This window comes from Manihot esculenta, chromosome 6 (assembly GCF_001659605.2).
Source record: "Manihot esculenta cultivar AM560-2 chromosome 6, M.esculenta_v8, whole genome shotgun sequence".
NCBI lineage: Eukaryota > Viridiplantae > Streptophyta > Magnoliopsida > Malpighiales > Euphorbiaceae > Manihot > Manihot esculenta.
In genome coordinates this window covers 6,208,754-6,280,842 of record NC_035166.2, presented here as the reverse complement: position 1 = coordinate 6,280,842, position 72,089 = coordinate 6,208,754, and the positions used below count along the sequence as shown (strand labels likewise).

Sequence of the window (72,089 nt, the reverse complement as noted above, 5' to 3'; positions counted from 1 at the left end):
AGAAGACTTGGGTACTTCAGGTTGGCCTCAAGTCAGTTCAGTTCGTTAGGACTCGCCCTCTCAACTACAAGGCGAGACTCCATAGGAAGTTACCATTAACGACTACAATCTAAAAAATCTCCTTTACGCCTGTAATTACGGGATTTCCAACCAATTAGCCAGTAAGATCCTTTATTAACGAGCTGGCCATATCATTATTAGATTTTCTAAAAATACTATAATTAACCCCGCTTTCTTATACTATAAAAGTTAAGGATCACAAAAATAAAGGTACACAATTTTTACACAACTATTCTTGTATTTTAAATTATTCCTTATACTCGTCATATTCTCCATATTATTGACTTGAGCGTCAGAGTAATTACTGTAGGCACTAACCACCTTACTCTTTCTTTCTTACAAGATTAACTAATCACAACACAACTCCATTTCGATCACATAATCAACTTGGCTTTAGCAGCATCACACGTTGATTATAAATATTATTGAAAATAATTTTATTACAATATGATAATATATATTTTTATATTTTAATTAAATTTGATTATTTAATATTTAAATTTATCATAATTTAGAAAACTAATTCTTTCTTTAATATTGATAATATTATCGGTTAATTTAAAAACACATTAAAATTTATACAGAAAAAAAATATTTTATTTAAAAATTATATTATTATTTCAAAATAAAAATGGGTATTTAAATATCAATGTATCTTTATGATTCATTTTAAAAGTAATAATGACAACTTTTAATAGTTTTATAGTTCTATAATTAGTTGAAATAAGTAAATGGAAATCAAACTTTTTATGTTCAAATTAATATGATAAATATATTTATATATTTATAAATTATATAAAATCACTTGTATTGCACATGAAACAAAAAAATATACATTTAAATTAACTTTAGAAGTATTAAAAATTTAATTAAAACTAAAAAAATAACATTATTAAAAAAGCATATTGGCTCAAAAAATCACAATTCTATAATTTTTTATGTTTATTGTTAAAATTTTTAATTTTGAGTTAAAAAAATTTAGCAACTTTTTAAATTAATTTGAATCAGATTTAAATTAATTTATATCACATGCTATTTGTTATTATTTTTATCACATAAACAATTTAATTAATTACAATTAAACCACAATTGAGATCTTAAATTTTTAATTATATGAAAATTTTAAATTATATAACTGAAATATTTAATTTTTATTAATTTTTTAATTAAAATTTAATTTAAGTTAATCAAATTACTTATAGAATAAAAATGATGATACATGACATATCATATGAACTAATTTAAATTTGATTAAAATTAATTTAAAAAATTGCTATAATTATAATAAATTTTAAATTTTAAATTTTTAATTCAAAATTAAAAATTTTCACTATAAAAAACCCCAAAATTGTAGCTTTTTTGGACCAACATATTTATTAAAAAATAATAAGACAAACTTGTAATGTGTTCAAATATTAGTTATATGTTTTATTATAAAAGCTAGTTGATTAGTTTTATTTTTGTTTGATAAAGTTAAAAGAAGATAGGAGATTGGGGAGAGTTTAAACCTAAGATATTCTGAAGCTATTCTAATATATTTATTATTAGACTAAAATCTAGTATTTATTATCAGACTAAAATCTAGTTCTCCATGAACAGGAAGAATCTCCAATTACACAGTTTTCTTCTGCCATATGCCTCTATCTTTCACATTTATTGGGTTTTATGTATTTTTCCACCTGATTTTCTTCTCCCACTTAAAGCATGCTTCATTTGCTTTCGTGCCCATAAGCCTGTACCAAAACCACGTCGCTTTTCATGTCAGCTTTGCTTTATTTACTCTTTTGTTTCCATTGATTTTTTTTAAAAAAATTATAATAAGAATAAGCGATTCAGCGCAATTCTCTCTTAAATGAGATTAAAAGAGTGTTTATTTATAAAAAAAAAATATTTTTTATTTTTTTAAAAAAATTATATTATTTATTTTTTATAAAAAATAAGTAAAAATACGTTCACGTGTTAATAATAAAAATTTATTTTTAAATTTGAAATAACAAAGAGTACTCATAACTTTCATAATTAAAAAATAAATTATTTAACTTTCAAAACTTAAATAGTTTTACTTTTAGTTTTTTCTATGTATTAATGATTTATTTTCTAATAATATAATATTTTTAAAAAATAATTATTTAACTTTAATTATAAATTAAAATATTATAATATATTTTTTTCTTAGAAAAGAGTTATTGTTTTTCGTTTCGAAAATAACCAGAAAACTGTTGATAGTTTTAGTCAATAAAAGACCTATTCAGCAGGAGGAAAATCTTTGCTGTTGCTAGAAGTTAGGAGATCTTATTCTTAGTTTTATTCTTCTGCTGTATTATTTCTTTAGCTTATTCTTCGTTCTATCAGTTTATGTAAAGGCTATAAAATGCCTATCAATTGAGTTAATAATTATCATATTGAAAACCCAATTGCTCTGATTTATTATTTCTTGTGAACTTTGTCAATTGGTATCAGAGCCCTACTGGCCCTGAGAAACAGTTTTTGAGTGATCAAACACAGCAAGATGAGTGATGATAAGACACTAACAAAGATCCCTCACTTTGATGGTCACTATGATCACTGGAGTGAGCTCATGGAAAACCTTCTTTGAGCTAAAGGTCTATGGAGCTTAATCGAAAATGGTTTTGAGGAACCACCGATAGCAACCAGGTTGTCAGAAACACAGCAGGCACAACTTGATGATGCTAGGACCAAGGATTATCAAGTGAAACACTACCTATTTCAAGCTATTGACAGAACTGTATTCGAGCAGATCCTCGATCGTCGTACAGCAAAAATAGTGTGGGATTCTTTGAAGCAGAAGTTTGGAGGCAATACCAAAGTCAAGAAATCTCTTCTTAATGCCTTGCGAAGAGAGTTTGAAGTTCTTGAGATGAAGAGAGATGAGACCATTACAGAGTATTTTGCTAGAGTTATGACTGTAGCAAATCAAATGAGGAGTAATGGTGAGGTGATGACAGATACCAAAATCGTTGAAAAGATTTTGCGTACTCTCACGGATAAATTTACATATGTTTGTGTGTCTATTGAAGAGTCTAACGACACTGAAACTATGACAGTTGATGAGCTGCAGAGTACTCTAGTAGTTCATGAACAAAAGTTTAAGCGGATTCGGAAGGAGGATGACGAACAGGTGCTCAATATTGAAGGACGGTCATCAACTAGCAGAGGAAGAGGCCCCAGCAGAGGGAGGGGGCGTGGTCGAGGAAGAGCAGTATTCAACAAAGCCACTGTTGAATGTTACAAATGTCATGGTTTAGGACATTTTCAATATGAATGTCCTCAGTTAAAAGAAGCAAATTATGCCGACCTTGATGAGGAGGATGAGTTAATGCTCATGGCATATGTGGACCTCCATCAGACTAACAGAAGTAATGCTTGGTTTGTGGATTCTGCATGCTCGAATCATATGTGTGGCAATCAGGAGATCTTTTCGAGCTTAGACACAACTTTTCTTCATTCAGTCAAGCTCGGAAACAATTCTAGAATGCAGGTTACTGGCAAAGGAGAGGTGAAAGTGTGTCTGGAAGGGGTATGCTACACTATTCGTGATGTTTATTTTGTTCCAGAGCTGACAAATAATTTATTGAGTGTAGGGCAGCTACAAGAGAAAGGTGTGGCAATCTTATTTAACGAAGGAAAATGCAGTCTCTATCATCCTTTGAAAGGAAAAATGGCCGAATCAGTTATGAGTGCAAACCGAATGTTCATTTTGCTTGGTAGCACACCTGCTGTTTCCGACTCTGAGAAGTGTCTTCAAATTGGCAATCCGGATGATTCAATTCTATGGCATCACCGCTACGGACATCTAAGCTACAAAGGGCTACAGACATTGAATAACAAAAACATGGTAATTGGATTGCCTAAAATTACTGAGCCAAACTCCATATGTGAGGCATGTATGAAGGGTAAGCAGCAACGCATTCCATTTCCAAAGAAAAGTAAGTGGAGAGCTTCTGACAAGTTAGACCTGGTTCATGCTGATCTTTGTGGCCCCATCACACCAGCATCAAGCAGTCACAAGAGGTATATCTTATGCTTCATAGACGATTTTTCCCGAAAAGCATGGTGTTATTTTTTGGTTGACAAATCAGAAACTTTTTATCATTTTAAATGTTTTAAAGTTCTTGTGGAAAAGGAAACTGGTTTGCCAATCAAATGTTTGAGAACAGACAGGGGTGGAGAATTCAACTCCACTGAATTCAATGACTACTGTAAGCAACAAGGGGTGAAGAGACAATTAACCACGGCTTATACCCCACAACAAAATGGAGTAGCCGAGCGAAAGAATCGCACAGTCATGAATTTAGTAAGAGCCATGTTGACTGAAAAGAACATACCAAAGATTTACTGGCCAGAAGCAGTTCAGTGGACATTTCATCTCTTAAATAGATCCCCTACAGTGGCTGTCCAAGATATGACCCCAGAAGAAGCATGGAGCGGAAAGAAACCTACTGTGGATTATTTTCGAGTTTTTGGCTGCATAGGATATGCTCATGTACCAGACTCAAGGCGGACAAAATTGGAGGACAAGAGTATGAGCTGCGTATTTTTTGGATTTAGCAACAAATCCAAAGGATATCGAATGTTTGATCCTATAAATAACAGAATTATTCTTAGTCGAGATGTGATATTTGACGAGAATCAGTCATGGGATTGGAGCAAAAGCCAACATGACGGCCATCAAATTGAATTAGAATGGGGTGATAACATCAGTCTTACTGAAAGAGAAGAGGAGGAGACTATTGCTGAACCTGATCAACAAGCACCACTTGACACCAGTCCAGATGGTGAAGACGGCCTTGCAGCAGGGGAGGGAAGAGGACTTGCAGCAAGGGAAGGCAGAGTTAGGCGTCCCCCCACACACCTAACAGATTTTGTTTCAGGTGAAGGACTGTCTGAAGACACCAGTCCAGATGGTGAAGGAAGAGGACTTGCAGCAAGGGAGGGCAGAGTTAGGCGTCCCCCCACACACCTAACAGATTTTGTTTCAGGTGAAGGACTGTCTGAAGAAGATGAAGCAAATTTAATGGCCAATCTTGTAATTTCAGACCCAACAAGCTATGAGGAAGCAGTGACAGAGGAAAAATGGCGTCTGGCCATGGATGATGAAATAAGATCCATCGAAAAGAATCACACTTGGTGTTTGATGGAATTACCAGCAGGAGCAAAAACAGTTGGTGTGAAGTGGATCTTCAAAACAAAATTGAATGAGCAAGGTGAGATCGACAAATATAAAGCAAGGCTTGTCGTTAGAGGATACATACAGCAGTATGGAATTGATTACACTGAAGTATTCGCACCAGTGGCCAGAATGGATACAGTTCGAATGATTATAGCTCTGGCAGCACAAAAAGGCTGGAAATTACATCAATTAGATGTAAAATCAGCTTTTTTACATGGAGAATTGGAAGAAGACATTTATGTTGAACAGCCGAAGGGGTACGAAAAAAAGGGGTGTGAACAAATGGTTTACAAATTGAAGAAGGCGCTCTATGGGTTAAAACAGGCACCCAGAGCCTGGTTTAGCCGCATAGAAACTTATTTTTTAAAGGAAGGTTTCACAAACAGTTCCAATGAACAAACTCTGTTTGTGAAAAGAAGCAAAGGAAAAATCTTGATTGTGAGTATTTATGTGGATGACTTACTATACACAGGTGATGATGAAAAGCTACTCACAGAGTTCAAATACTCCATGGAAAAGGAGTTCGATATGACGGATTTGGGTCTAATGAAATTTTTCCTTGGCATCGAAATTATCCAGAGAACTGATGGGATATTTATTTGTCAAAGGAAATATGCTGGTGAAGTATTACAACGATTTGGAATGGAAGATTATAATCCAGTAAGAAATCCAATTGTTCCCGGACAACAAATCAGTAGAGATGAAGGAGGAGAAAAAACTGATGCAACACAATTCAAACAGATGGTGGGTAGTCTGATGTATCTCACAGCTACCAGACCTGATCTTATGTTTGTGGTGAGTCTTATAAGTCGATTTATGAGCAATCCCACGAAACTCCATTTTGCAGTAATAAAAAGGGTGATGAGATATCTCAAGGGTACTACAGATTATGGAGTTTTTTACAAAAGAGGTGGAGAAAACAATTTTTTTGGTTTTACAGATAGTGATTACGCAGGTGATATGGTTGATAGCAAAAGCACATCTGGTTATGTGTTCCTGTTAAGCGGAGGTGCTGTGGCATGGTCATCACGAAAGCAACCAATAGTAACTTTGTCAACCACAGAAGCTGAATTTGTAGCAGCTGCTGCGTGTGCCTGTCAGGCTATGTGGATGAGGAGAGTGCTGGAAGATATAAGTCAAGCTCAAGATAAAGCTACAGTTCTAATGTGCGACAATATTTCAACAATCAAGCTGTCAAGAAATCCTGTTCTACATGGAAGGTCAAAGCACATAAGAGTACGGTTTCACTTTCTTAGAGATTTAGTCAAAGAAGGGATTATTGATATGAAATTTTGTGGGACCCAAGACCAGCTAGCAGATATAATGACTAAGCCTCTAAAGTTAGGTGCGTTTCAAAAATTGAAAGAAGGTTTGGGCATGAGTACATATTCTACTTTGAACTAATTTTTGCTTACAGAAGAAATTTGTTCAAGGGAGGGATTGTTGATAGTTTTAGTCAATAAAAGACCTATTCAGCAGGAGGAAAATCTTTGCTGTTGCTAGAAGTTAGGAGATCTTATTCTTAGTTTTATTCTTCTGCTGTATTATTTCTTTAGCTTATTCTTCGTTCTATCAGTTTATGTAAAGGCTATAAAATGCCTATCAATTGAGTTAATAATTATCATATTGAAAACCCAATTGCTCTGATTTATTATTTCTTGTGAACTTTGTCAAAAACAATTTTTTTTATTATAAAAGAAAACCATGGAAAATAGCTTAAAACTGTTTTCCAAATCATTTAACGTAAACACAAAAATTTTATTTTTCAGTTTTCTTATAAAAGTTTTTCAGAAAACTGTTATGGTTTTTTAGAGGTGAATAAATAATTATTATTTTTCTATTGTATGAAAGCAGTATTGAGTACGAAATCTTGTCACGTCTGTAAATCTATTCTCTAATTTAAATTTTGTGATTTTCAATCGCAATAAAAACTATATAAATACCCTCGTCCAACACTCTAGACTAATATGTTTGAATAATTTCTTTTTATTTTCTTTGGTGAAAATTTTAATTTTTTGGAGTGAAGTTAACATTATTTTTGAATAAATAATTTATTTTTTTATTAATTAATGTAATTATTTATTTTTACATATTATTTCAATTTAATTTTATAATATAAAATTTTATTTTTTTAGATGGCAATAAGAAAATTAACTCTAAAGTTGTTACGATCATATGGTAAAAAAATATGTTAAAAAATATGGGTAAATATTTATGATAAAAGAGTGATAAAAAGAGGTCTGTTGATTGATTATATAATTGAAATTAATATATATCTATAAAAAATAATTAATATTGATTATATGATGAAAGCACTATCAATTAAATATTTAGATCAAGTTATAAAAATTTAGGATAAAAATGAAATAAAAATTTTGATCACACCATAAATTAGTCCCTGACTTAAGTTTTAGTAACAAATATATTCTTAAGTTTAAGTTTTATACAGCAAATTAATCCTTTTGTAAGAAAAAGTGAAAATTTACCATTAGTTTTTTATTTGACTAAAGATTTTTTTTTTTTTTTAATACAAGAATGCCCCATGACTGCATCACTTGAAGTTTATATCAAGCATTCTCGTACAATTTTAAAATTTTCTTGGGAACCTTTTTCTTATTTCTCTATAAACTATAAGAAATTTCAACTTTTACTTCCTTTGGCATTTTCAACATACTGTCTCGTCTTCTCATATTTTGTAGATAAAGGAACAAAGAATTTCAACAGGAAAAATGGGAAACTTAGAAAAGAAGAAGAAGAAAGAAAGAACCAGATAAGAAAGAGAAGAGAACAGCTTAATGTGGAAAAATATAACACCAAAGAGACTCAAAGAGGAAAAAAGGGAGAGAGAATTGGCATGGGTGAAAAATAACAAAGAAATAAAGAGTATAGGAGACTGAAAAGGATAGGAGTATCTATCCCTTTTTCTTGGACCTCTACATTATCATATAATCAAACCAAAAAGAAGACCAATTTATTGTATTCTTCCTATAGAGTTTTAAGGCTTTTGTATGTTTTTTTCTTTGCTTATTTGTGTCTTTTTTTCCTTTTCTTGCATCTCATAACACGATTGGTAATCAATTAAATTTCTATGTTTTATGAGTTTGAAGAAAATAATAATAAAAAAAAAAGATAGAAGATAAAGAAAATATTCACCCTAAGTATTGCGGAGAGGGACAAAACAATGGAATAGATACTTTGAGAAGCAAAGCTAGGAATAAAACACCCATAGTCTTGCATACATCCAACCTCTATCAGAATGCATATTGTACCTATTGTACCTAGAAAAGAGTTGGTCATAACGGTCAAAACGACATCCTCATCTAAAAAGAACTAAATTGATATGTACTTGTATTTAAGTAATATAATTTGAAAAAAAAATAATTTCATCCGGAAATCTGCTAAGAAAATGAGAAAGGAGAAGCCTTTTTTAAAGGGGTGAAACAGAAGCTAAGAGTTATTGATCTAATTGGGAGATCTGTGGTAGTTCTGCTGTATATGGTTTATTTTTGTGTCATGGGCGGATAATTTATGTAATACCCGGCTAGACTCCGGTATCGAAATTCCTACTTTCCGGCGGAATCTCCATAGGAATCCAGAATTTCTCGGACGTTGGAGCCTTCTAGAAGGGTAAAATAAAGGTTTTCTAAAATGTTTTTATATGTTTTTATGGTTTTAATAAGAAAGAAATTGAGTTTTGAAAGAAAAGACCAAGGAAGGAAAAAGCCAGGTTCGGTCGCCGAACATTGGCCTCTTGCAGAGGCACCTTTGGCCCCCGAAGGTGGTCTGGCCAGCCACCTATAAAAGGCCCCTTGTCAGAAAATGGGCGAGTTTTCTCTCTCTATTTTCGGGCATAGGTGAGATTTCGCCCTTCCATGGTCGATTTGTTGTTTTCCTTCAATCCTTTCAAGTTTTAATGAGTTTTTATTTGGTTTTGAAGATTTTTGAGCTCAAGATCAAGTTTTGAAGCTTGGAGACCCCCGGAGCTCGTTCCTCCACATCTCCAAGTTTGGGATCACATCTCCTCTCGATCTTCAAGAGGTAAGTGTAGATCCTTCTCTTCTTTCATGTTTTAAGTAAGTTCTAAAAAGGGGGTTAAGGGTTTTGATGCATGCTTTAGAGTAGATGTAAATGTTAGGGTTTATGTTAGTTTTATGCTCAAATGTATGCTATGTGATGTTTGTTGGGGTATAGGCTAGTTTTATGCCCCTATATGCTTGAAAATATGTTTATGCATGCTTTTGTGTGTGTTGGTGTGAGTTGGGAGGTTTTGGGGTGGCTGGATGTGCATGAGAGGCTTGGGTTCTGCCCCTTGGGAGAGCCTAAGTTCGGCCGCCGAAGCCAGTTTCTGCTGCCGAACATGCCTGGAGGCAGCTTTAGGCCGCCTAAACTCGCCATCGAAAGTTTGGACTTTCGGCTCTGGAGGGGAGTTTCGGCCGCCGAACCTGCCGCCGAAGGTTTTGACTTTCGGCTCTGGAAGGACTTTCGGCTGCCTAACCCTGCCCCCAAAAGTGCCTGACTTTCGGCTTTAGAGGGACCTTCGGCAGCCGAATCTGCCGCCGAAAGTCTTCTGCCCAGCCTTCTTTTGCCTGTTTTGCATGCATGTTTTATGATGTTTTAGAGGGTTTTTGGGGAGATGTTTAGAGTTATGCTAGAGTATGTTTGGTCCCTCATTTGAGTCCACCTGTGTAGGATCGGACCTGAGGAACCGAGGTGATCAGCAGTGAGATAGCTACTTCAGAGTTAGTCCAGAGTCAGCCAGAGGTGAGTGGAACTAAACTAATCCTTTATTTCAAGAAAGCAAATGTTTTAAGTATGTTCATGCATCATGATATGTAATAGGTTGTTGGCATTAGAATTCACGAATATGATGCATTGCATTATTCATTGTGGGTGTGGATGGACAACAGGACGACCCATTAGCCCTTTAGATATTATATTATATAACAGAAGTCCTGAGGAGCCCCACCGAGGGCCGGGCACAGAGCTTATGTATGTAATAGAAGTCCTGAGGAGCTCCACCGAGGGCCGGGCATAGAGTAGAGGGATTTTTGGGTCAGTCCATCTGTGATGTAAATTGTTTGTGCTGTGACGCATTCATGAGAGCATATGTTTATTATAATGTTTTTATAGTTATGCTCACTGGGCTTTTGTAGCTCACCCCTCTCCCCTAACCCCCCAGGTTTGCAGGAGCACAGGTAGCTATGGAAAAGTCAGCAGGATTATGGTATAGTCTATGTAATAGTCTAGTAGTGGACATGAAGTGTAAGAATGATGTAATGTAATGTAAAGAAATGTATTGAGGATTAGTATTGTGCTTAGCCCTAATGTTTATGGTTAATCCCTTTTTGTACATGATCTATATGAAATGTTTTAATGATAAGAAATGTTGAACCAAGCTTGATGTATGATATGTTGACCCACTAGAGCATTTGATGAGGGCTCTAGTATGAGGTTTTATGTTTACAGTATGGTGCATGCACAGGTCAAGCTTGGTATATGTGAAAGTTTAAAATTTTTATGAAAATGTATGATCATGTATGGGATTTTATCAGGTGTACAAGATGTATAGTAGGCTTGCTACGGGTCCCGGCGACCTTATGTCGATCTGGATCCTAGCGCCGGTAGCAGTCCGGTTTTCGGGTCGTTATTTATGTCTCCTCTAATCCCATACTACATGCAACATGAAATTATATCGTTCATCACATCAAATCAAGCTTATGACACATATAGATAAAGTTTGTAATAATATATTAATTAGCAAGCTTCTTCAGTAAAAAATCAGATTTGCCATCACCCTTATCCTTCCACAAGTACAAGTACCTTCCAACCACTCATTTGCACTTTTTGTTTCTATCATTTTTGCATATTGAATTTCAATCACAATCTAAGTTATTGAAAGATGACTATATCAATTAATTCATCCAACCAAAGAAAATGACTATCAATTTGAAAGTTGATGAAGACAAAAAGAAGCTCCCTTCAACTCAACCAGACTAGGAAAATCTACAAAGTCCAATATACTTTGTGTTCATTTGATTAAACTTTTGTCACTCTAAAACCAGGAAAATCTACCAAGTCCGATATACTTTGAGTTCATTTGATTACACTTCATCTAAATAATCAAGTGAAAATAAAATGTAACTACCATGAAATATTTTTAAATTTAAGGAAGAGGTGACCATAAGCCTTGTTATCAGCACCTCCAAAATAAACATTCAGTCGAGATAAGGACCGACATCAAACTTACCCAAATTAGTCAATTTAAGTCTTTACAGTCACCATTGGTCTTCAAATGTTCATACAACGTTGTGTCACAGAATATGAATTGAACACTTAGCGTCCATTTGTTTCACATAAAACATCTTCCAAGAAAATATTTTTCATATTTCCTAAGATTCAGAACATTCAAAAAAATTAGTTAATGGAAAATATTTTTCTGGTCAAAGAAAAAATTAAGTATTTTAAGGAAAATGACTTCTTTTTAAAAAGAGTCATTTTCTGTACTTTTGGCAATTTTATTAACACATCTATATATAAATTTATTAATATATTTTATTTTTAAATTAAAATTAAAAAATAGAAAATGAGTTAGTTTTTGAGAAAATGTTTGTTTCCGAAACCTTAATACATTTCACTCAAAGAAAAATTAAAATTTCATTTTTTTTTATCAGAATGGTTTAAGCACTCATTTTAAAAAGATTCCAAGAGATACTTTACACAAGATTCCAAGAAATCCTTTAAACATGACAATTATTTCAACATCTCACCAGGAAAAGAAAAGTTCAAAATATTTAATGAATTGGAAACCGAGTTTTTTTTTTCAATATTTGGAATTATTATTGAAAATTTAATTCAATTATGGAGTAACTTATCATTGTATTGAATTTTTTAAATTTTAATTTAGCTTTTAGAATTTTTAATGAAAGACATATTGCTCAAAATATCATTCTTCTATATTTAATTTCAGAAGACCTTAATATTTCCTCCAGTTATCAGTTTTATGGATTTTCTTCAAAAGCTACTGGAATCACAAAAAACAGCCACAACACAGACCAACCAACCATCCAAAGCATTAAATAGAAAGAGTGCAAATAAATTCACTTGATGAAAAATTCACAACAAGAATGCACAACAAGGAACAATGAAAACAGCAAACAGCAAGAAAACAGCACATTATAATCACACAAAAAATTCAACAACTCATTTCAATAATCTCACATTAACATATCAATAAAATTCAACAACCCATTTCAATAATTTACACAAAAAAGAGAGCATTTGAAATCACAATCTCAAAATTAATTCAAACCTGCAGTGACTGGACCAGCGGATGAGGCGAAAATCAGCAGAGGCATGATTGAGGACGAGGAGCAGCACCGAACAGCAGAAGGACTGGACCAGCGGATGCGTCGATGAGAATTAGATGATGCAGCAACGATGACTAAAGGGAGTAGCGGAGGAAAGAGAAGAACCAACCACTACCAGCGGACGTAGCAGCGGTGTGACTGAGGACGAGGAGCAGCACCGAACGGCAGACGGACTGGACCGACGGAAGCAACGACGACGACCAGAGGGAGTGGTGGCGAAAATAGAAGAAGCAGCCACCACCAGCGGACGCAGCAACGACGTTGACAGTGGGAAGAGATGTTTTGGAAAATTTTGTTCAAATGCCGGGAAAGGAGAAGTCAATTTGTGTGATTGAGAAAGGGAAAATACAGGATTTCATATATTAGGGATTTCAATTTTAGTAACGGACACATCCATTACTAATTTTAACTTCTATAACGGATAGTTTATCTGTTACTAAATAACTGAATAGAAAACAATTTAGTAACGGATTTGTTCATCCAATACTAATTTTAGGCCCATTGAACCAATTTTGTAACGGATATGTATCCGTTACAGAATTTAGTAACGCATTAATAACAGATTATTTAATATGTTACTATTGTTGTTCTTTACATGATATCCGTTATTAATCAGTTACTAATCAGTAACAGAAATTTTCCGTTACTATTCCGATAAATTTTTGTAGTGTTGTGCTATAAATTCCAAAACCTCCCTCTCCTATATCATTCATCAATATTGCTTTAGTTCAATAAAGAGCATCGTAAAATAAAAACTAGCAGCTTCTTTCGACATATGCTTGACCTCAATATCATAAATACTAGACTTTGAAATTCCTAATCATCCCTAGATTTGTAATACCCTATCTTTCTCACTGCACCATAACCCAACTCTTTGTATTTATTCATAATTCCAATATAATCTAATTCTTGGCAATTCATCAAAAGATTGAGGACACAAGTTCTATCAATATTATTATGAGTGGGTCATTGCTAAAATTACCCCATTATGTACTTCAATAGGAAAACTATATAATATTTATAAAAGAAAAAAAAAACTTCAATCATTTGAAAAGCCTCAAAATACCAAAAGAAAAAAATATTTAAACCCCAATATGGCCATTAATAATATTAATATTAAAATATCAAATTGTAAGTGCATAATGGGGACAGATGCCTTCCAGCAGACCTTAGTTCTAGATTTGATTGATTTTGACATCATTATAGGGATGGATTGACTCTCCACTCGTGGTGTTACCTTAGATTATAGAGACAAAGTAGTTAGATTCAAAGAACAAGATGGATCAGAGGTTGTCTTTTGAGGGGACAAGTCAGGTATGCCTAGAGATTTGATATCTATCTTGCAGGCTCACATGTTGCTTAGGAGGGGTTGTCAAGGGTTTCTTATTCATGTTAGAGAATTTAACGGTCAGGTTAGGGAACCAGTTTCAGTACCTTTAGTTAGAGAGTTTCTCGATATTTTCCCAGATGAGTTGTCAAGTTTACCACCTGATAGGAAAATAGAATTTGAAATTGAACTGTTGCCAGGAATCAGACCCATCTCTATTCCTCCTTTTAGGATGACACCTGCTGAGTTGAAAGAGTTAAAGGAACAGTTATAAGAGTTGGTAGATAAAGGTTTCATCCGATCTAGTACCTCAACTTGGGGTGCTCCAGTGTTGTTTGAGAAAAAGAAGGATGGATCTCTAAGATTTTGTATTGATTACAGACAATTGAACAAAGTCACTACCAAGAATAAGTGTCCTTTACCTAGGATTGATAATCTGTTTGACCAGCTAGCAGGAGCCAGTTGTTTCTCTAAGATAGATTTGAGATTCAAGTACCATCAGTTGAAAATCAGAGGAGAAGACATGTCTAAGACAGCTTTTAAGACCAGCTATGGGCATTATGAGTTCCTAGTAATGCCGTTCAGGCAAACCAATCCCTCTGCAGCATTCATAGATCTCATGAACAAAATTTTCAAACAATTTTTATACCACTTTGTACATTGATTAATCTTCATTTCTTATGTTATTATAATAAATCTATTTTTTTCAGATGGTATGGGAGCCATATTCCGATGAAGTCCTTGTATCATTACTATTGTATTGTATGCAAGGCCGTGACATTTGGAGAACAATGGTTCTCCTAATATGCTTCCACGTGGTAGAATAACATCAACCAGATTGGGTGTTACACCAATTCGACATGCAACAACCAATACCAAATCTACCACACCTGCCAGCTAATCTTCATAACACATCTCTACTGTCATCTAATAATAATTAAATTACAGTTCATGCGCATTGGATTGCCATATGGGAAGCTAAATGACAGAGGTTGGTTGAAGCAACACTATTAGATGGGCAATTTCATTATTATGCAGAATATCTTGAATGGTACAGGAAAGTATCTCGTCAATGGATATTGCATATTGCATCATGGGGTAGCTATTGGCACAGTGATAATATTTTATTATTTAATTTATTTTCATATGTTTTATATTTATTTAAAATATCATTATTTAATTATATAATGCAAATAGGAGGATGACATCAAGAATATTCATCTGATAAATCGACAGATTCCTAATCCGAATACAGATCTTATTGAAAGACAAATAATAACCATGTTGTATACCATAAAGGAAGAGAAATGAATCACTGGGATATCTCCACCATAGCCTGCTCCTCAGGTGCAATCTATGCCAGATGACCATGCTAACCCGCCAAGGAGACCTAGGCGTAGACATAGCTCACACCAAGAAGCCGATATGATACACATACTACTATCCCGGTGAATGTCACAATTTCAGCATCTGTTTCATTCCACACCCATCGATTATTTGGTGAGGTTAGATAGTAATCAGTAGGACCTAGTGTTCTATAAGACCGTGGAGCATAATATACTACCTGGACACCTGGTGGTTTTATGCCACTACCTCATATAACCCTAAAACAGTGGTTTTTTTAGCATGTTAGTATTCAAAATCATCCATTTCAGATGTAGACCCCGGTAGACGGTAATTTTGATGCTTTTGTCCGACATGCCAGTTTCGTTAATACATTCTTTATTAAACATTCTGTAGATATTCTTTTATCCAATCTAAGAGTACAACTATTTTCTGGACATTTTATATAGTACACATCGAGACAACATTACTCTAATATTGCATATAATCGTGATTTATTTGTATCATATGATGATATCTTTTTACTATTACAATATACTGCAATGCAATACTGAGATCGGTGGCCCTTGATCTTAACATTTCCATCACCTTAACTAATATTAATCCTGCTGTTGAAGGTTACGATACAACCGGTGACCACCGGCCATATAGAATTCAACGTTGACATGAAAGAAGTGGATATCCATATAGTACGGAAAGACATTTGCATTCTACTTAGTAATATTTTTTAATTTTATCATTTGTAAATATAGTTTTTTATTTTTATTCTTTTTCACTATTTATAAGTATTTATACTATTTTATATTTTTCACGATTTATAGATATTTATATTATTTTATTTTATAAATTAATTATAATATTTATTTTAATATTATTAAAATATTTTAATAAATAATATTAAAAATTTAATATTAATAATAATATTAAGAAAATTTTTATAACAGTCTAATTTTAATATAAAAAATTTTAAATAAATACCTAAATTACTGCACTTTAAAAATATTATATTTTAAAAATGCGGTTAAATCAATACCGCACTTTTAAAGACCGGTAAGACCGGTATATTCGTACTAAAAGTGCGTGGGACTGTGTGGATCCGCACTAAAAGTGCGTGGAGAGTATTTTTCACGCAGTTTCCAGTCCACATACTTTCAGATTCTTGTAAAATGCAGTAACAATTAATTTTTTTTAAATGAAAATTTTAAATAAAAAGAGTGCAATAAATTAAAAATTTCAGACACCGCTGCACTGTAAAAATGCAGTACTCTACTACGCTGTAAAAGTGCGGTACTTTACTGTATTTTTAAAATGGAGTAGAATATCTATTCGTTTCGTTCTAATCTGAATTTTTTTTTTTAAATTAAAATTTAAAATTTTTTTATTAAATTGTCTTGAAAAGATAAAAAGCCCTTAATTTTTATTTTTTTTATATATAGCCTTATTCATATTAAGTCTCTAATACTATTAATATGTTAAAAAAATATAACCATTTAAATGATATTTTAAATAGATTCATAAACCTGAGAAATTATGAAATGGAGGTGATATACATTTTAATTGATTAAACTCAAATATTAATAAAAATATTTAGTTTAATAATTATTAAACTCATTATCGCTTGCACTACCTTGATCACGTAATTAAAAACATTAAAAAAAATGGTTTCAAATTCAAAAATCATGGTGGGTCTGCTCATAATTAAGGGGAAAATCCGGAGTATCCAATAAAATTTAAGAAAATAATAATACTGATAATTAAAAGGAGACAGCTTGAGTTAGAGTCTGTAGATGGACGTAGCATCTAACTTCCATTCAAAACGCATTCACCAACTAGCCAAACTATCAACAACTTATCTTCCGTTCCTTATCAAACACCAAACTCTTTATTATAGTTTATAATTTTCAAATATAGAACAGTTTTGGAAACGTTTTATGAGAGCCACAAGGATGGCAGAAGCAACGATCCTCCACAAGTTACCGAGTCAACTTGCTCTCAACTTCTACAGCAACTCAAAGCTGAGAAGATATAAAGAACACTTGCAAGGAGTTTAGACACCACAAGAAGAGAAGAAGAAGAAGAAATTAGAAATGGGATTTGTTAACAACATAGGGAAATATCATCTGGGAAAAACAATTGGAGAAGGAACTTTTGCTAAGGTTAAACTTGCTGTAGATAGCAACAATGCGAGTTATGTGGCAGTCAAGATCATTGATAAGCAAATGGTTGTAGAAAGCAATCTCAAGTACCAGGTGAATTTAATTTTTTTTTTTTTGGAGTTTCTTTTCATCCCACTATTTAAAATCAAGAATTTAATTTAATTTTTTTTCTTACAAAATAAATAATAATTTATTTCTAATATATTCAGGTTGTAAGGGAAATAAAAACGATGAAAATCTTAAATCATCCGAATATTGTTCGAATACATGAGGTGATTGGCACAAAGAGAAAAATTTATATAGTTATGGAATATGTATCAGGAGGACAACTGTCTGACAAGTTGGTAAGGAACTTCATCTGTGATTCAAAAATGTCGTTTTGACTCTTAACGAAGTCGTATCATATTTGCTTTTCTAACCCATTTTAATCTTTTTTTTTTTTTTTTAATTCAGTCATATTCCCAGAAACTAAAGGAATCAGAGGCAAGAAAAATGTTCCAGCAATTGATTGATGCAGTGGACTACTGCCATAACAGAGGAGTTTTTCACAGAGATCTGAAGGTCAATAAAATATACTATGCCTGGAAATGTTTGCCTAACTTGTTAAACACTTTATTTCAAATAGGCCTCCCGTTTTCTAGGAATTTGAGGAAAATTATTTAAGTCAAAGAGAAAATTAAATTATTTTTAATATTTATTTTGAAAAATGAAAATTATTAAGTTATTTTCTGAGTAGCTAACCAATAAAAATGTGAGCAGCCAGAGAACTTGCTTTTGGACAGCAAGGGGAATATGAAAGTATCTGACTTTGGTTTAAGTGCGCTGCGTAAGGTATCTATAGCCTACCAATTTTCTCTTTCCTTTATTTTTTTTTTGTGTTTCAAAATTCATGTCATACATCAGTACGAAGTCTTACACGGACGTTGGCTAAGAGAATGACTGATTGATAATTTGACAGCACGGTGACGTTCTAACTACTGCGTGTGGCTCTCCATGCTACGTAGCACCCGAGGTGAGGAGTTAGTTTTTCTTTACTTTTCTTTTCTAATTAGTACTCAATAATTAAAGCTTTTACTATAAAAGAAAAGAAGAAAGGTGGTGGGCTAACGTTCAAATTGTTTGAAAAACAGAGGAGATGGATCCGGGTTTATTTTTAATAAAACAAAAAAAATTCATTAATTAAAATAGTAGACAGAGAAGATGAATCAATTTAACTCTAGAAATACTATAAAAAATTTAAATTACCTACTAATTAAATAGCTCAGGAGTATAACAGGGCGTTTTCAAAGAAAGACTTAGGCAGCACCTAGCCATAGTTTATGTTTCTTTGTATTGTATGCAAAAATTTTAACCTAATCTTTCACCAAAATTTTATCAAATTCAACAGAAACGTATAGCTAGTCTTTATCAGACAGAAACTGAAACCTCAAATTTTGTCCAGTATTAAAGCTGACGGTTGATGTTGTGTTGAAATAGCTTCTTGCAAATAAGGGTTATGATGGAGCAGCCGCCGATGTTTGGTCTTGTGGAGTAATACTTTTTGAACTACTCTCTGGGTACCTACCTTTTGACGATCGCAATCTTGTCGTCTTGTATAAGAAGGTATAAATGACACATTTTGAAAATTTGGTATACCATGTTTAGCAAAATTCACGCCTTATTTCTAACGTGGAAAAATTTAACCCATAATATTTAACAAAATTTATAATTTAATTTCTATTTTTTTAATAAAAAAATTTAAACCTTTAAGGTTTAAATTTTTATTATATTAATAAAATAGTAAATAAATTTATTTTAGTCAATCATTTAAAAAAATTAAATTATTACAAATATTAAAATTATAAAGATTAAACTATTATAAAAAATAAAATTTAAAAGATTAAATTATTATAGTGTAATAGTAAATTTCAAGGAAAATATTATTTTATAATTAAAATAAAAATTTTAAAAATAAATTATTTCTCATTAAGTTTTTTTATTTTTTTTAATGAATTAAGTTATAGATTAGAGGCAAGCAGTATTCAGTTTAAATCAAAAAAATTGAACAAATCGATTTTATTTAAAAGTTCAATTTGATTTTTTATTTATTTCGATTCAGTTTGGTTGCATTTTTAATTTTAAAATTTTTAGTTATTTCAGTTCGATTCGATTTTAATTAAAAAAAATCAAAAAAATTGAATCGATTAGTGATAATAATATATTATTTTCAATAATATAGAGATTAAATTATATTAAAGTTAAAATATTTCAATTAAATTTAAAGTACTAAAAATAAATGATAAAAAATAAAAAAATTATTAAAAATTTAAACTAATCAAATTAAACTGAATCGATTCGATTTAATTTTTTATTAAAATCAATTCGATTTGATTTTTATAAATATCAAAATTTTAATTTTCAATTTATTCAATTCGGTTTAATTTTAAATTAAACTCACCCGAGAGGCTATACTAAATCGCAGTGGCTATATTATAAATTACGTCTAAAAAATCTGACAACTATGTCTGTGTACAGATATGTGCAGCAGAATACACATTCCCATTGTGGTTTACTGAGAGTCAGAAGAAGCTGATATCAAGGATTCTTGATCCAAATCCTAAAAGGGTATGGCCCACATAACGGTTTTAGAAATTATATATATGACCATTTATATCAAAGAAGGAATTTTGATGTATAAAATTGTTGCAGAGAATAACAATAGCAGAGATGATTGAAGATGAATGGTTTCAGACAGACTATGTGCCTTCCTTTGGATATGAATGTGATGAGAAAATCTACTTGGATGATGTTAATGCTGCATTTGATGTAATTGAGGTAAGTGCTTGTACATATGAACAAATGATTTTATCCAAGGGAAATTCTTGATTAGACTTGGTAGCCTCAAAACATATGAATGTGCTAATTCTTGAGCAGGATGATGCAGCAGAGACAAAAATGCCCAAACCCTCAAGTTTCATAAATGCATTCAAATTGATAGCTATGTCACATGACCTTGATTTATCAGGACTCTTTCAAGAACAGGCTAGTATATAATTCACTATTCTATTTTGAGTTTACCTCTTCATTTTCAACATGTCAAAATTATTTTTTAATTATTATTATTATTTTCTCTTAGGAAGATAAGAAAGAGACAACAAGGCTTGGATCCAAGCATACAGTAAATGAAACCATAAAGAAAATAGAAGCTGCTGCATTGGATTTAAGCCTAACAGTTGAAAGGATGAACAATTTCAGGGTAACATCTAATTACATTCTTATTCTTCTTCACCAACTGAGTTTTTTTTTTTTTAATTTTTAATATTTTCAGCTGAATTAATTATTATATTAACAATCTCATCTCAGCTGAAAATGCATCCAAAACAAAAGATGACTAGATGTACCAGATCATGTTTTGACTTATCAGCAGAGGTAATTAATTCTCATATACCCTTCTAGTATATTGATAAAGAATTAGTTTCAAATCGAGAGAATGGCAATGATCTATAGTACGGTGATGAATTGTGTGTAAAAATAACTTATCAACAGAGCTACTATTTTAGTGGTAGATTCTGATATCATATTAAATTTGACCTAGATTTAATTCATCCCAAAAACTAACTTAAAAGAAGAGGAGTGTCTATGACCCATATAAGAGACACATTATCACTTTCCACGAACAGAGGTGGGATTTAACAATATACGTATATAATTGTGTGTAAAAATGCCAGGTAATTGAGGTTGCTCCCACCAATTGTGTTGTAGAAATATCAAAATCAGCAGGAGAGCTAAGATTATTCAGTGAGGTACAATTTGTAAAAGTTGATTATTATAGATTATTGAGTATGAATATGATTGAGCTTACATCATATTTTATTATTTGATTATCAGTTCTGCAAAAGCTTATCAACTACACTCACAGAGAAATCAAATACATCATTCCAAGTCTTAGACTCAGAAGCACCAAGCATTATTGACAATAACAATCAAGAAACAATAAGGTAATGCCTATTCAAAATATAGAGTCGATATAAAAATTAGTAACATGGGTTGGCAAATGAGAATGACCTAATCAATGAAACTTTTCAACTATGCAGATCAGAAAAGCAAATTGATAGAGAGAAAAATGAGCTTGGAGGCTATTCATCATCTTGATTCTTACCTTCCCTTTACTCTGGCATTCTTCATAGCAAGTCTCTGAAGGCCAAACTAAGTAAATTGTAAAGCTTTTTGCCTTCATGCAAAAAATCTGTTTTTTGCTTACTTCAAATGCTATAATGCTATGTGTTCTTTCTCAATTTTCTCTCTTTTTCATGCTTCATTGTACCATCTCAATCAAAGATATAGATTGATGTTCTGAGATTTAGAGAAGTAGGGTTTATAAGTGTGTGTAAGTTTAGTAGGAGATGTTACGTATTCCCCTTTATTCCTTTTTTCCTTCGTTCTCTAGTGGTTCATAATCATCACTCTACTACAGAGCCACCTGTTGCCACATGTTCTTGTTACGCAGATCCGTACGTATGGACATACTTACTGTCCACTCTCATCAGACGGTCATTTAATTTCCCTCCGGCGCACGTGCTAATGGAGTCGTGGTGTAGCCGGGCCTACTCTCCTAACTCTCATCACGTCACACAAATTAGGCTCTCCTCTAATGGGTCTAAGTCTTGGACTAGTCCGGCCTGCTTTGATCACTAGCTGGATGACGGACTAGTAGGTCGGTCTGTTTAATGGTTCTACTGGATTTTAAACCTATTTCTTTTTTAAGATCCAACTTCAACCTGAACACCAAAAGACCGACAGTTATTGTAGATTATATGTCAAAAGTTCTTCTTAATTCTGTTCAAAATAAAGTAACAATTATTTTGGTATGTAAATTATTCTTACTTTATAGAAAATATATGTTTCACTTTAATTTTTTCATAAAGTCAATTGATTTTTCGTAATCAATTATATTACAGAAAATATATGATATTAATGGAAATTAAAAATAATTTTAAAGAATATATAAATATATATTTTTTAAACAAATTAAAATCAAAATCTATAATATTTATTTTATAGATTTAAATGCAATGATTTATATTTATGTAAATTAATTATTTTATAAAGAGATATTAAATAAAAAAATCTAAATATTTAGGTAATTCACATTTATATTCAATATTTTAAATTTTGAATAATAAATTCAAACATTTTATTTACTACAATTATAATCAAGAGATTAAATTGAATTTGTATAAATTAATGATAACTTACAATATAAACCCTAAAATTCTATTTGAATAATAAAATAGTCCTTAAATATATGTTTTTATCATAGCAATATCATTTTTTATTAATCTCATTATTCACTCACAATTCTCACTTTTATATAATTTTTTAGATATTAATAAAAACTTAAAATGTGAAAAAAAAATTAAAATTTTATAATTTAAAATATATAATATTTTATTTTATTTAAAATATTATTAATAGGAAGTAAAATTTTTCAAATATAAAAAATATACACATAATTTATAATATTAAGTATAAACATTCAATAAAATATTTTAACATATATTATTTCTATATAATATTTTATATAATAGAAATTTATTTGTAACAAATATTTATTCAATATAATATATTTAATATTATATATAATATATAAAAATATATTTAATTTCAATATAAAATTTAAATTAAAAAATTATATATTTTATTAATAATATAAAACTTTAAAAATTATATTGTACCATTAATTTATACAAATTCAATTTAGTTCTTTTAACTATAACTATGGCAAATTGATAAAGTTTGATTTTATTTTTCTAAATTTAAAATGTTGAATATAAATATGAATTACCGTAAATGTTTAGATTTTAGACTAATTAACACCGATAATTTAAATATTTTAGTCAAATCATGTTTATATTCTAAATTTTTAATTTTGGATGATTAAACCAAACTTTTAAGAATTATTACAATTTTATCCATGAATCAAAATTAATTTTGATCAAAATCTAACATCGTTACCGTGTCATTTTACTTGATATTTTTATTATTTTTTTATTTATATTTTTGACTTATTAACTAAAATAAACCAAACATTTTTATGAAACTATATTTATTTTCTAACTCTTTTAGTTTATTGGATAAAATAATTTAAACTTTCAGAAAATTCACATTTATATCACAATATTTTAATATTGAACGGTTGCGAAAATAATTATTAAGACACAGAAGATCAGTGGTTGCATTCTTAGCTAAGGCACCGGCGATAAAGAAAAAAATAATTAAATTGGTCAGTGATCCTTTTTGCAGTTTTAATGATAATGAAGAAGATATAACCTAAATGAATATAAAAGAAAATAAAAATAATAGATAAGGGAGGTTAATTTAGAGAAGATCCAACACAATTAGAAAGAGATAATAATTATTTTTTTCTCCAAACCAATTTTTTTATCTATTACTTTTTTTTTTATTACCATTCTATTTATTTAAATTCTATTATTTTTTTATTACCATTCTATTTATTTAATTTCGGTCATCTCCATTGCAATTAGAGTTACAAAGAAAACTACTGTCCAATTTGATTTTTTTTCTATGTCTATGCCTGGTTAAGGATGCGGTCGCTGATTTTTTTTTTTTTTTTATATTTTGATAATTATATTTTCATATTTTAAGATTTGAATATTAGAATATAAATTTAAATTTATGAAAATGTTTAGTTTATTTTGTCTAATAAATAAAAAGATTGAGATATAAATATGAAATTATGAAAAGGTTTAAATTATTTTATCCAAAAGATCAAAAATATAATTAATTAAAAAATAATAAAAAAAGTCATGGAATGACATATGGCATTTAAATTTTGATCAAAATTGGTTTGAAATTATAAATAAAATTATGAAAAAATTTAAAAATTTGATTTAATTGTTTAAAATTAAACAAAATATGAGTTGCTTAAAACATTTGAATTATTTGAGTTAATAAGCATGGTGGAAATATTCACAGGAATTTCTCATTTTTTCAATTTCGACCTGATTTTATTTGTTTATATAATAAAATTGAACATGAATAATTTGTGGAATATTCTTCAATATTAATAATTAAATCATTATGTAAGTGTAGAAATTTATAGGGAAAAAAAGATATTAGAAATCTTTGAAATTAATTTTTTATTTTTATAAAAAAAAAATACTTTTTTTACCTATAAAAATAGGTCTAGTTCTACTTTTATATTGATTAAAAAATATGATTTTTTTTTTTATAAAAAATATAGTTAATATAGTTAAAAATGTAAATATCGTATAGTCTTTTATAATTTATTTTCTATTTATATTACTATATTAAAATTAAATAACTCATATTATTAAATTACTTTTAAAATTAATTAGTTTTATTTTTCAATACTAAGTACAAGTATATTAGTAAATTAATAAATGCATTATACTTTAAAAAAACTAAAATTATTTATAATTTAAAATGATCAAAAAATAAATTTACATTTATAGGAAGGAAAGAGCATTGAAATTTGATCTCTTAATCTAAAATTCTGACATCACCATTGATAAAATTCACATACATATTTGATTTTTTATTTATTTTAGTTCGATTTAATTTTTAATTTTAAAAATTTTGGTTATTTTAGTTCGATTCAATTTTAATTTAAAAAAAATTAAAAAAATTGAACCGAATCGATTAGTGATAATAATATATTATTTTCAATAATATAGAAATTAAATCATATTAATATTAAAATATTTCAATTAAATTTTAAAATAATAAAAATAAAGTGTAAAAAATAAAAAATAAAAAATTTATTAAAAATTCAAATTGATCAAACCGAATCGAATCGAACTGAATCAGACCGGTTCAATTCGATTCGATTTCTGATCAAAATCAATTCGGTTAAATTTTTACAAATACTAAAATTTTAATTTTCGGTTTATTCAGTTCGATTTGATTTTAAACCAAACTGACCGATTGCTCAAATTCACCATAATTAACATTAAGAGTGATAATAAAATTATTATATACGATTGGTTATATTTTAAAATTTCTTACTCCTTAAAAGTTATAATTATATATTTAAAATTTTATTTTTTAATAGAAAATATTTTTTTTAAATATTTTTTAAAATTTTGATATTGGAGATAATAAAAAGTTAAATATATTTAATTAAAGAAAATAAATTATTCTTAAAGAAAATGACTATCATCTCTTATTGAATCATCATACTAGGACTATTTTAAAATAAAGTGGAAAAGAAAATTGCTATAAGCATGCAAAATGTGAATTTGAAGAAATGCAACAGAGAGTAGAAAAAATAATAAATAGGTCATTGTGTATTACAAGAAAAGCCTTACATTTCAATTGCTATCCGCTTATTCGCCGACCAAGTTTTGAAATGGCAAAAAGCAGTAGGACTAATTACTGCCTTTTGACAATATCTAATCCAAACATGTATGTCATGTGTTGCTACAAATTTCTAAAAGCTGTTTAAACTTTTTTGAATTTCGAAAACAAATCTTAAATTTCATTTTTTACTCGTTTACAGAGATTGAAATTTCAACTTTTCCATGTTTTTTTAACTCTTCTATAACTTTTTTTTTCATAACAAATAGTGATAAAATTCAGTATTATTGAGGGGACAAAGTGACTAGAACCACCAAATTTGACTAAATAATTAAAGAAATTTGATGCACAAAATATGAAATAAATATTTGGTAATGAAAGGGCGTATAAACCTACGAATAACAACCATTTCATAACATAATAACCTTTATTTAAAAATCACTATCTTAGTGAAGGTTCAACTAGTAATATTTAAATTCATTTACATATTAATTTGATAATATATTATTTATTTTACAGTATATTATTTGATAATTTAAAAATGTGAGAGAGAATATAATAAACCAAATCAAAATGTTACATGAAATTTTGTCACTCCTATAGAAAAAAAAATGACTTGTAATTTTTGTGATAAAAAAATAGCAGGGGAATAACTCGAGTATTTAGCAAATATATTAGGTCAAGTTGCTGGTTACCAAAAAGTTTCTACCCAAGTAAAAAAAGACTGGGCGAATATGTTGAGGGGTTTTGAAACTGAAAAAAAAAAAAAGAAGATAAAGTTAAGAGGGAAAGAGAGTTGAAAGATGAAATCATGAAGATCACAGAAGTTGAGGGTTTTTCAGATGAAGATGAAGAATATATTGAATTAGAAATTGCGAGACGGGAAAGAATGCGACAGTTTGATAAAAATACTTTTAGAAGGAGAGATTATCATTATGCAAGTGGTAGCAGTAGCCATCAAACTCCTCCACACCCGAAAATTAGTCGTTCAGCGACCATTCATAAAAGATGTAGAGAAGTATCAATATTTGTTGAGCAAACATCAAGACCTGCTTCTAGATTAGCAGAAGCTAAAATTGAATTAGAAAAGAGTAAAAGTGAAGCAACCAAAAATTAAAACTAAGTGTCTCAAGTCGCAGAAAGAAAAATTGCTTGAAGTCTTTGGTAATTTTGTTATGCACAACATATTGCCTTTTAGTGTCATCATGGACAAAGCTATTACTCAGAATAGCTGCTGAAATGGAACCTAATATATCACCACCTTCAGCATATGAGATTTCTGAAGTGGATTTAAAAAATGAACACAAAAAAATGAAGTAATATATTGTTTCATTTGAGAGCATGTGGAAGGAGAGAGGAGTTATCATTATGTGTGATAGATGGAGTAGGCCAACCAAAATGAGTATAATTAATTTTCTGGTCTACTATTCTCATGGGACATTATTCCATAAGTTCATAGATGCAAGCAATGATGAAAGAAAAGATGGAGACTATAGTTTCAAGATCATGAAAGAGGTGGTTGAAGAAATTGGCTCAAGCAAAATTATCGAAATAGTGACCGACAATGAAGCTGCTATTAAATCTGGTAGTAAAAAGTTGTTGGAGAAGTTTCTAGAATTGTATTGGACAGTATGCAGTGTATATTACATTGATTAAATTTTAGAAGGTTTTGAAAAGAGAAAGAGTATAAAGGTTGTCATGAGCAAGGAAAAGTTATCACTCAATTATGATTGTAAATAAATTGGGTGATAAATTATATGAAGAAATTTATTGATGGTTTGGATATAATTCGTCTTAGGATTATCAGATTTGCAATTAATTTTATTGCATTGGAGAGTCTTCTCTAATGTAGGATGAGGTTAAAAAATATGTTTGAACATGAGCAATAAATAGCAAATAAATATGGCCAAACTACCAGTGGACCAACTTTTGAAGTTAAAAAAAAAATTGTTCTTATTTTTGTGAGAAATTAGAGCAAATTATGAAAATTCAAGAGTCATTACTTAAAGTGTTGAGATTAGTAGACAGTGACGAAAATCCAACGATAGGATTTATATATAAAGTAATAGGATGAACAAAATTGACCATTAAACAAAATTGCAGACACTGCATAGACTACTGGTATATTAATGATGTTCGTTAAAATTTTCAATTATATCATAATTTGCTTACGGATGGTAAGAAGCTCATAAACTTAATATTTAATATTTTACTAATTTCTATATCTTATAAATTTTAATAATAATTTTATAATTTACAAGCTATTTTTTGAATTCTCAATATCAGTATGGTCTACGTGATATTGGTAATGATAGTAAAATTATTGCGGGCCTTAAAAATGTTATTCAAAAGTTAAAAAGTGATTTGGTTAATCAAAACCTTGCATTGAACTAAGTAAGTATATAATATATACTTAATTTGAGTAATTTTTAATAAACATTTTAGCATTTGCATTTATAATAAAACAAATAATTTTTTGGTGTAAACACAACCCCACAAGCATAAAATGAAGAGTTTAGCATAAAATGAAGAGTTTTGGATCCGCCTTAACACAAAAAACTATTAAGTTCACTGATCCATTTATATTTTATGCTATATTTTTTAGTGTTCTAAAATATAAAAATTAAATATTTGATAAAATAAACTATATTATTAATATTATTATATGTTTTAATGTAGCTGAATGGTGGATATATTATGGTGAAAATGTTCCTGAACTACAAATAATTGCAGTGAGAGTATTGAGCCAAACTACTTCTGCATCTAATTGTGAAAGAAATTGAAACACCTTTTCACTTATACATACAAATACGAAGAATAGATTATAGTATAAAAAATTGCATGCGCTCGTCTTTATTAACTACAATATGGGCCTGAAGTTGAGTAACTTGAGTAGAAAGAAAAAGTCAGCATAAGCTAGAAAAGAGTTATAATCCAATTAACTTGAATTTCATTTTTGAGAAAGATGATCCACTAAATCTTTGGTTGGAGGAAAGGGAAAATCTTGTGCTTGATGGTGAATAAAATTCTTTGCTAGAGGTTGATGATAATGCTCCATCACAATCACCACAAGTTAATCCTCCAACTCATAGGCAAAATATTGGAGGCAGTGGTGATGTTGAATTTGAAGATTCTTTTATATTAACTAGTTCAAAGAGATGATAATAATGATGATAGTGGTCAAGGCGGAAGAGGTGAAGGTCGTGAAGCTACTAGTTCATTACAATCACATGATAATCCTTATTTGTATCAGAGACATAGTCTATCTTCATCTCAAGCTCCAACTCCATCTTTACAACATACATATCACAGATCTCGTGATTCTGATGATAAGGAAAAAGACATTGCACATGAAGACTATTCTATGGATGCGGATAATTATGGATATAGAACTTATAATACAAGGGAATCTTTAATGTTGACATTCTCAATAGGATACTAAAATCAATATTCATATCCATATTAGCATCCTCCATCATATTCTTATTTGTCTCATCAGAGTAATCATTCTCCTGTACCTAAATTCAGTCCAATCCTAGTGATCAATTTAGTATGTGTTCTTTCTTCGGCTTTGATCTATCACAATACTATCAATATCATTAAAATTAAAGCTCTTAATCACAAGGTGAAGGTGGAAAATCTACTCAAGAACTTGCTAGATGCTCATTCTGGTGGTAATTGAACTAAGTTACTATATATAATATTTAAAATTTATAAATTTTATATTTATTTAATATATTTGTATTCATTGTTAAGTTATATAACTTAATTTTAATTATATTTTTAAATATATTTTAATTTTATATACTTTGCAAATATTTCAAAAAATTTACACCATTACTGTTACGTTATAACCATTACAGGTTTGTTTTCATTATCCACGACTGTTATTTAAAATCATGCTTTTGATTGTATCCCGTTGTCTACAAACCAACATAATTATTTATATTTTCTCATCAAATAAGGATACAAGGGTGACATCATTTAATAAGATGATTATCAAGAAGCGTAAAAAAAGGAGAAAGCATTGATCCGGAACACGAGAATTAAAGGGAAAAAGAGTATGGAAAAAGAGTATTGAAAAAGAATATCGTTTTCATCTAACAATCTTGCTGATAGCAGATGAGCTTTTAAATAGCTAACTTATTGATTGATAAACTCTTTGAAAAGACAGCTCAACATTCTTCTTCTTCTTCTCTTCATCTGTCCCTGCACTTCTCTTCTCTTGTTTCCTAATCTAAGAGTTATTAATAACATAATTCAAAGTTTACCTCAATGCAGCCAACACGGAATCACCTCTAAATCACAATTCATGTGACATGAAAGCAATCGATTAGAATCATGATGTTCTGGAAGAAATGGTAATATACATCAAGTAAATAAGCCACCTATAAGGATATAGATTGGAACACCACCGTAGAACCAATAGTCTCTCCTCATTCACATCAAATGAAGAGTTTTGGATCCGCCTTAACACAAAAAGCTATTAAGTTCATTGATCCATTATATTTTATGTTACATCTTTTAGTGTTCTAAAATATAAAAATTAAATATTTTAAAAAATAAACTATATTATTAATATTATTATTGTTAGTGTATTTGTCCTAAGCCATTATCTTAGACCTTTTTGTATGTCATTTTGGTTATTAATAAAAGAGGTTTTATTGTCATTATTATTTGTTTGCATGTTACATAATAATGATTAACATCCTTGATTACTTATTATTATGGTGATAATAATAAAATATAACTAGTATGATTATTGATTGATAATCATGAGATAATTATATATATGTTGATATAATTCAATAATCATATATACTTCTTAGAGAACAAAGTATTGGATGGACTCACATTGAGATCACTATATAGGTTATTATCATAAGTGAATCTCAAGATAGTTATGTTTTAATCTTTTGACTTGAGATTGTCATAGTTTCCAACATAAGGACTATTATGTTTTGACATAACCAAACATTATCTTTAATCGGATAACCATAAAGGTTATGATTGAGCATAATAGAAATTATGTAGAGGATATTGAATAATCAAATATAGAATTTGTCCATCTCTTTGAGAGAGATATCTTCTGGACCCCTCGATAAGCGAGACTGAGAAATGCATGGTCGTGCTCAAATGGATTGATAGTGTAATCAATATCATTTGATTTTATTAGTCTACTTAGAAATCGAGAAATCATAAGTTTGAACATTATAAGTTTGACACTGACCATGACTTATGTTTAAACTAGATATCGTGTGACAAAGAGATTAATACATGTTCTATTTATTAGACTTTATCAGACTATCGATCCTCATATTAATTAGGTAGTCATAATGTCTTGCTAGAGGCCGCTTATGATTTATGGACCTTGTGAAACTGTGCCTATTACCAATTAATGTGAGTCTATTGGGTCATAGACAAAAAAACGTCGTTTATGTGCTATGTCATATTAATGGACTAAAAACCTATTAGCATAATTAATAAAAATAAAGATATTATTATTATTATTATTATTATTATTAATTATTTATTATTATAAGATAATAATATTTAAAAGATCTGCAGTCTATCTGTAATTATTACAGATAAAAGATTTTTTCGTTTTCTTTTTCAAAAAGAACTTATCACATATATATTTGAATATCTGCGAGATTATGATAGTTGATTATGAACACAATTCTTTTATTAAAAGAAGTGTGGAAAAACAAAAGACTGAAAAACGAATAAAAGACTTGCTTTTCAATAGTGGGAAAAAGGTTTTTGGAGTGATCGTTTTTCTGAGTTGCAGATTGGGGAGCACATAACTTATCCATCCATTGGGAAAATTAGCACTCTAGACGGAAACGTTCGTGTGGATACCATTGAGGGTGTTCATTTCAAGAGCAGCACCATCAGTCCGGAATTTTATCTTCTCGTCGAGTCTAACAGGTTAGTCTCTTATCCTTCCTTTCGAAATAAACGAAACACTTAGATCCTGAAAGGGAAACAAAGATTTTTATGTTCCGCTGCGTGTTTTGGATTGCAGTAATCTCTGGGTTTCCTAACAATTATATGTTTTAATGCAGCTGAATGTTAGATATATTATGGTGAAAATGTTCCTGAACTATAAATAATTGCAGTAAGAGGATTGAGCCAAACTACTTCTGCATCTAATTGTAAATTTCTTTAAACACTTTTTCACTTATATATACAAAGACGAAGAACAAATTACGGTATAAAAAATTGCATGTGCTCGTCTTTATTAACTACAATATGGGTCTGAAGTTGAGTAACTTGAGTATAAAGAAAGAGTCAGCATGAGCTAGAAAAGAATTATAATCCAATTAACTTGGATTTCATTTTCGAGGAAGATGATCCATTAAATCTTTGGTTGGAGGAAAGGGAAAATCCTATACTTGATGGTAAAAAAAATTCTTTGCTAGAGGTTGATGATAATGCTCCATCACAATCACCACAAGTTAATCCTCCAACTCATAGGCAAAATATTGGAGGCAGTGGTGATGCTGAACTTGAATATTCTTTTATATTAACTAGTTCAAAGTGATGATAATGATGGTGATAGTAGTCAGGGTGGAAGAGGTGAAAGTCGTGGAGTTACTAGTTCATTACAATCACACGATAATCCCTCTTTGTATCATAGACATAGTCCATCTTCATCTCAAGCTCCAACTCCATTTTTGTAACATACATATCATAGATCTCGTGGTTCTGATGATAAGGAAAAAGGCATTGCATATGGAGACTATTATATGGATGCAGATAATTATGGATATAGAACTTATAATACAAGGAAATCTTTAATGTTCACATTCTCAATGGAATACTCAAATCCATATTCATATTAATATTAGCATCCTCCATCATATTCTGATTTGTCTCATCAGAGTAATCATTCTCATGTACCTAAATTCAGTTCAATCATAGTGATCAATTTAGCATGTGTTCTTTTTTCGGCTTTATCTATCACAATACTATTAATATCATCAAAATTAAAACTCTTAATCACAAAGTGAATGTGAGAAATCTACACAAGAACCTGCTAAATGCTCATTTTGGTGGTAATTAAACTAAATTACTATATATAATATTTAAAATTTATAAATTTTACATTTATTTAATATATTTATACTCCTTGTTAAGTTGTATAACTTAATTTTAATTATATCTTTAAATATATTTTAATTTTATTTACTTTGCAAATTTTTCAAAAAAATTTAAATTTGCAAAAAAATTTACACCGTTACAGTTACATTATAACTGTTATAGGTTTGTTTTCATTATCCACGAACGTTATTTAAAACCATGCTCTTATCATATCCCATTGTCTACAAACCAACATAATTATTTATATTTTCTCATCAAATGAGGATACAAGGGTGATATTATTTAATAAAATGATTATCAAGAAGTGTTAAAAAAACAGAAAACATTGATCCAAAACACAGGAATTAAAGGGAAAAAGTGTATCGTTTTCATCTAACAATCTAGCTGATAGCATATGAACTTTTAAATAGCTAACTTATGGATTGATAAGCTCTTTGAAAAGACAACTCAACATTCTTCTTCTTCTCTTCATCTCTCCCCGCACTTCTCTTCTCTTGTTTTCTAATCTAAGAGTTATTAATAACATAATTCAAAGTTTACCTCAATGCAGGCAACACAGAATCGCCTCTAAATCACAATTCATGTAACATGAAAGCAATCGATTAGAATCATGATGTTCTGGAAGAGAAGAAATGGTAATATACATCAAGTAAACAAGCCACCTATAAGGATCCAGATCAGAACACAACCGTAGAACCAATAGTCTCTCCTCATTCACATCAAATTACATGTTGCAAATGTTGCTCCATCTTCATTTATAATATAACACGTTTATGATACACAAAACAGAATGCAAACCATTCAAATTATCTAATCATCAACTACAACAGACCAACTACTAGAAAGCTAGAGAAGGAAATTATCTATCATATGGAAAACGACATCGGCCCCATCTGAATTTAACCAGTATGTCTTCACCTGAATGCATCAGCAAGACGAAGACAAAAAAAAGGTGAGGGAAAAAGTGAAAGGGGTAAATAAAATACAAAAACATAAAGATCCACTGAGCGGCCATTAATTTATAGAGAAATACTATTACTTGTGGGTTACTGGAAACGGAGTCTTATAAATTATCCAAAGGTCACAAGCAGACAGTCACCAAACAAAACAATGTATATGATGTGTTGTGAATATCCCATCTCAACTATTGTTAATTTCTCGACACTCAAAACTAATGGTCTAGTTTTCTTGGGTCTTCTACAAACAGTTTACAGGTCTATAACTTTTTCTGTGACACATTTTCCAAACATATGTGGCAAAGCCAAAGGCCGACTAAACAAATCGATCAGCTATCTATGTGAAAAAGAAATAACAAATGAAAAACGGAACTTACCTGAATGGTACTATGAGCAATATACCGTTGTCTGCTCTTGTGAAAGCTAACATCCACTCGTTCCCAAGGCACTTGAGTTAGACCTTTAATCATCTCCTCTACACGTCGAAACAAAAGACTTAAACCAGAAATAAAACGGAGAAAGGCAAATTGCAAAGGAAAAAAAAATTGAAATGCAAGGCATAGCAGGATAATTTTTTGAAGATAAAAAAGTCCGGCTATATAAAATGATGAGCATTAAAACATTCAATAAACTTTACACGCTTTGACCAAGATTAATTTTGAGATCTCATAGTGTATTCCAGTTGTAGAGCTGTACTTTAATTTCATATTAATATTTATTTCAAACATTTCGTTGTTGAATGAAGTATTATCATTGGCCTTAAGCACAGGTGACATTTCAATAATTTCTAGCTTTTCTGGATTGCAATCTTTTAGGTCTTAAATATTCAAGTCAATGATATTTTAGTCTGTGGAATCATAATTAATCTAGGAGTCAAATAAAGCAGGGATCTTTGTTTGGAGTTTAACTGTATCTTTGGAGTTGCATAATGACAGGTTAAAGGTATTTAATCTATAGGGATAATTACTATTGTGCCCCCATAGTTTATCCTAGTTAACTAAAATACCCTTGTAGTTATCCTTATATTTGTATTTTATTAACTTAAAAAGACATTCGTTAGTTTTTATCCATTTTTATCATTAATTTATTGGTCAAAACTGAAGAATTTTTTTTATATCCAAATTGGCCACCTATTAAATAAAACTCACCACTCACCTACGACACACCAGTCTCATTAGTTAGCTCGCGATTGTCTATATACTATCAATGCTATTGTTAATTGTAAATCTCATTTTTTTGAGAGAAATGTGGAAAGGAATGCATAAGAATGTGGAGACAAATCAAAAGGGGTGGGTGGTGAATTTTGTTTGATGATTAAAGTAACTGGACTCTTATTAAATAAAACTCACCACTCACTAGTCTCGTCAGTTAGCTCGCGATTGTCCATACTACCAATACTATTCAGTTAAGTTGCGATTGTCCATACTACCAATACTATTGTTGATTGTAAATCTCAATTTTTTTTTTTTAGAGAAATGTGGAAAAGGATGCGAGAGAATATGAAGACAAATCAAAAGGGGTGGGTGGTGAATTTTATTTGATGAATAAAGTAAGTGGGGGTAAAAAAACTTTTGAAAATAAGTCCAATTAAATCCATGTATTTTTGTTCAAGGGTCAACTAACTCCAATTTAATTTTTTTGATCAATTCAGCCCATGTACTTTTATTCAAGGGTAAAATAAGTCCTGACTTGATATAATATTTTTTTAATAATAAAATATTAAAATAATATTCTAATATAAAAAATAATATTTTATTATTAAAAAAATAATATTATTTTATGTCTGGACTTATTTTGTCTTTAAATAAAAGTATAGAGATTTAATTGGTCAAAAAATAAATCGGACTTATATGGCCTTTGCGTAAAAATACAAAAATTTAATTAAACTTGTATCCATAAAAATTTTTCATTTTTGACTAATAAACTAACGATAAAAATGGATAAAAATTAATAAGTATTATTCTTAGTTAACACAATAAAAATATAAGAGTATTTTAATGTAATTTTAAAATTACATGGACATTTTAATGATTTAGAATAAACTTAACGATAAAAATAGATAGAAACTAACGGATATCTTTTTTAGTTAACGGAATAAAAGTATGAGGGTATTTTAATGCAATTCCAAAATTACAAGATATTTTAATTAATTAGGACAAATTACTAGAGCACAATAGTAATTATCTCTAATCTATAAATACTTATAATTCTTTATGAAAAGAGTGATGAAAAAGAAAAGGGAAGAAGAGACTTTGAGAGAGAAAGATGCTTGATAATTCCTCTCAAACTAATTGGGATATATAAACTGGTAAGAAAATAAATTAATTCCCTAATTATAGTCTAATCATATTTCAATCATATCACATAATCATATTCCTAATTATGCATACAATCACAACAAATCTAGGTTATTTACAGAAAATATCTCAACACTCTCCCTCAAGCTGGAGCACACATATCATATGCTCTAAATTTGTTATAAATATATTCGATTGGTGAACCCCGAAGATATTTTGTGAAAATATTAGCAAGTTGATTATTTGAGTTGATAAAACTAGTAGAAAAACTGGATTTGATGCAATGCATCCCGACTCAATCTTTTACCTAATAAAATGACAATCCACCTCTATATGCTTTGTTCTCTCATGAAAAATTAGATTTGATGCAATATGGTGAGCAACTTGATTATCACATATCAACTTCATTTGGCCAATATCACTATATTTCAAATCCTGAAAGAGTTGCTTCAACCAAATGAGTTTGTATGTTGCCAAAGCCATAGCTCGATATTCTGCTTCTGCACTTAATCTTGCAACCACACCCCGTTTTTTACTTTTTTAGGATATAAGATTCCCTCCAATTATAATACAATATCCTAAAATAGATCGTCTCTCTGAAAGAGAACCTGTTCAATCCGCATTAGAATAGCCAACAATTTACGAGTAACCCTTGTCCTCATAGAGTAGACCCTATCCTTCAGCTCCTTTGATATATCTAAGAATGTGAATGACTGCATTCCAGGAACTACTGTATAAGGTTTGAAGAAATTGACTAACTACACTTACAGTAAAGAAAATATCTAGTTCCGTGATAGTGAAATAATTGAGCCTGCTAATCAATTTTCTATATCTAGTAGGATCTTTAAGTGGCTCCCCATCCATTAAAGTGTCCACATGTCTACACTCGAACATGCTTGTTTCTTCCAATATATTTAAAGCATATTTCCAATGAGAAATTGCAATACCTATTTTAGACTGTCCTACTTTAATCCCCAAAAAATACTTCAATTTCCCTAAACCTTTAGTTTGGAAATGATTGAACAAATATTGCTTAAGCTAAGAGATTCCATCATGATCATTTCCTATAATGACAATATTATCAATATAGACCACCAAGTAGATGCATATATCACCAGTATGACGAAAAAATACGGAATAATCAGAATTACTTCGAGACATTCCAAACTGTTGAACTACAGTACTGAATTGTCCAAACCTTGCTCTTAGAGACTGTTTTAGACAATACAAGGAGCATCGAAGACTACGTACTAAGCCTGACTTCCCCTGAGTAATAAACCCTGGAGGTTACTCCATACGGACTTCTTCAGCGAGCTCACCATAAAGAAAGGCATTTTTAATGTCCAGTTGATGAAGGGTCCAGTGATTAATTGCAGTTAATGAGATAAGGAGGTGAACATAGGCTATTTTGGCTACTGAAGAAAAAGTATCACTCTAATCAAGCTCAAAAATTTGTGTGTAACCTTTAGCTACAAGGCAAGCTTTAAAGCGATCAATTTTACCATCAGGTCCCACCTTAACTGTGTAAACCCATCGACAACTAACAGTAGACTTGCTAGGTAGTAAAGATACCAGTTCTCAAGTTCCATTATTGTGAAGTGTAGCAGAAAAAGGGAAGGGAAAGGGATAAGCAAGAGGGAATCAGGAACTGTTTTCACTAGCGCCTCAAACTCAAAAAGAGGTATGAGTTCCAAGGGGTTAAGGAGAATAGGGCACTTGGGTGCCTTGCGGAGAGAAAGACCATCTTTGAGTCTAGTAACCATAGTATGGGAGGGGTACTTAAATATTCTTTGGCGCCTAGAGATGGGTTTGAGTAGAGGTGGTGGTATAAGGGAGAAGGAGCAGGGAAAGATTCATCTCCTCAACCATTGCATTACACCAACTTCTCTAACTGTCTTGGGTATAGAAACAACAAATACGGTGGAAACAAAAGTATAATAGGAAAGGAGACATATGATGGTAACTCACAAAATTATAAATTGGATAAGGATTTCGAGAAGAGCAAATACATTTTCGAAGAGCAAAAGGAGGAGTAGCTGTTGTTACTAAAAGCACCACCGAAGTAGGTAATGATGGAATTGGAGGTGAGTCATTAAAAGTATATGTATTAGGGAGAGAAATATCATTGTTATTAGCAGATGGGTGAGACCGACGTGTGTAGACCTGAAAAGGTGATGTAGGAGTGGAAGATGGATTGATTTGAGGCCAATGAGAGATAAGAGTTGAAGGTATAGGTAAAACTCTAGCAACAAAGGTTTTGTGTGTAGGACTAGAAGAAAAATAAAAAGAGAATTAAAAAAAAGTGACATCTGCGGAGACAATATCTGTTAGTAGTGGGGTCATAGCATTTGTAACCTTTTTTAAGTCATGAATAACCGAGAAAGACACATTTAACTGATTTGGACTAGAGTTTGTCTTTACCAAGGATATGATAATGAACAAAACATATACATCCAAAAACTTACAGAGACAACTGGTTGGAGGTCTAGTGAGGAAAGAGAACCGAATAAGGACTCAGATGCTACAAAATAGAGGAAGACATATAGTTAATCAAGTAACAAGCAATAAGGACCGCCTCTCCCTAGAAACGCAGAGGAACATTATGATTTATGAGTAAAGTGTGGGCTGTTTCAATCAGATGTCGATTTTTTCGCTCGGCAATACCATTTTGTTGAGGAGTATGTGCACAAGAAGTTTGGTGAGTAATAACCTGAGTAGATAAGAAATAAGAAAAAGAAGAGGAAAGATATTCTCATGCATTATCACTATGCAAAATCTTAATATGAACACCAAAATGATTATGTATTTCAGCACAATTTTTGAAAAATGGAGAATAACTTAGAGCGATTCTTCATTAAAAAAAGCCAAGTGCAACGAGAATAATTATCAATAAAAGTAACAAAATACTGAAATTCCAAAGTTGTATTGACACGACTTGAATCCCTAATGTCTGAATGAATAATGTCAAAAATCGAGTTGGCCCTATTATTGACTCGCTTGGGAAATGAATCTCGAGTTTTTTTTTCAAGTTGACATGACTCACATGCTAAAGAAGACAAAGAAAAAAGACTAAGGACGATTTTCTGCAATTTGATAAGATTAAGATGTTCCAAATGGTTATGAATGAGTTCAGCAGAAGTGGTAGAAACAAAAGTAACTGGAGAGGTGGAGAGATGGTACAATCCTTGAGACTCAGATCTTGTTCCAATCATTCTCCCAGTACTCCGGTCCTGCATCACAACAGAATCAGCAGTAAAGTTTACTAAACAATTAAGATTTTTGGTCAATTTGCTAATAGAAATTAAATTATATGGACATTCATAAGTGAATAAGACAGTAGTTAAAGAAATAGAAGGAAGGAGTAGTACTTTTTCTATTCTTTACCATTAGCTGACTTTAGATGGTGTAGAAGATGAAACAACAGTAGAAAAAAGATTGTGATTACGAGAGATGTGAGCAGAAGTACTAGAGTCTAGGATCCACAAACCAACGGGCGAAGACTTAGTTAGACAAGCAAAAGAATTACCGGAGTGAGCAATGTTGGAAGATGAAGGATGTTGCTTAGCTGTTTGGAACTGCAAGTATTCTTTATAATCTTCTCCAATTAAAGTGATTGAATCTGGTGCCTGAAATTTATTGGTAGGTTGTGAAAGCCGACCTTCTTTACTAGATTGGGCAAGATGAACTGCTGACTTACCAGTTCTATCAAGTTGATTAGGCCATGGTGGTCGGCCATGCAATGCCCAACATGCATCTCGTGTGTGACCATTATTATCACTATAGAAGCAATGAAACTTCTTCCCTTTACCTTTGCAATTTCCTCCTTATCCTTGATTCCCTTACTACACAACTAAAACTGAGGATTCCATATCTGTAACGTCACTCTTACTAAGGGAAATAGATAAGAGCCTAGCTGACACATCTTCTAAAGTTGAAATAATTGAACCAGTTAAAATTTGATCTTTCATAAAACAAAGGTCAGATTGCAACCCAATCAATGACAAAACCATGAAGAATTTGTCTCGTTGCTCTTTTTTTGCATCAACATCATCAATAAAAGGCATAAGAGAATTAAATTCATCTTTCAGAATTTCTACCCGACTCAAGTAACTAGCCATATCCTGATGATTCTATTGTAAGTGGACTATATCTGACACAACCTTATAAATGCGTTGTACGTCGTTAGTATATAATGTTTTGGTCTTAGTCCAAACCTTGAAACAAGTTTTACAAGACTGAAACAAAGTAAGCAATTTCGGGTCTAATGAATGTCATAGAAGACTACATAGTTAAGCATCAATCTTAACCCAGCTTGTTCTATTAGTGGCAGTGATATCAATGGCATTTTTGTTAAATGATCATCATAGTTTGTCCTAAAAACCCTAATTCTATTGATGCAACCCAAGACACATAATTATTACTTCCTTGTAACTTCACAGTAGCAATTGAAAAGAAAAGTTTAAGAGACTCAAAACTTGTATTGAAGGTGTTCTGCTTCTCCGACATGTTTAGAGAGATTCTAGAACAACAAGGGACTAGAATAGGGACCTAAACTGCCAAAAAAGAGGACCAATGCCCGTGAACAGTAGATCCAAAGCAACTTATCACAAGGGACGTGTGAAGACGAGCTGGGCAGGTGACTGACCTAGTGGACTGGAGTCGCCGACATCTAGCGATGCTGGAGGAAGGGTCGCTGGCGTGAAAAAGTCGCTAGAGAACTGTTCATGCGCCAACGCGTGTACCGGAGTCAGACAGCTTGAGCGGCACATGGAGCCGGTTCTAGTGGCAACGCTTCATAGGGTCGCCAATCAAAAGCCGACAAGAATAGTGGGCTAGGTTGTGAGACCAACTGATTTTCAAAAAGTCTCCCAACGAAGGTGGCAGATCTACCACTCATAGCTAAACCAAGTTTCTCGGCTCTGATATCATGAAAATAGTGATGAAAAAGAAGAGGAAAGTAGAGACTTTGAGAGAAAGATACTTGATGATTCCCCTCAAGCCAACTGAAGTATATATATTACTTACAAGAATACATACTAGGTAAGAAAATAATTAATTCCCTAATTATAGCCTAATCATATCCCAATCATATCACATAGTCATATCCCTAATTATACATACAATTACTACAAATCTAATCTAAACTATTTACAGAAAGTATCTCAACACTTTATTGAGGAATTTTTCCTTGAGGAATACCGTGAATTATGCTTCTTGAGTTGTATGATGCAATTTTATATCTATAAAGTTAGAGGCTTATGTCACATATAAGAGAAGAAAGTGGAAGATGAAGGTAAAGGTAGAAGATTCATAAAGGGTCGAGAAAGTAGTGGTTTTGGAGGGAAATGTAAAAGTTAGATGCAGTTAATGTGGGAATAAAAAGGAAGAGACCTGTCCAGAGAGATTCAATCCAGAATCAATACAATTAGATAATTTATCATAATACTCCCATCTATCTCTCTCTATTCCTCTCTTCTCTATCCCTATTCTTTCCCTCTCTCTCCCTATACTCTTCTTCTAGTCCCCGTTGCAGAACTGTAGAACCCTAAACCAAGGGCTACTACTGAAAAATTGGTATAAGAGCTTGTTTATGAGTGGGATTGAGCTGCATGAAAATGGCTAATCAAGGTTGCATCCATCACAGAATCAGGTTTCTTTCTGCTCTTCTCTCTCTTTAAGTTCTTTCCCTCTAAAGTCTTCTTTCTTCTTCTCTGAAAATTTCTTTTCTTTATTTCCTCTTTTTCTAAGATTCTTCTCCTTCTTTCCTCTATTTTTCTTCCTTTGCTCCTTGAAATTTCCTTTCCTTCTGCTCTATTTCTTCTTTATTTTATTAAAATTTCCATCCTCCTCTATGTTCTTTCTTGAATTCTTAAATCAGATTTCTTCTTTTTCTAGTTGTTTCGGGTTCTTTCTTCACTTCTTCAATTTCTCAATTCCTGAATTTCAAGAAATCTGTTGCTTGAAAATTCTTGAAATATCTGATTCGTTTTCTTCAATTCCTTTCTTGTTTGGTTCTATTTTTCCATTGTTTCCAATTCTTTCTTTAAATATTCTGTTTCTATCATAATACATATCCTGGTTTTCTTTCTTCATAACATGGAAATACAACCTTGGGACCAAGAAATTCTTGAGAGATTATTGAAAACACTATTGAAAGAACAATAAGAAAATATGATGATGAGTTAATGATGAAATTGGATAAGTTGTTGGAAGTGAAACAAGAAAGGCTAAAGAAATTGTTTCAACTTTCAAGTGACAAAACCCAAAAGGGACATGTTCATAGAAGAAGAAATAGAAAATGCGTTTTCTAAAGAACAGTTATGGTTAAGGCCGTTATTTCACAGCGATAAAAAATTGTGTCGGTAACAGCCGTTATTAGCCGTGACTTAACGGCCATAAAGGCCATTACCTGCATTTGATGTGTAGAAATCTTTAGAATTGCTGCAAGAGACACTTGCAATGTTGTGTATGAATTATTAAAGGTAGAAGACACTTTTTTCTTCACATTTGAAGCCTTCCACTTTCCTCACAAGACAAAATTTATTTATTTTTTTCTATTTCTCTCAAGCTTCTCTAAATTTTCTCTCGACTTTAAGATTCTTCAAGTGCTATTAATCAACTTATCTAGAAATACTTGTGTTGAAGAGCTCAAATCATCCAAGATACTAAGTGGTTTTGAAGTGCTATTGAGCAAAAAGTTAATTCTTATTATTTTTCCATAATTTTTAGATATTTTTAATCATATTTTAGTGGATGCATAAATAAAAATAATTAGAAGTTAGAATGTTAGATAACTTATATTAGAAATTTAGAACATAAGTTTTTATTATTTTATCAATAAGTTTTTAGAAATTTTTGAATCATTTTTCAGTGAATGCATAATTAAAAATAATTAGAAGTTAAAATGTTAGATTAGAAATGTAGAACTTTAGAAGTTTAGAATTATAATCTAGTATCATTAAAACTAATTATTAAATGAGTTTTATGCTCTTATAAGTTATAATAAATGATAACTAAGTATTAAATATAAAATATAAATATAAAATTTACAATATTAAAAATTTATGAAAAATAAGTAGTTAAAATGTAGCTTCTTCAAATATTTTAAATTATTTGCATAATGTAAATACTGAAAACACTCGTTCTAGTAGCAATTGAGGTTAGTTATTATGTATGATATTTAAAAATTATAGATTTTGTGTTTATTAGATATATTTGAACTTATTATTAAGTTGTATAACTTATTTTTTATTATATCTTTAAATATTTGCTAATTTCATGTACTTGGTAAATTTTTCAAAAATATTTGCCTAGCGACAGACTGTTACCATTACGTTATGACCCTTACATGCCTATTTCCGTTACCCGCGACCGCGACAGAAAACCATGATGGTGTGAGCATAGCAGAAGAAAATCACAATGTAGAATTGTCTAACGTTCATGCTTCACTTACAGCTGAGGAAGAAAATTCAGAGCTGAAACCCTGAATTCTGGAGATTGTTATAGAAAATGAAACCAAAAAATTTTACAACCTTAACTAATAAAGTTGCATTGGAATTGTGCTCTGTACAAGGAGAGGAAACAGAAGGACTCACCATAGGAAGCAAGTCACTGATGAGAAGGTTCTTCTCGGAAAATTAGGAACTGATTGCATGCAAGGAAGTACTGTGTATTGAAACATTGGATGAAGCTCCCAATTTGAGCTGCAATTACTGTGCAAATTTTGAAGTTGGAAAATCCAATTTGTTCCAGGTTGCAGTTGGGAAGGCAAGGTTACAACAAGGCGTTGGTATGGTCCCTTTATGAAGATACTCTTGTTTTGGGGGAAGTTTATTTGAGCTGAGATCACCTAATCAGATGATGCTCAAAGAGAATGAGTTTGAAATTAGAAGGCAGAGGACGAAGATGTATTTCTTTGGGTACTGCAAAAGTGTTTCTTTGGGTACTGCAATCATTTTCCGCTCAGAGAGTGAATTTAAAATGAGGAGAAGGCAGAGGAAGAAATTAGGCCCTTGCTGAAGCTATTTGTTGCCCAATAATTGCTCCAACAGAAGCTGAAAACTGATCAGAAGAAGATTCCACTTGGGAAGACCAGTCCTTGGCAGCTCAGTTTCATGAATTTCAACCTTCTTGGGGACAAGAAGGTTCTCAAGAGGGAGGTATTGTTGCATATTAGAGAAGAAAGTGGAAGAAGAAGGTAGAAGATTCTGGAGGGGCTGAGAAAGTAGTTTTGGAGGGAAACGTAAATGTTAGCTAGAAGCAGTTACTGTGGGAATAAAAAGGAAGAGATCTGTACAGAGAGATTCATTCTCGAATCAATACAATCAGATATTCTCTCTCAATGTTCTCATCTATCTCTCTATTCCTCTCTCTCTCTCTCTCTCCCTATACTCTTCTTCTTCTAGTTCCTGTTGCAGTAGACCCCTAATCGCAGGGCTGCTACTAACCGCTTATATAAGAGGAAAAAAATCAAGAGAAAGAACACACCTAGAGTAAACCATCCTATAATAAAGCTGAACACAATAACATATGAAACAAGCCAAATCTAATCAGGAAGCATAATACCTCCAGGAAATACCCCTAGAAGCTCCAGAAGCATAACCCACAAAAGCAAGAACCACTCAACCACCACTTTGAACAACAAAATAAAAGACATTCTCTGATCTTAGCTTTATAGACGCTCAAATTCTAATTGTTTTTTTTTTTCTTTCTAATTTCAAATGGAATGCTGAAGTCCCTTCAAAGGATGATGCTTGAAAGATCACCCTCATTGTTTTGTTACAGACCAAGTGTTTCCAAAGAGCATCATTGTTTTCATGATTATTATGTGATAAAAGTTTTTGGCCTCTTAAGGTTGTAAATAAAATGTGATGCAGGATCATTTAGAGATTTTAGAATTACTTCTTTTGTTCATGAAAAGATCCAATAGAAAATCATCTCAACCAGGCAAATCAAGATTGGGAAGCAATTGGGAGATATCTTTACAAAAACTCTTAATAGAGCTAAGGTTAAATACATTTATAACAAGTTGGGTATGATTACATCTAACCTACAACTTGAAGAGGAGCATTAAGGAAAGTCCAACCCTGTAAATATAGATTTATTCTGTTCCTAATTAGTTACATGATTGTCGAGATTATATTCCTAAACAGATAGGAAAAATTGTATGTAAATACACTTATATTTACTCTGATATATATATGAGAAACATATTCTTTTCACAATAACAAAGCAAAGAATCAAAGATTCGCAAGAACAGAGACTAAAAACTTGAATTTGATTACATTAGGGATGGTTCAGACAAAAATAGGTTCATTCCATCGTATAATACAGCTAGTAGACCAGACGAAAGAGGGAAAGAAAAGGATTTATGAGAAAATCCAGACATATCTTTTCCCCATCACTGTTTGCACAGTGCAATTTGACTTACTTTAGAATTATCAAATAGATCATGTTAGCTTCTTTGTCCTATCAAGTCTTAGTTGAAGCCCCCAAGAATAATAAACTCCAAAAGTTAAACATTCAATCTACGCTCCAACATGAAAAAAATTCAACCATTTGGCAACATGGGAGCAATATTTGAAGGAAAGAAGATTAACAAACCTTCCAAATCAGTTGTTTGATCTCTAACAATAGTCAATGCTTTATTAAGCGAATTGCCCATAGTTTCTTGCTCAACATATACAATATGTGGATATTTCTTATCTGTCACAAGAAGGTTGGGCTGGAGAAAATCACAAGTTCATTATTCATTACCGCATGAAAAATGAAAAATGAGAAATGTCTCTGTACAAACATAAAGACCAGAAAAATGGTTCAATATAGTTAATGGAAGGAGAAAAAAAAAACATACCTTAGGAAGTTCATGTTGACGCCTAATTGATGAAGTTCTCCACCCAACCATATCTTAAATACAAGTGAAGTCGCACAAAATAGAAACAGAAATGATTTCATGTACAGAAAGATATCCATAAATCAAAAGTTCACTACAGCAGAGAAAAGGATACGATCATAATTTGCATTTGCATATGCAACACGGCGCTTAAATGCACGTAAAGCTGATCTACACAGGTTATAAATGACGTTAAAAAATCTTTATTCACTAAAATTTACTGTATTAGCAAGAGGACATTACAACAGGAAAACTGTACTAACATGAATTTTAGGTCATCAGAGTCATTAACCATTTGAACAAGGAGGGGAGGTTTGCCACCATCATTATCAGTGAGAAAGAGATGCTTCCCAGTCCTTCCAACAATGAAATGAGCAGTCTGAGATGCTCTTCTCTCGAGAAAAGAGAGACCACAAAGAAATGGGAGCTGTAGAATCAAACACAAACTAGAATTGTAACTTAATGTGAAGTATAAAAATTGAACCAAATAGATAGGCCAGGAAAAAATAGCCTTTGGACAGCTTGTTTTGAAAACAGCATTAAGAACTACCAATTAATAGTTTTTTTTTCCTTACCGTTTCAAACATTTCAGCAAAAGCAAAATTAAATGGAAAAATTTCTCTGAGTAGGAAAACATGTATAATGCATCAAAACCATCATGCACATATACTTCTCATAATTGAGCTAAAGCATGTGGACGCATTGATCACTTAACCTGTTTGTTTCCTCTTGAACCAAGATGTGGAGTTGCAAAAGTTATAAAATTCATGGGCTCCAAACCAGCAATTCTGGCTTCATGAGGTTGCTCAGGGCATTGCACTGTATTCATATGACCTTGACTTGAGGAATTCCCAGAAAGACTTGAGAGATCCAATTTTGGTAAATGTTCATACAGCCTTGCAATAGCATACCTCGCAACAAGGCCGCCTAATGAATGAGCCACAAAGGAGATTTTCCGCACCTCAGGCTTATGTTTAACAACCCCCAATACCTGCATCAAATATTATGAAAACAAAATTCATAAGACATGGCTTTTATGTGATACTGACATTACTGATTATTAAAAAAATGCAGCAAGACTAGACAAATAGAGCACAATGAATCAAGAGAAAGAAACCACAGTGACTCAAGTGTGCCTGCCAAACATACCTCTTTAGCTAGCCTCTCACCCATCAAATCAACACCATCAAATGTCAATTTTGAATAGTTACATTCACTACCTGCTTTCAAAAATATCTAGTCAAAAAACACATAGAGGACCCTGCCGCCTAACAAAACCCTACATAGAGGCATGCAAGGCACCTTAAGACATTAAGACACAGTAGATATCTCTATATACAATATGAATCTATATAGGCTATAATAATTAAATTAGAAGAAGATGATAAATTTGAAAAAAAAAAGGTGCAAAATCAGGTTTTTTCATCATTAGGCCTTTAAGTTATATTTGTAATCCACTTATCTAAACTGATTCTACATGAAACTCCTTTTTTCACTTTCATTTAACTTATTTAAAAGATAAGGAATTCACATTAAATGTACGTCCCATTGAAAAAGGTTATTTTTTCCATGTGGCATTTATTTTGTTTTCTATTTCTACCTTAGTAATTTCTTTCGTTTTCTTTTTATCTCCTCAAAACTAACCTATTTAGTTTTTTAATTAATTTTTTAGCAAAATTAATTACTGTAAAAAGTTTAAGATATTATAAATTTACATTAATGAAGTTATTCCTTTGTCTTCAAACCTGTAGTGAGAATGTTTCAGTGAAATAAAATATAAAGTGGACAATATATTTTAAATCATATTATTACTGAATTTTTTTTATTTACATTATGAACTGATATAAAAATACTGAAGATCAAGAGAGTTATGTATCATTCCACTAATATTACCAAGACTATTCAGATGTAAAAAGAGAAGAGATGGACATGTTAGAAGCACTTACGATGGACAATTACTTTCTCAGGAAGTTTCTTTACAAATTGCTCTGCAGCATACCTCCAGTCTGCAGAACTGCACACAAAAATTTCCATTACAGAACAGTTTCCATGCAGTTCATTATGCAAGGTAGAATGCCTGAAATCCTTAAATGTAGAAATGCTATAAAATTGAATTTAAAACTACTGACTGGTGAGAGCCACAGCATTCTCAAAATAAAAGTTCAATCATATAAAACATCCACATTTACTAACAAAAGTAAAGTCAGGAAGCACACGTAGCTTAACGAAAAACGAAAGTATCTCCACCTTGTAAGACCTAGCATTTTAGTATTGAAGCTCAGTTCAAACTTAACACCTGACCTGCCATCTCACTTGAGCTGATGCCCAGAGATCTAGAAAGCATTGCAGTGCTTGAAATGGTAAAATCACATTTTCAATATGCTTTAAGCTCATATGCAAGGTGCTCCTTGTAGCTATCAAAGTCATGAGACCTTGAAGAAAGGAAAAGCAAATGTAACATTACAAACAAATATGCATGATGAAGTGCTCCAGGATTTTATTGTCCAGCACAGCAAGCCACTGATTAATTTGATAGATGGGTTTAGGACCAAACGGAACTGTGGAAGTGTGGATAGAGCATCCATGACACTCCCTTTGGAGGCAACCACTAATAATGTCTTGCAAGTAAAATCTTGACGTAATTAACAGTTAGTATTGGTGTCAAAATTGCCAATAGCATGTATTTTTCAGTAAATACTAATTATATTATTTAGTCACATTTTGAATTTTTTAAAAAATACAGAATATTGCCAGCCACAACTACACTGATTTTGAAACACTAATACGCTGTGAACAAAGTTTGAAAACCTTGGTAGACAAAGTGGATGTAACCAAAATATTTGAGAAAACAAAGTAATCACAGTACTTAAACTTCTATACCACCATATATTACAGGAAGACATCCCTTTTGAGAGCGGTCTTTGAGAATGAGGAAACCGTCATGATCCATACCATAACATTGCTAAACATTTGCCAGCTGTGATATCTATAATCCATCATCTCCTATAAACTTAGGTAAATATGTTACACGTAGAAGGAAGAAGTATAGGAGAAATAGAGATTAGTTGATCTGGGGATTGGAGGGAAAAGTAGTTAAGTTATTGGGAGTGTTTTGGAGGGAAAATAGGAAGTAGTTATCGCTGTTAGAACTTTTAGTGGCATTTATTGGAATAAAATATAAAAGGGAGAGAGAAGTTGTTAAGTTCTGGCGTGGCATAGGGCGATGAACAGGGAAATCCTCTTCTGCCACATTCTTACCTTTGTTGTGGTTGTGTCCACGCGTAGAAGAACCTATGGTGAATAACTGAAATGGGAGCTCAAATGAGGGAGCTCTTAACACCTCAAGACTTGATTAAAGAGAGAGTCTCCCTCCAATCTCACAGTAGGAAATAAATCCGCTCGCCTTTTTATTCAATCGTCATCTCTTTAAACAGAGAAATCACATCATAGTAATAGAGTTTATAACTAAATAAACTATTACAAGCAGAATGAATAACTTCTGGAATAATAAGTCATACTAGATAACAATCCTAAGAGATAAGTCCTAATGCATAACTGATAATGCTGGGTAATGATAGCAGATAAGTCCCAATGCATAACTGATAATGCTGGATAATGATATTGCTGAAAAATGCTGCTGCCAATTACGTGTTTTTGCCATGATTCCAACGCTTCCTCTGATAGTGCTTACCCACAAATGCATCTGCAACAAAAAGTCTTGTATTGGCATCCAGTTGTAATCAAGAAATGAAGAATTTTGGTTGAGTATTTAGACACAAAAAATCAACCTAATTTAGGAATATTAACACACCTAATTAGGAATATCTACAATAAAGGAAGAAAATAAAATCCTATAATCATACCTAATTAGGATCCCAAGGATCTGAATCCTCCTGATTAGTAACCTTCCATGTTGGTCACCATTCTCCCTCATTCTCCCTCATGTTGGCATATAAATATCACACATACCCAACTTGCAAACCAAGGTGTGATAGGTCTTGTTGTTGAGCCCTTTGGTAAACATACAGTTAGCTGCTCATCAAAATGCATATGATCTAATCCCAAGGCACCATTTATTGATTTCTCTTTAATAAAGTATCGATCAATCACTATGTGCTTCGTTCGATCATGTTGAACCGAATTATGAGCTATACCGATGGCAGCTTTGTTGTCATCGTATAAGAGTAGTTTATCACTCTCCAACAGTTTCAATTCCTCCAACAATCTTTGCAACCATATGAGTTTACAAATATCTTGTGCCATTGCTCTATAATCAGCTTCAGCACTTGATCGAGTAACAACACTTTGCTTTTTGATTCTCCAAGTGACTAAGTTTCCTCCCACAAGTGTGCAGTAACCAATAGTCCTATAATCAAAGGATCTAGATGACCATATTTAGAGAATAGGAGACCTTTTCTAGGAGTAGACTTCAAGTCTCGCAGAATGCGAAAAACAGCTTGCATGTGAGGCTCACGAGGATCATTCATAAATTGAGTGACTAAGCTGACTGCATATACTATGCATATACTATGTCCGATCAAGTATGTGAGATAAATCAGTCTTCCTACCAACCTCTGATATCTATTAATATCCACCGATTCACTAATTCTTGTTTGTAGCTTATAACATACCAGTTTCTTTCAAAAGATCCAGAATATATTTCCTCTGAAAAATAAAGGTTCTCCTCTTTGATCTGACAACCTCAATCAACATTACTCTACTGATAGCCAAAGAAAATTATAGCTGTACTGAATCGATCAAACCAAGTTCTGAGTGACTGCTTTAACCCATACAAAGTCTTCTTTAGCCTACACAACTTTCCTTGTGTTTTTTTATCAACAAATCCAGCAAGGATTTCCATATACATTTCCTCTTCTAAATCTCCATAGAGGAATGCATTTTTCATATCAAATTGTTGTAAGTCTCAATCAAGATTGACAACGCAAGATAGCAATATTTTAGTTGAGTTTATTTTGGCAACAGAGATAAATGTTTCCTGGTAATCCAATTCATAGATTTGAATGTATCCCTTGGCAACTAGTATGGCCTTGAATCTTTCAATTGATCCATCTACTTTGTGTTTTCCAGTGAACACCCATTTGCAACCAACTTATTTTTTTTCAAGTGGAAGAGACACCAACTATCAGATTTTATTTTTAGCCAAGGTTTTCATTTCTCCCTTCCAATTAGAATCTTTGAGAGCTTCTTTCCAATCTCGTGGGATAGACATAGAGGAAATAGATAAGGCAAATGCTCTATAGAATAGAGACGAAAAATCAGATTGAGATGAGAACAAAATTTAAAGATGAGAAAGAGAAGAAATTGAGATGAGAAGCAGAAGATTAGAGTGAGATGATAGAAAGAATCATATTAGATGAAAAGAGAAAATAGAATTGAGAGGGAGAGAGAAATAGAGAGAGAAGGAATCATTGTATTATTGAATTCTTCACTATTGAAATCAATTACAATACTCTCTATTTATACGGGTTATCTATGTTCTCTAAGCCCCTATTCTCTTATTAGTATTATTGCAATAGGTCATCTCTGCTGGGAAGTACATGGAAAGTCTCGAAGAGATTTTTAGAGTCTCAAAGAAGAGATGCAATGAAATGCTGCTCAATCTAAGCAGGGAGCTGTGGATGAATTGACTACTGTTACAAACTTACAATAAGGAAATAAAGGGAAACAGATGAATCTAGCTTATTAAGGTTCTAAAGGAGTAATTCCTGGGGACAAGGAAACCAATAGGGAATCAAGCAAAACGTTGTTGCCTTCCCCAAAGGAATTCTTGAATTCTCAAAGGATTAGAATAGTTCTAGTTCTGTGATGGAAATGGACAAGGTGCTTTCAAAAAGGAGCCAATTACTTTTAAGGGAAGGGCAGAGGGAGCCAAGACCCCGAATCCAGAAGTGCCTCAAATATTTTGAAAGTTTATGAGGTTCCAAAAGAGTAAATGGTGAGTTTTCCTAGCATTTATTTGGTAGGGAAGGCTAATTCTAGGTACCATAATTGGAATGGAAATGGGAAAGCAATTTTTGGGAGGAGTTTGAAGCTGCATTGTGCAATAGATTTGGAAAGCAGGGTACGGATTGTTAAATTTGGGCCAGGCCTAACTCACCCCAAAAGCTAGCTCAAGGAGGAGGATTGCCTATGACTCATATAAGGGGCACATTACCCCTTTCCACAACCGATGTGGGATTCAACATACCCCCCTCACACCCAGAATTTTACTGGTGCGTGACATATTCATGGGAGGCCCAACATCGGATGGGGAGGCTCTGATACCATGTTAAATTTGGGTCAGGCCTAACTCACCCCAAAAGCTAGCTCAAGGAGGAGGATTGCCTATGACTCATATAAGAGGCACATTACCCATTTCCACAACCGATGTGGGATTCAACACGGATAATGGAGGTTATTGTGTAAAAATTTATGAGGATGGGACGAGAGTGTCATATAGAGGAGTACCAACAAATGTTAGAGGTTATTAGATAAGAATTGAAAGAACACCCAAGTTAAGAGAGTGTCATTTTCTCTCTACTTTGATTAAAGCTAGAACAATAGAAGGGTAAGAAGAAAATAATAGGATAAGATATACGTGGTTTGGCTATGAGAGCCTATGTCCACGGTCATAAAACCTCAAAAGCTACATCTTTATTTAATTTTATTCTATTGCTTATATTACATAAGCTTTTGTATTTGTAGCAAAAGAACCAAGATATATATGGCATGATACAATAAACCAAGGGATTCTCCAACTAAATAAGAATATATAATGCATATTAACTTTTCATAACACTCACCCTTAAATTAAAGCATGGAATCTCATCAATTCTAACACTCTCCCATGATCAAATTATAGAAGCCAATAACTCTCATACAACAGCTCACAAATAGCACAAGAAAACACAATCAGCAGCTCACAGGGCAGATTCCAAAACACCTACACAAAGGCACCACACAAAGAACAGGAACACAACAAACTTTTAGGTTGCACTTCCTTCTCCAAAGATGATGCCAGCAAGGAAACATCAACACAAAGCAATTCACAGATTCGCACTAGTAAACAATGACAGAATAATTACACGGTTTACGAGGGGCTATGTCCACAAACACAAAATGATAGAGTTAGGAACAATATAGATTGTAAACTAAATAGAATGGAACTTGAATTGAAGGATAATAATATGAATTGCTCAATTACAATAAGTATTTCAATATCACACTCCTATTCTCGATCCTTTCTCTCAATATAACTAAATAAGAATCAAAACAAGGAACTACGAAGGAAAAATGGTCGACAAGAAATTCCCAGGAAACACTTCCATGTGCAGCTAGCCTTCGAGGGAATAGTTAGTAGATTAGTTGATATGAGAATTGGAGAGACTATTTGTTGAAGTAGATAAGTTTTTGGGACAGTTTTGCATGGAAAATAGAAAGTGATTATAATAGTTGTCGAATCGAGATTCAAATCAAGAATCGAAATTTTCATTTTATGAATCGAGAAATGAGAATCCAGAATCAAATCGCAAAATTCGATAAAAATTCTAAAAATTAATTAAAAATAATATATGTTTTAAAAACAAGTAAAAAAAATCTGATAATAACATGTTTTGATAAATATATACTTATTGTTCATATAATTAGAAATATTCTTTGTAATAAAATAATATGTATTTTCTATGTTATACAATTTTTTACAATAAATTATGAACTATGAAATTTTAGATAATAGTTATCATTATACACATGCTGAAATTCTCAATTTAAAATTGGTCAAATAATTAAATAGTAAAAAATGATAGCAAGTTTTAACATTATTAACATAAACTATCATAACTTGATAATTATAATTAGTTAAGTAAATTAACTAAAAAGAAAAAGAAAGAAAGAGAAGAAAAAGAATGGGTGGTGGAAGAAAAATAGTTACAGAAAGGTTTTTATGTAACATTTCATGTCAAAAATGAATGAGATCTTAAATTTTAAAAATATAAGATATGACAAACACTTTATAAATAATTGATTGAACTGGATGAAGACTCAGTCAATTCATATTGATTCACTTAATTTCTAGTGATTCTTTCAATTTAGTCACAATTTAGGTATATTTGCAATTTATTTGAAATGCTAGGACGTGGAATCAAATTGAAAACCATAAGATTAGAATTAATAACCGTAAGATTCACCCTATAAATTCGAATCAATTTATTAGAAATTGATTCGCATTGTAACATTTGAATAAAAAAAAAAAGTAAGATCCTAACAATAATAATCAATAGCTACATTTGTTAGTGGCAGTTACTGGAATAGAAAATAAAAGAGAGAAACAAGTTGTTATGATCCTCGGACGCGAATAGTGTCGCAGGAAGAATTATAGTAAAGGAGCTCATCAGAAAGAACTCTTAACACCTAGACTTGTTAATAATAGTCTTAAATCTCAAACGCATTTTTAATTAATTTGCTTGTTTTATTCCATGATAAATTGGCCTTATTTATAGTAGGCTTACATCCTCAAGCTCAAACTCTACATAAGCTGGGCCAAAGTTATATAGTTTGTTCCTTTTTTGGGGCATCATCTTCTATCGTCTGTATTTGGAGAACTTCATAGATCTCCAAAGAAACTGAAAAGTTAAAATTCAACTATGAAATAGTAATGACTCATGAGTAATCTTCCCAAACTAAGAGAGAATAATCTTGTGTCTCACTTTACATACCCACATATTACCAATCTAAGTCCCCTAATTTCAAAATTGCATAATCATCCTAGTAATTACCTAGTCAAACTCCAAAAGAAAAGGAAAAAGGGGGAAAAGAAAGTTTGTATATGTTCTTTTACCTCCCTACGATCCCATTAACCATGATAACGAGATGATCCGGCGGATCCCTCGCGTTAGCACTCGCCGCATCGAAAATATCCTCGCCACAACTATCGGCCTCAACCTTCAGAGCTTTACCATTACCTCCCCTGAACCAGCCGCCGCCAATTCTCCGAAAGTACTCCATCATCCTGGGACCCTCCGCCGTCGATAGAGAACGGTCGAGTCCAAAACCCAAATTAGAGACAAATCCTGAAGGAATAGAACAGAAGAACCTATCGGAAAACCGATGACCGGAGTTGAAAACGGCGGACTGTTTGGGGGACGGAAGCAGGGATGTAGTGGCGATCATACGGGGCAGAGAATCATCTAGTGAACAGAGATGTGATTAACTACAAAACATAAGCATGAACTCAAACAGAAAATTCGTAGTATAATAGAGGATGTTTGGATGCAAAGAAAGAATGCGGAAAAACGTGAAAAGGAAGAGAATGGGTTTAGTTCAGTACAAAATAGGTACGAGAAGGGTAAGTGTAGATTCTAAGGCGCCAAGAAGAACAGCGGCGTATATGTGGTGGTGGCTTTTTTTTTTCTTTTTTTCGTTTCTGTTGCCCGCTGGGAGGTGAAAATAATAATAATAATAATCTTTTACTTTTTTTACATGCAAATAAAAATTGCATTTTTAATGCCTAATGATCAAGGTATAATAAGAAACTCATTACGAAGTCAAAGATCACCAACTCAGCCCGTTGTAGACGAGGGTGCGCAGTCCGAACCGAACCAATTGAAAAATTCAATTTGGTCTTTACGGTTTGATTTTAATTTTTAAAAAATTTAATTATTTTAATTTAATTTAATAAAAAAATACAGTAAAATATATTAAAATAAAATAATTAATAATATTATATTATTTTAATAATATAAAAAAATTAAAATTAAAATATTTCAATTAAAATTTAACTAGTCGAATTAAATTAAATTAATTTAATTCAATTTAATTTAATTTTCACAAATAATTAAATTATTTATAAAAAAATACCACTAATCGAATTAAATTAATTTAATTTAATTTTATTTTATTTTATTTTCACAAATAATTAAATTTCAATTTTTCAATCCAACTAACTAAAACTTATCATAATTTTAATTAAATTTTAATTTTAAATCCAACCAACCAATTTCTATTTAATATAACATTTACATTATTATTTATTGATTATATTCTTTATTGGGATTTTTCCATAATTTTATAAATAAAAATGAATGCTTGTATATATAGAGAAAGATTGAAAGGAGAGAGATATTACGATTTAATGGTTCAATTTTAGAAAAATTACCGAGAGTACCTAGCCAATAACATTACAAGAAAATCAATAATAGTAGTGAAAACATAAAACTTAAATTTAAATTAACTTTCATGCTTAATAATAGGAAATAGGAGATACTGCTACAGGAACTTCATTCTTGCCGAAACGCACATATAAACAAGCACCAATCAAATAGCCAAAAATAAGTGGTATCTTTCCTTTGCATATAAAGGGAATTGGCATAGCATTTTTCATTTGATCCCAAAATTTAACTGTGCAGGCATGAGACCTAGCTGAGGCTCCCATATCAGTTTCACTACCAGATATGCCAATACCATGATTAGATCATTTTCCACTATGAGAATTGAAATCGGTGTGTATGCATAAGCTTTCCTCCCCAAGACCTCCTGAGAATCACTGTTTAAAACAGCAATAGCATTATCTGATCAAAGTTCTCCATGGGACTGAAAAATATTTAACAGACTATGCTCCACTCCTAGCTCGAGGGTCTCGGCCGAGAGGTATCATGAGATCCTTCATAACCTCATACTCTTCTGCACTTATCTGGGAACCATCAAGGATCTATTTGGCCATCATCAAAACCATAAATACAGTTGAAAAATCATTAGTAAAAGGGTCAAGAATTTCCACCAAGTCAAAATTTAGTATCACAAGTCGAAATCAAGTTTTAATATCCAAATGCACTCATCGACTATCAGTTGTGCCTCTTATGCAACAAGAACAAAATTATAGTTATTCAGATTGTACAAGTACTGATGCACATGGAAAAAAAAATCATGTACTGAATTTGAAATAAGCACCACAATGAAGAATTCTAAGGTCCTACAAGTGTAACAATCCATAATTTAGATAATGTGACATGGAGCACAATCACTAGAGATGGAAGGATTTCTGACTTGCCAAATCGAACTCTAAACTATTAGGTGAAGTCCAATTTAGTCCAAAAACGTGCAAGTTATGGGGGTGAGCATTCAGTTAACCTAACCAAACTGAAATTCTAACTAACGAAATTTTATGACACCTAAAATATTAATCGAAATTGAAAGAAAACTGAATCCAACAGTAACCAAAATAAAATAAAAAAATAATCTTTTAGATTAATTTATTAATTTTATTTATAAAAATAATAAATATAACTTTAGAAAAATAATGATTAGAAAATTAATAAAATTATAAAAATAATTACTCAAAACAATATTTTATCATAAAATTGTAATTTAATATACTATTTAATAAAAATTCAGTTGTTTTGGTTATTAAATCAAAGACAACCAAACCGATAATCGAATATTTCAGAGATTATTAATCAATAACCTAACCAAACCAAACCGAATATACCTCTACCAAAATAATCAAATTTCATCGATCCAATTTAGTTTAGTTATTTGGTCATACCTGAATAATGCACACCCCTAACTAGTCCAATTCAAACAAAAATTTTATTTGTGGTATTCTATAAATACATCTTTTTCGAATAAAGGTCTAAATCAGCTCTGAGTTTTTCATCAATGTCCAAATAAACCCAATTTGATCTTTTTGGCCAAAACAAACCTTGAACGGGGAATTCAAGTCCAAATAAATTTTGACTAAACATATTATAATATTATTTTTAGTAATAAAATATTATTATTAGTAATTTTAAATATTTAAATCATTTGGTATTTTAATATTAAATAATGTTTTCTATTTCAAATTACAAAAAAATTATTATCAGAAATAATTTTTTATTAGGTCATGACTTATTTTGACTTGTAAATAAAGTTCACGATTCTACTTAGCCAAAAAGATCGATTTAGGCTTATTTGGCTTTTGTAAAAAGTTTACAAGCTGATTTGAACTTTTTGCTTTAATATTCCAAAAAAAGGGAAAAGTTCCCCCTGAGAAAAAGAGAACAATTTTCTAGCAAACAGGGTTTCTTTCCTTCTAGATTTCTTAACCGAACAGCTGCCTTAATCCTTTTTCAAAGATTTCAACTGGAAAACCAAAAGACAAGCCCTAAAATGTCCTTTGGCCACTGGTGCCGAGGGGGAGGGGGGGGGGAATTTAGGTCCACATCACCCACAAATGCAAGCGTGTGCAGACACAAATCAATCAAAGATGCATCTGAAGCTTTTTCACATACACAGAACTGATTACAGATTAATCCAATGATAAATAAAAGAAATAGTATGATTAAATCAAACATAATATCTTGAGCCTCACCTGGTGAAGCATCATCCTCCGATTAGTCATGTATGAAGTGAGAACTGGGATCCTACATACAGATAAAGCCTCAACAAAGAGAAAAGCTATGACTTGCCATTGTTTCATTCTGAATGCAGGAACCGCATCAAAAAAGGACATTGTTTCCAACAAGTGCCCCTGCATTAAAAATTTCCCATGCTAGTTCACAATGAAAAAAAAAAAAATCCCAACTTCGTAGATAACAAAATGGGGCCAATTGTCTGGGGGAAAAAATATCTCATGCTTTTCAATTGTATCTTACGTTTTAATTTATTAATTAGGTTCATGAATCACTGAATTTATTTCAAATATACTGATGTCTATATAAATATGTCACAAAGATGGAAGGCAAATATGAAGATCACTTCTTAACTTGGAAGAAATGGTTCTACTGGAGACCTAAAAGCCACCTAATGAAGGTGGTTTGCAGTATCATCCACCAACCCCACCCCACCCCCACCCCCCTTCTTCTTTTCACTTGGAGCTTTTAGGGCTCAAGTGAGCCTACATCATTCAAGGACCATGTTAAATTTTCTACCACATCATAACTTCACCTAAATGTCATATGAACATAGCATATACCTTAGACCCATACCACATTGAAAATTTAAGAACTTATGAAACAAATCGATTACAATAAAAAAAAAATCAGTTGTAACTGAAGAAACAAAGCATATTTCATAGTCTTTTGCCCATCAGGCCTAAAAAATTATTAGGCGGAACATAAGCAGTACGATCACCCAGTTCAGCAGTTGTCACAACTAAATATGCATGATGTTTTAACAATACATTTTTCAAATGTGAATTTATTTAGACAATGAACTTGTAAACTGTCAAGACGATGTTGACAATAACAGAAAGTAATCAACAGAAATGAAGGAAACAATTTAGTTTAATGAAAAAAGCCCAGCCACAGCAAACACAACAGTTAATCAACACCACAAAACATTTTAAATATCAACAATAAAATATAATAATATTATCATGGAAATTAGATGCAAGGAAAGGGAGAGACAACAATATCATGACAAATCTTGGACATTTGTTAATCACCTGCAGTGCATAGGTAAGTAATGCAGTATTCCTCTATTTTGCACCAAATTGCATTTCTGATTCAAATACCATCTTCTATGACAAAGTATAATAGACAATATGTTTCTGGAGCCTTGATGGCCATAAAGAAAACTTATACTGCCCAATTTACTTTTAATAAAGGCACTACTGCAAGTCCCTGTCACATACAAAAGGACTAGATTGATGAAAAAGCCAGTAGCAGCAGTTAGGGATGTCTTAAAGTAGCTACACTTTGCAGCTGTTATTGTTAGCAGGTTGTTACCAGTAGTCATGAGCTGTTAGTAGTAGTTAGAAATGTCCGAGTCGGTTAGGAAAGAGTTGGAACTACCTGAACAAAATAACAGTAGAGGCTACTTTGTATGGCATTCAAGAAATATCAAACTTCTATTCTTTCGCAGATTATCATCTCTTCCTTATCTACTTCTTCTCCCCATTTCTTAATTAGAGTCGTCAATAACAGGGGTAATTAGGTTTTCTGAATTCTGATCCCAAGTCCTAACATTCCCTTAACTGTTACCAAAAACGGAACAAAAAAAAAGTTCAAGAATTAATACCACTCCTTGCTCCAGTCTAGACATTGGTATTGGCAACCTGAGATCTGCTACAAGTCCAGGTAAACTCCGAGCAAGACACCCCTCAATGGTATGCTTGATTTCAGAAGAACGGCCATCTCTCAAGACAACCTTTCGAGGGTACTCCCTGCCATTAACAGATAAATAATCTTCATAGGAACTTTCATCATCTCTCCCATATATATAAGCCAACGAAGACGAAGTCACCCATGCAAAGAGTGCCATCCACATTGTTGCAAAAGGGGATAACTGGAAAAAGAATAAGTATAAATATAAAGTAGTGAATACAAAATCACGTGACACTAGTTTCAAACTCAATTACAAACTTACCGTCAAACTAAATCCTTCTGGCGGAGCATCATACCATGAATCCTCAGAGTCAAATAAATCTGCCCCTGGAATCTCTTTTGTTGGCCACTTAACAGAAGAAGATTCTCGTTCAAGCATTTCAACGTTATCTGTATCATGTGGATGTGGTAATATGATGACTCCAGCTTCAGACACTGATGCATGAGAGAAGAAGTCTCAGATAATAAATTATTAAATTAATGAACCAACAAAAAATTTACTTGGGCTAATTATCAACACTTGCAGCCACATCTTCCCCCCTCTCCCGAGGCAGAAACTTCTTCCCACATCCAGATTAAGAAATATACTACCCCAAGCAGAAATTTCCTTTAAAATACATTTGGAATTCTCCAGTTTAAGAAATATGCTCCTTAATTCACAAAATATGTCAACAGTAAAAACCAAAATTTTTTAATACTCAGAAGCTAAAATATATTCACTGAAAAGTTTAAAGATTAAAGTGTAGCTAAATTTTAAATTTTAAGGACTAGAATTTTACAATATTAACCTCATGGACAGATATGCTGTACCCATAATGGAATTGAGGGGTTAGAGTGCATATTATCAAAACCAGCAGAACACAAGCAAGTGGTATGCAAAATGCCGTAGTGGGAATTATAATGAATTAAAATTAACTTAAAAGGTCCCTACTAGCATCACTAGGATCAGCATCTCCAGATGCAACAGCTTCTGCTGCTTGGCTCAATGCTACAGCACACGCTTCTGCTGATTCAAATAGCAACATGTTACCATCATGTCCCCCGTCCATACTGTCAGGAGTATCAAGAACTGCCTTTTTATCTTCCATTTCCCTGACCTCACAAAGATTTCTACTTCCAGCATCAATTTTCTCATCAGCCCAAGTAACAGAGCGATTAGATTTCTTTGCACCAAAAGCTTTAAGAGAGGGTTTGAGCATGGCTTCACTCAAATTAGCGGCTTTCTTAATTTTAGATTTTTCTTCAACTTCAGCATCACTTGCACTTGAACTGACCTGAGAATAATTTGAAGTGGGCAGGTCTTGGCTACTAAGATCACCTTTTGCAACCTTTTTACTCTTCCCCCCTTGTGACTTTCTTGATGTCTTATTGGAGCCATGCTTTCCAGGAGATGATGACTGTTTTAAGCCTTCACGAATTTCTTTCCCTCCTTGCTCTTGTACATTTATGACAGAGGCAGTGCTTGATGAACCAGAGGGAGCTTTTGAAATGTTGTACTCATCTTCAGTGATTATAGTGCTCATAAAGTCCATGTCATTAAAGAAACAATCTTGTTTATTGACTGGTTTGGTACACTTAGCTTTTGGTCCTGCAGCAAAAATTCAAGCTCACTTAGGCCAACACCATATGACGTCTAGAAAATCATCATCAGGAAACTGAAGGGTAAGAATGAGAGGAAAAGAAGCAACATCACTAGGAAGAGGCTAGAGATATGACATGTAAAATCAACCATTTCACGGATTGAAAACCTCCTAAAATGTGGTGGTTGGAGTAAGAAGAAGAAGGAAAAGAAGCAGCAGCATTTCTCATATTCTTCACTTTTTAGGTCTCAAGTGAACTTAGGGGAAAAATAAAGAAAAGAAAATAAACTGAGAAGAAACAAACTCAACACAGCCATGAGTTTTTTTTCCTACTCCTACAACAGCTGCTAGGTTCCAATGCAACAAATCTGGAACCAGAGTTCAATTGTGGCAAGCTTGTCAAGAATATCCAAATAACAGTTAAAACACAAAAACCTAGTTATCCAAAATACGGTGGAAAAAAAAATATCAAGAGAAGCAATATTCTACAAAAAGCTGACTATATTTAGCACATACCTTCTTTGGAATTATCTTTTGATGGTGAATTTATGGAAACACGATCTCGTTGTGGAATATAGCCCTCAATTGCATTTGATGGACCAATCCACTCTTCCACAGAGACCTCCCCCACACTGCCTACCATCTTCTCCTGAATCTTTAAGTTAGACAGCCCCAAGTCCCCATTTTCCCCCAAACATTCATAATCTAAACTCAAATTATCAAACATCCTTAGAATATCATTAAGTTTCATTGGATTCAGAACAGAACATCTCTCTTCTTGTAAACTCCCTGCAAAAGCTCGACTATTAACAACACAACTGGAAGAGCAATACATGTATGTCTCATGTAGATCATAAACCTTGTGCTCCTTCAACGAAATGCGATATCGACCTTTATGAGGACGATCTAATGGCATAGAATTGTTGCAAAGCGGATAGCCACACAGGTTTGCAATTGACCGCTCAATAACAACATCTTCATAGTCACTATGCGACATCAAAGATCCAGCTGCAAATAGTTGATCTTCATTTTTTATGCCCTCAAGAAGGTGATGTTGCAACTTATAAACAGTGTCTGTCACAGTAATTGGTTGATCCTTTTCCATTGTAGTAGATCTCATGAAGGAGAGAGATTCGAGTTGACCGTATTGAGAAATTAATCTTGAGTGAACTGATATAATGGAAGAGCATCAGAATTGCAAGCATGTAAAACCAACTCTAAATCCCTTACTATAATCACATCATATACAAACAAGGCAAATTTATTGCTGATGCTACAACCATGTCATATATAAACAAAGAGATCCAATGACTGGAAGCTAAAAAGAATAGAAATGCAATAATTGCAGACATTGACAGAAGCGACATGACACATCTGTTAGACTCAGAACACATTCGGGTCCTTGCAAACAAAGACATCAATGCTAGTACACTCGTTTAAAAATAAAAATAATAAAAGAAAAAGGACATTATCAACCATAGCATGCAACATGGACTGTTTGTTTACTGATCTCCATCATAGATAAACAAGAATAGAATACACATCACCTTCACACCACACAAGTTCATTGCATACATGCTGTGTCAACAATCCCATTTAAGTTTAGAGTTAAGCTTATGCGTACTAAGATATTGCCTACTCAAAAGAAGACTGCAGGACATGACCCAGCAAAATAACCTGCTAGTTTCGTGTATGCTAAACTCACAAGTACGCTTTTAAAAGAAAAACACTCCGAACTCACAAAACTTATCTGATCTCAAGGAAACCAAATGAATATGCAGATATGTTTTGCATAACATAACATATTTTGGGTGTTCCTAACCTCTGTGGACTATGAAGATACAATTTCTCAGTTCTACTGTAAAATTAGCAAGTCAGAAAACACAAACAACCATGAATACTACAAACAAACTCTTCAAAACAGCGAGATTAATCTACTATGCAGATTAAACCACAATGCTTTTACTTGAAACAAAGACGAAGACAATAGTGTATATAAAATTTCAGTTGTGCAAAAATGCACCAACATATATTGAGAGATCCAATTGCATAATTGAGGAATCAGTAATTATTAACAACCAACCTGAACATAAATCTTGAAACATAAAATAAAGCAAAGGTCAAAAATTATTCAGCTAAAGAAGTTGAACCTTCACCTCACTCCTTCTAACTGAAAATAACATGTACCTAAAAATTAATAAAAACAGAGACATTTTCCAGCAAGTAGGAAACCACATAAATTAATCAATACACCATTTTGAAGCAGAAAATCAATTAAGGGGAACTGGAAATTAGTTTATAAAACAAATTGCCAGCAATCACTCGTCAACAACTAGAACTCACAGAAAGTAATACAATCACTTCTTCGACCTTATGTTTAAAGAAAGTAACAAAATCACTTGCCAGCAACCAATAACCCACATAAATTAATCAAAATATCATCTTGAAATAGAAAGTCAACTAACAGGAGCAGGAAATTAATGAAGTACACAGATCCCCACCTCAACTCTGCTGCAATAACCAATATCGTGGGGACCCGGCGGCTCAATGAGACCTCAACTGGGAGCTGGTTATTAAACAGAGGAGGCGGTGGAAGATGAAGGTGATGGACCAGAGCCGGATGGTACCAGGTACAGGTAGGGTACCCACAAGATTCTGCATACCAAAACCCAAACCCGTTTCACTATCCGCACCCGTTCCAAACCCATTATTATGCCCGCATATTACCCAAACCCGCTCAAACCCAAAATGGCAACAGCCACAAGCATACCATAGACTCGCGATTGCAACAGATTATATAGATTAAGGGATCAATTCCTCCTACCACCCCGACCTGAATCGCAATAGAATCGAACCAAACAACAAGAACAAAAGTAGTACCGTGAAGAATCAACATCTAGTAAAGGATTTAGTTCAATCACGTAGTCAACTAATCAATAATGTCCAAAACCTAACATGGAAGTGATCCAAAAAAGGAAAATTTAACAATCGAAAATCAACATAATTTAATCAAACCAACATCTTGAAAAGATAAAACAACAGATAAAATCAAAAAGGGAAAAAAAGTTTTAAAAGGAAATCACACCTCAGCAACGACAACACAGAATCAAGCGGAACAAACAGCAGCGCACGGCTGTGGCTGGACCAGTGGCATGCGACTGTGGTTGGACCAGCAAGGAGCAGGAGCCGCCATTCCTGGCCTGGACGTGGCTGTCGTCGCTGGGATGAGGCAGAGAAGAGCTGCGAACTGAAGTAGCGTCGTTGTGCTGAGGAGCAGTAGCCGTCAGCGCTGGTTGCTGCTGCAACTGGTTGGAGGCTGCCGGGTGGGTCGTTCGATGAAGGAGAAGGAAAGGGCGGGGGGAGCCTGGCGCGGATGGAGTCGTCGCTCGTTGGGGGAAGGCGAAGGAGAAGGTGGGACGGTGATCGCAGTTTCTTCGAAAAGAATGTTCAAGCTCTTCACCCTTTTGGGTTTATTAGGTACTGTAATATTACCCACGCTTTGCTGCACAATTTATTAATAGAGGATTAAAAAATAAAAAAATAAATAATTAAGTTTTAAATAATTTTTATTATTTTTAATTTATAAAACACATTTTTAATTTTAACAGGTTTATTATTTTTACATTAGAAAATAAAAAATATAATTTTATTTGAAAATAAAAATGAAAAAGGATAATTACTGTAGTAATTTTATAATTTATTCTAATTAATTAAAATATTTATATAATTTAGAAATATATTAAAATATTCTACTATTTTGTATTTTTATTCTGTTAATTAGAAAGAATATTCATTAATTTTTATTCACTTTTTCTATTAATCAATGAAAAAAAACTTAAATTACGTCGCTTTATCTATGCTTTAAAATGAAATCTCCAAATTCAAGGTAAATAAGTGAAAAACACAATTCTAGGGATGTCAGGCGGGCGAATTTTTACGGGTACTCGATCCGCCTAAATTCTATTAGGACGGATTTGAGTTTTTACAAAACGAATTTGGGCGAATTTGAATTTGAAAAATTTTATCCATTTCGGATTCGGGTAGGGTTCGGAATTAGCTGATCGAATACCCGTTACCCGAACCCGATTAACTATACTAACAAAACTAACTATAATCCCTCATTTCATTTTTCATTAGCTATACTAACAAAACTTAAATTACTTCGCTTTATCCATCTGCGCCTTTCTCCCCCGCTTCCCTTCCCTCTCTCCTCATCTCTCCGTCTGTGCCTCTCTCCCCCGCATCCCTTCCCCGGCGACGTCTTCTTTCTCTCCCCAGCGACGATAAATCTTCTCTCTCTCCAGTCAGCGATATCTCCTTCTCTCTCAGTCGGTGACTTCTCCCACAGTCCCACTTTCCGGTCTAATGCCTCTCTCCCCCACTTTACTGATGAGTGCGGCAACCCAATCGGCATCGGCGACGTCTCCTTTCTCTCCCCAGTCGACGATAAATCTTTTCTCTCCAGTGGCGACATCTCTCACTTCCTAGTCGGAGACAACTCTTTCCTCTCCTCGGTCTGCATCGGCGACATCTCCTTCTCTCTTCCGACTGCCCTTGCCTCTCCCCCAATCGACATCGGCGACATCTCCTTTGACTGGAACTCTCTTCAGGTTTGCTATTTGATTACTTGCAGAATAGACTTTTTAAGGACTCTTGGTAGTCGGTGATATTTAATCTGATGTATTGGTGATGTGCTGTTATGCGTTGCTTTCTCTTCTCCTGTAACAGTTCACTGCTTTGATACTGGATGGATTCTGCTTTTGGTTTTTATTTTATTTTAGTATATTTAAATTAGGTTTGTTATTTGGGTTATAATATCCAAATCTTTAAATTTTTTATCATTGAATTGAATTTAAAAAAATCGAGTTTGGTCAGATTCGGGTATTATGCGGGTATTGTTAAACGGATTTGGAACGGGTACGGATAATAAAATTAAAATACTAAACGGATTTGGGACGGATTCGGAAATTTTATATATAATCGGGTTTGGATTTGGGTACCCTCAATTTCGCGGGTACCCTACCCGTTTACATCCCTAACAATTCCTAATTCCCAAATCTTTCACTTTGCTTTCATTATCTCAAACTATCAATCAAATTGTTGCCCATGGATCAATTTCAAAAGTACTAACAGAAGATAACTGTAACTTTCTCGTTCCTTAAATTACTACTTCAACATGGATTCACCACAAAAGGGTAGTCCACATTTCTCATCTAACGTTTAAATATGCTTTTCATGGTTTGGAGCATGAGAGGTTGGTGCTGTGTGTATTAGGAGTGTGCGATTTCAATTCCGAAATTGTTTTTTACAAGGACGGAATTAAAACTCAAAGTTAGTTCCTTGTATTTTTTGTAACTAGAATTGAAAGTAGGTTTCTTGAATTTTTTGAAACTAGAATTATAATCAAATTTTGGTACGAGTCTGGTACGGTTCTATGTGTTTTTAGTTCCTATTTGATTCTAGTATTGATTCTTTTTTTATTCTAATTTCGGTACCGTTCTTGGTTCTTATAATAAAATTTAAAATTGAACGAAATAATTAAATATTTATAACATAGTACTAATATTATTTATATTAAACTAACATAGTACTAATATTATTTTTAACAACTCTACCAGACGAGTCCTTATTTTGCCGACCAGTACTGTGTCGAATCATATCTTGCGCTCTTTTCCTTTTTGGATCTCTCCACTGGGTCTGCTGATTATGGTTTTACGTGAAACTCTGGCTTCTCCAACAAGTCAATAAGCATTGTTGCTTTTCTGAGACTTTCTGCTAGGTGTCCATAATCTTCTTTGGCTAATCTTGAATGGCCTCGGACCACTGTTATGTCCCCTAGAGCCAGAAACTTAAGACACATAGCACCAATATTAATAATAATACCATAGTAGTTTAGGATTGGACGACGAGTATCACATTGTGTGCAAATGGATATCTACCATCGCAAACTCAGCCAACGGAAGGTTGATGGTGTCCAATACTGTCATGATCTTATCTCCTAATTCTACTAAATTATAGAAAACGCTGGCAAGACTGTTTTTATCTAAACCTAACTTGTTAAAAACATTTAAGATGAGAAGGTTAATAGAACTACCTGTATCCACAAGTATCCGCCTTACCGTGCACCGACTTAGGAGAATCTTAACAACCAGGGGGCCGTTTTAAAAGAATCCCACCGTATTATCGGTGGGACCGAACCTTACTTCTTGTTTGGTCCATGGTTCTTAGCGGACAAATAAAACATCCTCCACCACACGCTTATTTTTTCCTTTTCCCTTATCAGGTCCTCCTGTAATGATATGTATGATTCCGACCATTTTGAGATATCAAAGAAAAGAGAGGAGAGACCGGCTTGAATCCCAATGAACAGATAGAGTTCAATGGTGTTTCCGAGCAATGAAACCAAATGATATTGCTGAGATTAGATTATTAACGTGGCCAAAATATTAATGTGGCTAGAATATTAACGTGGCTGGAATGAAATTGAGCTGTGATTAGCAAAAACCTGCAAGGGAGATAACGTGAGGTGATGATGGGTGCCTACGACAGTCACACTGACACTTAAGTCAGTGTCTAGACAAGTAGAGAAAGTGCAATAAATTGCTTGGAGCTTTTAGTGTGTAATACCCGGCTAGAGTCCTGCATCGGAATTCCTGTCGTCCGGTGGAATCCGGGATGTCGAAAGTCTCTAGAGGGTAAGATTTATGTTTTTCTAAAAGGTTTTGTTATATTCATAGTTTTAAAGTTAAATGGAACTAAGTGTTTGAAAGAAAAGAACCAAGGCAGAAAAGCCAGGTTTGGCCACCGAAGGTGACATTCGGTCGCCGAACATGCATGGCTTTCGGTTTCACGTGTGACTGCCGAAGCTGATCTGGCCAGCCACCTATAAAAGGCCCTCAGTCGGTTGAAAGGATGAGTATTGCCGTTTTCTTTCACTTTCTGAGGTGAGACCCTATCCTTCTTCAATTTTCTTCATGTTTTCATCAAATCATGCAAAGGTTTGATTGATTTTTATGTTCTTTTGAAGGTTTTGAACTAAACACTTGAGATTTTGAAGTTTTGAGAGTTTGAAGGAGAGTTGCTCCAAAACTCCACGTTAGGATCGTTCATCTTCTTTGTTTCAAGAGGTAAGTGAAGATCCTGAGCTTGTTTTCATGATTTATGGAAGATTTTTGAGGTTTTGGGGGAGAGTTACATGATTAGGATAAAAGAGAGGTTTTTGATATTTTTGTGAGAAAAGCTTGTATATGTGTTATATGTTTTGTGTTGTTGGGGTTTTAAGGTAGTTTCTGACCCCTTTGAGCATATACTTGGGTATATGCATGTTGAGAAGTTGAGGTGTTTGAGTTGGAGAAAGATTGGTGCATTTTGGCGAGAGGCAGAGCAAGGTTCTGCCTTGTTGATGAACCCAGCTTCGGCCGCCGAAGAATGGTTCGGCCGCCGAAGGTGCCGCCGAAGATTAGAGACTTTCGTCTCTGAAGTGCCTTTCAACCCCCAAAACTTGCCCTCGAAAGGGTTCGGCTGCCGAAAGTAGAGATTCGGCCGCCGAAGGTGCTTGAGTTTCGGCTTTGGAGAGGACTTTCGGCCGCCGAACCTGCCTCCGAAAGTGTCCTGTCCAGCCTTCCTTTGCATGCTTTGCATGGATGTTGGAGTGAGTTTAAGGGGAGTCTTGGGAAGGTTAATAGAGTTGTTCATAAGCTAGTTTGGTCCCTCATTTGAGTCCATCTGTATAGGTACAGACCAGAGGAACCAGAGAGAGCAGCAGTGAGTACTGCTCCAGAGTGTACAGAGCCTGTAGAGTCAGTCCAGATAGCCAGAGGTGAGTGGAACTAAACTTAATTCTTTTAATTGAGAATGAAATGCTTTTAGCATAAGTCATACATCATGAGTATGCAGTAGGTTGTATGCATTAGAATCCACGAATATGTTGCATTGCATAGTTATTTGTTGCTGTGGGTGAATGCTGAATGATCCAATAGTCTCTGAGAGAAGTCCAGGAGCCTTTGACTACGCCCTGGCAATGGTAAGTACACAGGTGTTATATACACATATACATATATGACAGGAAGACCAGGTGCTCGATTCTACGCCTTGGCACGGTAAAGCTACCGGGACTATGTGGTGACAGGTTTACCCTTGATGTGGTTTGTCTGTGATATGATGCATTCCATAAGATTATGTTTTAATGACTTGTTTTACTGTTCTACTCACTGGGCTATAGAGCTCATCCCACTCCCTTAACCCCAGTCTTGCAGGTTCAGTGTACAGTGAACAGGGGAAGTCCAGCAGAATACAGAAAGAGTAAAGAGATTTGTAATAGCTTAGAGTGGACATGTAATATTAAAGAGATGTACTAGTTGTGTATATCGTTAAAATTGCGCTTGACTTAGTTATTTTGTGTTGTAAATCTTTTGTACACATGGTCTGTTTATATAACTGTTTTACAGAGTATGTGAAAAACCAAGCTTAACAGGTATGAATTAACCCATCTAGAGCAAGCTCTAGTCAGGGGTACAGAGTACAGAGATAGTGCATGCACAGGTTAAGCCTTGGTTCAGAGAAAATTTTTTATTTTCACAGAAAATGTATGATCATGTATGAGATTTACAGGTACACAGAGAGTATAGCAGGCTTGCTACGGGTTCTGGCGGCCTTAAGCCAACCTGAATCCTAGCGCCGGTGACGGTCCATTTTGGGGTCGTTACATAGTGTTTGAGAATAGTGCACTTTTACTTCTGTAATTCTTTTCCTTTTATACTGTAAGAAGGTGAAGATGAATGCAGTATGTTTCTGATAATCCGGCGGTAATGTGGCCATCTGCTTGATATGGAACATTGCCAACCAACAGGTGGAAATCCTACGATCACAAGCGTAATGAGTGTGATAACGGTAACTTCATGCCGAGACTCATTTTATTGTGGGAAGAACGAGTCTTCTGGTGATGGCCTGGATATTAATGTGTTCAGATCTTTTTTTTCCTCACGCTAGTCCATATTTTTTATTTGTAAGGTACATGTCACGTGGCTTTTGTTTTATGTTAATAGCTCACGACTTATTTTAAATGATTCCTACGTAGCATCAATTCAATTATTCAAGTTCCATATGAATTTTAAAGACAAAGTGCATCATAGTTATTATCTATCCTATTGAAGGTTTAGAATATCTTATTCTCTTGATGTTCTTTAAGGGGCTTCAAGCATGAGCATAGATATGCACGTCACATTGATTTAAAATTCGAGTAGATCATTTGATCAATCAAAGTAGATAATTAAGAGTTTAAAATTCAATCGAGTTTAAACTAAGTTTTGGTTTTTATATTATTAAATAAATATCATAAAATTATCAATAATATTGTAATTAATAATTTTATATATTTACAAATAATTATTAAAATATGTTTACGTTTTAATATGTATATATAAATTAATTTTTTTATATTTATATTATATAGAAGGTAATGAAATAGAAAATAATTTAATAATCAAATTTAACATACTAATAAACTAAATTATTTATGGTATTAATTATTTAAGTTGCAAGTGTGCAAAGTTAAAAATAATTTATTTACTTTATAAGTTATAATTATTAATTATTTATATTAATATAATTTAATTTAGTAAATTATATTATTTTATAAAATATTTATATAAATTTTATGTTGCGTGGAATGTAACTCATGAACTTACTTACAGGTGCCAGGTTTAAAACTCAATGGCACTTACTCCATTGCTACAGCTTTTTTATTAGGCCGATCACGCTTTCTATTTGTTCGAAATATAGATTTTAGGTTTCGCTTATTTTACGGAAGATATTTTTAAAAAAAAAAATTTTTTTTTATGTTTTCTGATATTTGAAATATTTAAAAATTAATTAATAAAAAAATATTTTTTAATAAAAAATAATTTATTTTAAACAAAATGACTTAACTTTTTTTAAACAAGAGAGTCATTTTTATATTTTAATATTTTATTAATACCTTTATAAATAAATTTATTAATATTTTTTAAATTAAATTTAAACATTAAAAAAATAAATTATCTTATTAAAAAATATTTTTTACGAAAAATATTTTTTATAGAAAATATTTTCTAAATACAAATTATTTTATATAAATGGAGTCTTAAAATGAAATCAAACCAACCAGATTCTAATTTTCAATTAAATTGATCTGACCAATTAATCTGATCGGATTTTCACAATCATGCTTGAGCCTTAAGTGTGCAAAGGCTGTAGTTCTTCCAGAACTTGTCAAAGTGCACTGATGGAATGAGATTTGAGCATATCAACTTCGATGATGTGCTCCATTAACTATGTTAGGTCAAGATTTAATGCATATTTTAGGTTTACGCCCAATATCACGAGTTAGGTCAAGACGTTATGCAATTATGTGATTTTTATATTTTGAGGCTTTG

At 32.5% G+C, this 72,089-nt stretch overlaps 3 protein-coding genes across 5 annotated transcripts; 1 reads left to right on the top strand and 2 right to left on the bottom strand.

The window, feature by feature from the left end:
- Window positions 1-17,198: 17,198 nt before the first annotated feature.
- Window positions 17,199-21,719, top strand: LOC110616880 (CBL-interacting serine/threonine-protein kinase 21). Of its 2 annotated transcripts, XM_021759390.2 has the most exons (14): window positions 17,199-17,538; window positions 17,655-17,789; window positions 17,899-18,006; window positions 18,205-18,276; window positions 18,404-18,457; window positions 18,922-19,047; window positions 19,960-20,049; window positions 20,134-20,259; window positions 20,359-20,466; window positions 20,561-20,680; window positions 20,788-20,853; window positions 21,153-21,227; window positions 21,313-21,422; window positions 21,519-21,719. In XM_021759390.2, exons 1-14 carry the CDS (start codon window positions 17,377-17,379, stop codon window positions 21,574-21,576), a joined length of 1,410 nt encoding a protein of 469 aa, XP_021615082.1. In that variant the 5' UTR covers window positions 17,199-17,376; the 3' UTR covers window positions 21,577-21,719. The 2 variants fall into 2 exon arrangements, with proteins under 2 accessions (XP_021615082.1, XP_021615083.1); XM_021759391.2 differs by lacking the exon at window positions 18,922-19,047.
- An 11,843-nt stretch (window positions 21,720-33,562) lies between these two features.
- On the bottom strand, window positions 33,563-55,398 carry LOC110617363 (putative lipase ROG1). 2 transcript variants are annotated; one of them, XM_021760097.2, is made up of 10 exons: window positions 54,853-55,391; window positions 47,963-48,030; window positions 47,166-47,236; window positions 46,732-47,007; window positions 46,280-46,443; window positions 46,132-46,187; window positions 45,978-46,030; window positions 45,728-45,848; window positions 34,205-34,302; window positions 33,563-33,789 (listed from the first exon to the last, which is right to left on the bottom strand). In XM_021760097.2, exons 1-10 carry the CDS (start codon window positions 55,182-55,184, stop codon window positions 33,718-33,720), a joined length of 1,311 nt encoding a protein of 436 aa, XP_021615789.1. In that variant the 5' UTR covers window positions 55,185-55,391; the 3' UTR covers window positions 33,563-33,717. The 2 variants fall into 2 exon arrangements, with proteins under 2 accessions (XP_021615789.1, XP_021615790.1); XM_021760098.2 differs by lacking the exon at window positions 33,563-33,789 and adding an exon at window positions 39,283-39,354 and having other exon boundaries at window positions 54,853-55,398.
- Window positions 55,399-56,217: 819 nt separating this feature from the next.
- On the bottom strand, window positions 56,218-65,137 carry LOC110616678 (putative RNA polymerase II subunit B1 CTD phosphatase RPAP2 homolog). The gene is made up of 7 exons (XM_021759130.2): window positions 64,763-65,137; window positions 62,194-62,847; window positions 61,029-61,685; window positions 60,360-60,532; window positions 60,012-60,278; window positions 58,363-58,521; window positions 56,218-56,721 (listed from the first exon to the last, which is right to left on the bottom strand). The coding sequence occupies exons 2-7, from the start codon at window positions 62,795-62,797 to the stop codon at window positions 56,623-56,625; spliced, it is 1,959 nt and encodes a 652-aa protein (XP_021614822.1). The 5' UTR covers window positions 62,798-62,847; window positions 64,763-65,137; the 3' UTR covers window positions 56,218-56,622.
- Between the last annotated feature and the right edge of the window lie 6,952 nt (window positions 65,138-72,089).

Bases quoted from the DNA above. Each gene is read 5' to 3' on its own strand.
- LOC110616880 (XM_021759390.2), top strand. From the start codon at position 17,377: ATGGGATTTGTTAACAACATAGGGAAATATCATCTGGGAAAAACAATT. The intron at 19,048-19,959 runs GTATAAATGACA...GTCTGTGTACAG, and splicing joins TTGTCGTCTTGTATAAGAAG to ATATGTGCAGCAGAATACAC. The intron at 20,854-21,152 runs GTAATTAATTCT...TAAAAATGCCAG, and splicing joins GTTTTGACTTATCAGCAGAG to GTAATTGAGGTTGCTCCCAC.
- LOC110617363 (XM_021760097.2), bottom strand. From the start codon at position 55,184: ATGATCGCCACTACATCCCTGCTTCCGTCCCCCAAACAGTCCGCCGTT. The intron at 46,444-46,731 runs GTTAAGTGATCA...TTGATTCTACAG, and splicing joins GTTCAAGAGGAAACAAACAG to CTCCCATTTCTTTGTGGTCT. The intron at 33,790-34,204 runs GTAAGTTCCGTT...TGATGCATTCAG, and splicing joins TTGCTCATAGTACCATTCAG to GTGAAGACATACTGGTTAAA.
- LOC110616678 (XM_021759130.2), bottom strand. From the start codon at position 62,797: ATGAGATCTACTACAATGGAAAAGGATCAACCAATTACTGTGACAGAC. The intron at 60,533-61,028 runs GTAGGGACCTTT...CTCATGCATCAG, and splicing joins TGCTGATCCTAGTGATGCTA to TGTCTGAAGCTGGAGTCATC. The intron at 60,279-60,359 runs GTAAGTTTGTAA...TTCTTTTTCCAG, and splicing joins CAGAAGGATTTAGTTTGACG to TTATCCCCTTTTGCAACAAT.